General features: G+C 45.3%; 1 protein-coding gene across 4 annotated transcripts; it reads right to left on the bottom strand.

Moving 5' to 3' along the window:
- Positions 1-359: 359 nt before the first annotated feature.
- On the bottom strand, positions 360-54,843 carry Ttc12 (tetratricopeptide repeat domain 12). 4 transcript variants are annotated; one of them, XM_021172151.3, is made up of 22 exons: positions 54,777-54,843; positions 53,318-53,390; positions 41,854-42,014; positions 41,423-41,444; positions 40,688-40,765; positions 39,828-39,949; positions 36,250-36,309; positions 29,749-29,820; positions 27,999-28,059; positions 27,345-27,533; positions 26,172-26,241; positions 25,205-25,293; positions 22,494-22,662; positions 10,075-10,167; positions 8,660-8,720; positions 7,879-8,016; positions 7,322-7,420; positions 6,806-6,874; positions 5,275-5,376; positions 4,008-4,107; positions 2,270-2,495; positions 360-538 (listed from the first exon to the last, which is right to left on the bottom strand). In XM_021172151.3, the coding sequence occupies exons 2-22, from the start codon at positions 53,373-53,375 to the stop codon at positions 463-465; spliced, it is 2,115 nt and encodes a 704-aa protein (XP_021027810.1). In that variant the 5' UTR covers positions 53,376-53,390; positions 54,777-54,843; the 3' UTR covers positions 360-462. The 4 variants fall into 4 exon arrangements, with proteins under 4 accessions (XP_021027810.1, XP_029337013.1, XP_085700747.1 ...); XM_029481153.2 differs by having other exon boundaries at positions 41,833-42,014; XM_085844621.1 differs by lacking the exon at positions 360-538 and adding an exon at positions 554-667.
- Between the last annotated feature and the right edge of the window lie 17,246 nt (positions 54,844-72,089).

Raw genomic sequence — 72,089 nt, forward strand, 5'->3', positions numbered from 1 at the left:
TTTGTTCCTACATTTCTTTGATCCTTAGGTCAGGCCATTGCATACCTAGGGGTAAACGTTAAAGATTCCTCACTCGGTTTTTCTGAGTCAGAGCTTCCTTGTTGTATGTAATACGAGAAGGTATGGGCTGGACAACATGGCTCAGTGACTTGCAATAAGCAAATAAAATTAGAGAGATTCCAACTAAGCAGAACCCAGAGGGATGAACCCCCCAAGTAAATTCCAGCCTCAGTAGAAAATGAAGGAGCAGGCTAAAGGCATGGGAGATGGATGCTAGAGCAAGCATCAGCAGTTTCTACTGTGGTAGTCACCTGCTCTCTTCTTCCCAGCAAAAACCCAGCAGACTTCCAGTTTTGGAGCTAGATATTTAAAAAGAATTTATTAGCAGAGCAGTGTCCCCTGGCCCAGAGGTGTGTGTGTGTGCGCGCGTGCTCACAGGCTTTTACACTGGCACCGTGTCTTTCAAGAATCATTCAAGTGTTTCATTGCAGAGTTGAGAACTTGTATCCCGTGAAGCTCTCGCAGTTGGGCAGTAAACCTGTGGTAAGTCAGGATGCAGAATCCAGGTTAATATACGTCACACTTCACAGCTACCTTCTGCAGATGGATGCTGGCCATGCACTGATCACTCGAGGGAAAGGGAAAGTGACAGTGGCACTGGAGAGCCCTAAAGATCAAAGAGAGTAGTGGGACTCTGGGGGAACCCACACAATACTGGGAACACTCAGTGTCAGGTGTGACAGGCCGGTCTGTGCTCTTAGGAAAGCCCTCCATCCTACCCCGGCAGGGGGCCACTTTGAACTTATCCTAGTAATGGGTTTCTCTTTTTGTAGGAAAAAAAAAAGGTTTTCTCTTTTTCTTCCACTTGATCAATCAGAGAGGACTTGAAAGAGCTTTCAGTGACAACCAAACCAGCCTTCTTGTTTCGGGGGGTGGGGGGGGGAGATGTGTGCAGCTGTAAGGCAGGAGCCATATTGAACCCCATCCTCAAGGTCTCCCTTACTTCTATGCAATGGATCATGGCACAGCCATGGGGAAACACCCTGAGACATACACCATGGGATGGTTAAACATATAACAGGTCCAGGACAGGTAAATGATGCTCCGGCTTGCTGGCTGGTCTCAGGCATGCTGTTCTGTAGCCTTGTCTCTCCAGCAGGAGACTGTTACTGGCATTGACCAGTCCTCCATTTGCTTAGAGCCAAGTCAATCAATAAACGAGCCAATCAATCAGCAAAAAAAAAAAAAAAAAATAGAAGTTTGGTCCAGAAAAGTAAAGAAAAAGATGAGGCGCTAAGCATGGTAGTACACAGCCACAATCTCAGTTTTGGTGAGGCAGAGGCAGGGGGATTGCAATCAACCTGAGCTATAAAGCAAGTTCTAGGCCACTAGTGAAGAAAGAAAAGAAAGAATGAAGGGAAGATGGAAGGAATGGTGGGGGAGAGAGGAGGGGAGACAGAGATTTTGAGGGAGAGATGAGAAAGATGGGGAGAGAAGAGAAAGGAGAGAAGAGAGATGGGCAAAGAAGAGACAGGGGCAGAGACATACAGAGAGGCAAAGACAGTTTGTGTTATAGATTGCATATTAAATGTCCTTCAAAGATCCATGCACTGAGGCCTTGGTCCCAGTCTATGGCACTGTCAAAAGATGACAGAAGCTTTAGTGTGCTAGGCCTAATGTGGGTGTGATTTAGGTCACTGGGGTGTTCTCAAAAGGGAGTTGGGGAATCTGTCCCTTCTGGTGTCTTTCTTGACTTCTTGGTCACCATGGCATGAATGGCTCCCCTCAGTGGCATGAACCTGCCATGGGGCACAGCCCTGCAACAGGCCCAAAGAAACAGGCAAACAGAGGTTGAAGAAGCCCCTGAGACCATCAGACAAAATAAGTCTTTCTTTAAATGAGCATTTTTGTCATAGAGACAGAAAGCTCAATACTAGAGGAAGAAGAAGAGACAGGACTGATGTGTGAGAGAAAGAAGAAAATGAAATGGAGCCAGTTGAAGGCAGGGTGGATGACCAGATGGTGACCATGTGCCTGGGACCAAACCCTGTCAAAGGCATTTCCTTTCTCAGGCTGGAGGTTGTGATTCCCCCACCCCCAGGAAAGACCCTTATCCTAGAGACGTAGCTCATGGGGACCCCGAGTGACCTGCACACAAGGCAGGAGGTGGTACCTCTGTGGGTTCCTCCCACAGTGCTTGGCTTGCCCCACTCTTTCTGAGATGTGATCACCACTTGGGTGGCCTGGCTCAGCGGTGACCACAACCGACCTGGGCTCAGCAGTGCACAGCTTCCCCAGAGCGATGCCTGCATTCAGCTGCACGCCTGTCTCCTTTGAGTCGCTGCCTGCCAGCTTCAAGAGCACCCTCACGATGTCCGTCTTCAGCAAGGAAGGGGCTGCACTGGGCACTTCCATGGAGTTGCCAAGGCAGAGGGCAGCATTGCCCGCCAGAATTTCATCCTCAGAGGCAAGCAGCAGCATCAAAAGGTCGAACTCTACAGGGAAACATGGGCAGAGGGAGCAATTGCAACAGACCGGCTGAAAAGGCTGCCAAGATGGGCAGGAGAGGTTGACGGGGTGGATGGCAAGCTTCTTCAGAAACGTGGGGAAATGTGTGCGCTCTCCCTGTAGCTTTGTACTGTGGTATAACTTGCTTTGCATAGCTGGACATGATGGATTAATCCCAGCACCCAGGAGGCAGAGACAGGGAGATGTGTGTGAATTTGAGGCTGGTCTGATCTACATAACAAGTTATAGATCAGCTAGAGCTACATCTAGACTGTGGTCATCTGAATAGGAATGGCCCCCATAGACTCATGTGTGAATGCCTGGCCCATAGGGGGTGGCACTGTTAGAAGGTGTGGCCTTGTTAGAGAAAGGGTGGTCTTGTTAAAGGAAATGTGTTGCTGTGGGGGTGGGCTTCCAGGTTTCCTATGCCTAAGCTTTGCCCAGGATGATATGTAATCCCTTTCTCTTGCCTGCAGATTGAGATAGAGAACTTTCAGCTCGTACTCCAGCACTGTGTCTGCCTGCACCCTGCCATGTTTCCTGACACGATGATAATGGACTAAACCTCCGAAAACTGTAAACCAGCCCAGTTACATGCTTTCCTTTCTAAGAGTTGCTGTGGTCATGGTGTCTCTTCACAGCAATGAAACCCTAACTGAGACAGAGACTTTGTCTTTAAAATGGTTTGGAGTCAGAAAAGTCCGTTCTCAAGACCCCTCCCCCCACTCTACATCACCTCCCAGCCTGAGAGAGAGGTTTGCATCTTTTCAGAAGGAAAGTTCTTGCCCTCTGTGGGCCCCATCCAGTCAGCCAGTGTGTGAGGAGGAGGAGGAGGAGGAAGAGGAGGAGGAGGAGGAGGAAGAGGAGGAGGAGGAGGAGGAGGAGATATAGAGAACATTAGGAATCTTTCCCTGCTTGGACCATTGCCTCCCAACGCCCCATGAAGAGCTACAGTGGATTTAGAGTTTAAGTTAGATTGTGGGAAAATTAGAGTAGTGTTTGGTCACGTGGTAACTCTGCAGCCTTCACATCTATCTTATGATGCAGTGACATCAACACTCCTCAGGCTAACTGTCTAAAGCAGTCTTAATGAATTCAGTTGGCCTCGAAGCTGAAAGTCCCTTTGCGCTCGCTCATCTTAGGATTGAAGGTGCTTCATTTCCTCCCTCCTTCCAAGAAGGGGGAGAGCCGGTGCTAGGCCAGTTCCAGCATCACTATAGAAACAAGTCCAGGTTAGCCTCACGGGTGGGGGAAGTTGTCTAGCTTCTGCCCTGTGATCTTTGAGCTGCCTGGCATTTTACCGCAGGAAGCACAGACCGAAGGCCAAGGAGACACTTTGTGACGGGAGGTGAACTGACATCCGGTTGTGGAAACACTACAAGGGAGGGAGTCCCGCTGTTTAGGTCTCCCCACCTCCTCCTCAGCCTCCATTCTCTCTGCAGCTCCCAGCGTGGATCCCTCTTTGAGGCCTGGGCTCCCATAATGAAACCATCACTTACTTTTATCAAGCCTCACTACTTCTTCCCGAGCTGCATGGCAGCTGTTCGTGCAGATAGCCAGTATCTTTATGGCGTAGCGTGACGCAGTCTGGCCTCCCATCTAGGTTGCAGAACAAAAATCAGAAACGTATGATCAAGGGTCTAGCCATTCTTGCTCAGATACCTCAGTGACTATAACAGTGCCAGTGGCCTCCATGGCATCTGTAAGAGGATTAGATGAAGTATGACATATGCTCCATAAGTGAGCAAGGATGGAGGTCACTTGAACCCAGCTATCCACCTAGCCCATGCCCAGTGTGACGACGTAGGCCTGTTGCCTGTATACCTGACACCACTAAGTGAAAGGCTTTACTAGAGACTGGCTTAGACAACAGGGATGCTGTTCAGTAGCTGATGTTTTCCCAAAAGGAAGCAGATGCCCCCCACCCCATCATTTGGCTTTGGAGAAAAAGGGTTGATAATCTCTGTGAAGAGTCACCAACTGAGATCATCATAAGAGGTCACAATTATGCAAGCATAATTCCATAGTATCAGGGTCTTCAGGATGTCTGTGGATGCATCCAGCAGTCTCTGGCATCGTGCCAAAACTGTAGGGATAATGGCAGGCACTGACCAAGCGTCGCTCTTCACTGAGATCCTTCACCCTGCCCCAGTGTCATCTGCCCTGCCTGGTGGCACCTTCCCTAGCTTGAGCTTGCTTCCTGCCCCGCTTAGCAGTACTACTGCATCAGTAACCTGAGTGACAGTGCATGGGCAGGATCTAGAGGCAGCAGTCTGATAATTCCCTGTGCCTTTCCAGGTGGATCTAACTCCTCACTTGGATTCTTTGCACCTACTTCATTCGGGAAATTCCAACATCCTCTGGTCACATGACAACTCTGCAACCTCCAAAGCTCACAGATGGAGTTAACAACTGGTCCACTCCGGATAAAGACAGAAAGTACCAGAAACCCATGAACAAAATAATTGCCTTATGGGACCTTGCCAAAAGCTGTTCAGTGCACCTTTGTTCAAGGACAGAGGCTGCACATTTCAAGCTGGGTATGGAGGGCAAGCCGGTTTTTACCACGGTAGCCAAAGAACAATTTGCTTATTCATTCAAGGGTCCTTGTCACTGCTCCGGGAAAGATGGAAGACTTGGCTCTCTATTCAGGCAGAGATGACATCTTGCCATGTTAACTGAATGGAGCTCACTTTCCTCCTGCCCTCTAAGTTGTACAGGTGATCTCTAGACAGTTAAGAAGTTGTGAGTAGTGCCATAACTTACCCTCAGGAATTTAATCATTTTCTTGACCACTCCTGCTGTCAGGGCCTCCTCCACAATGGTCTGAGAGGAAGAAAGGGTCCGGCTCAGAACACCTGCCGTTCTCTGAGGGGACACAAAGAGGATGCTTAGACACCCTGTGCAGAAATGCTGGAGACTTTCAAAGTTAATGAGGGGGAGTTTCACAGGTAAAAGCAATCATTAATTTTGGAAGCAAAATTTTACTCCTCAAATTTTAAATGATATAATGGGCAAAGAACACATAGAGAACATAGTTCCTTTTTAATAAACCTGACAGGCAGGCAGCTCAAAGGGCTGGAAATAAAGCCTCCTGGCACAGAGGCTCGGTGTAGCTCAGCTTTACACAGGGCTCAACCCTGAGAGTCAGTCCTTCCTGGGTGCCTCCCAGACCTCAGCACCAGCACGGTCCTCATTAGAGGATGCCCCACTTCCAGGACTGACCTGTGGAGTTTTCAGTTTTCATTTAGCTTTATCTTTCGATAGCTCTGTCTTTTGGTTTGACTTTCTGGGAGATTTCATTTGCTTTACTTCCCAGTTTTCATTTCATTAAAAAAAGTTTTTGGAATTATAATTATTTATGATTATTGGTATGTGTCTGTGTATGTGTGAGAAAAGAGTGTGTACGTTTGTGTGTGAGTGTGTGAGTGTATGTGTAAATGTGTATGTGAGTGTGTGTATGGTGTATGTGTACGAGTGTGTGTGTGTCAGTCTGTATATGTGTGTATGTAAGTGTATGTATATGTGTACATGAGTGTATGTGTGTGTGTATGTGAGTGTGTGTATGTGTGTGAGAGAGTGTGTATGGTGTATGTGAGTATGTCTCTGTGTTAGAGTGTGTGTATGTGAGTGTGTGTAAGTGTGTGTGTGTGTGTGTAAGAGAGAGAGAGAGAGATTGTGTGTGAATATGTGTGTGTAGACATGTGCCACAATGCTCAGGTGGGTGACAGGTCATGAGAAGGTCTGAAGCCAATCCCTCTGCAGCAGGTCTTAGAGGGTTGTTTTCTGACCCCTGTCCTGGATGTCACCTTTGTCTGATTATGTGTTAGGTCCTGCACTGATACAGTAGGTAAAGAGTGCATCGTAGGGTAACAGCCAACGATCTCCTGAATCGTGTTAACTTCTTCATGTCTTCTGTCCTAACCACGGGACCATCTTCATTTTTATAGCCAAACATCAGAAACAGAACTAAGAAAGTCATTCTAGCATATGTCTCCAAAGGATCTCTTGAAATAGTGTAAATGATGTAGGTTGCACTGTGTCTGCTTATTAAAGTCTAGACTGCACAGTCAAGAGAGAGTTAATTTGGGTTCCTGGACTCTACAAGGCTCACGTGTATATGTGGAGGGGTCACCAAATGCTTTCAGATTAAAGGCAAAGTTTGGCATTTGTGTGTTTGTGGGCACCTTAGAGTCAATGAGATTTCAAAGACGGTGACTACAAAGAGAACGAGACTTATTAACATGAAATCAGTTCTAGGGCAGGAACAGTTAGTCCACTTTTTGGAGAAACTTACTGTTAAGATTCCTCCATCCTTGCTGTTCAGTAGAGACAGGCACTTCCGGCTCATCTTCACAACCCACATCTACAAACATGGGAACATGGGAAAGCAACTTTAAAGCCCTGACAGGTAGAATCCCCTGTAGAGTATTTTTTAAAGCAATCAGACAGAGCCACCCACTCTCTGGGAACTACAACACCCATGTTCATAATCACAAGGGTGTATTTTATTGCTTCCATATCTGTCTCCTCTAGTTGTGGACTAGCAGGGCACATGTTATTTGACTCTATAAATGCAGCCTCTGGTAGACTTGGCATGTTCTGTGCATGTGGACAGTTTTCTGAATGAACACGAGAGTGACTCTTGCCCTCGGCAAAGTGACAGTATATCCCTCCATCCCTCCATCTCTCCAAGCTGCTAATGTTCAGGGCCACATGCTTCTGGTCACCTTATGAACATGGGAGCAAATCAAGCAACTTGATGTGGGCAGTCCATCCCAGGGATCCAAGGAGGGTGACAAGAGCGTTGTACCTCAGAGAGGAAGGTGATTTCAAGACACAAGTTCATAATGAGTCCTAGGAGGGTATATGTGATCCCTCTGAATAGGTCCATGTCCTCTTCACACTTGACCTGGAAACAAAACAGGGTAATCATCTCGCTGCCTTGCAGCTTTTCATGGTCACCTCTTCCCTTAGATGAGTGTCCTGAGACACCCACACTCCTTATAGTGTTAATATCACGGACTCGAATGGCGGTAGAAGTACAGATACCAGCTCTAGGAATTGGCATTAACTTAGGAGGAGTAGAGGGTGCCTCAGATACCTTGGCTATGGCATTCTGGATTTGCAGTCCCTGGGTCTGCACTGAAATCTGGGCTATAGAAGTGGATGATCAGTTCCACCAGAAAAATCTCCAAATCTCCCTAGGTCAAGGAGACTTAATCTAGAGAATTTTAGAGGTTTCCATCCCACCAAACCTATAGCTATAGTAGGGATAAGTCAATGGGGCCCTAGAAACAGAATTACGGTTAGAAGCCAGTGCCTTACTAGAGGGCAGGAGACCAACTTTGAATAGAAAGGCTGTGATACCAGGAGGTCCAAGCAGGCATTCCCAAATTCTTCATGAGCTATCATGTGTTTTCTGGTAGTAGGCTCAGCGCTGATGTTTCCCAACAGAGCAATGCACTGGCAGAGGGCAGAGGGGCTGGATATCTTGGGCTCTCGTTTCTACAAGTGGATTCAGAGGTGTCTCAGACAACAGATAAGCAATGCCACAGGATTTTCTAGAAATATCTCTTGCTCACCAAAAGGCTAGGAGCTAGGCAGCTAGCTCAATGTCACACCGTGACATCAATAAAATCACCCTGGTAACAGGATGGAGTCTTACATTTGGCTTCTCCACCAACCAGCTTCACAATGTTGGGGTGGGGTATAGTCATGCTCTTCCAGGGTCTCCTGAACCTTTCATGGCTCAACAGACATAGCCTGCTCTCCAGGAAGAGCCCTTGCTCCTTCCCTAACAGTGCTACCCTTCTCGCTATGGGGATGACTTCCACCCAGGGGACAAAGCCACATCCTGTCCTGAAGAAACTACTTTGTGCTAGGAGGACTCTGGTGGAGAGCAGCTCTCTCTCCCTACTGTCAAGTAAGATGCAATCCACATGCATTGTTTCCCTGAGCTGTCCATAAGTCACTTCTATTTGTCCTGCCTGAAGTTTTCCTGCCTGAACTGTGTAAATTCCAGCTGTGAATAAATGACTAATCAAGCTGAGAGACACCAAGGGTGCTGGGATATAAATTGTCTTTCAACAGCCCTGTCCTGGAAAGAAGGAGGAGCTGTCATGGAGGAGAGACTTGGGGGTTTGCTCACCAGAGCGCCTGTGAGAGCGGGGAGGACATCTGGAAGGTTGGTCTGGAACCAGACTCGGAATCTGTTGAGAGAACATCAGCCAGGCTAATTTCAAAATGATACGAACTATGCCAGGAGGCTGGCATCTCAGGTGATACCTCAGAGACCTACGTGACTTACAGTACACATTTACAACTCATTCTGAGTGCCTAAAGTTAAAAGTCACTGGGTTTGTCACATGGCTTTAATTTTCCTAAGCCTAGAGAATCATCTTTGATATCAGACAACAGGTCTCACACAAGGGCTCTTGTCCAGAGAAGTTGCTGGAATCCTCCAGCTTCTGTTGAGTTGGCTGCATCCCTTTCTCCTCACTTTGGGTTTGTGTGTCCCATGTGCCCAGTGCAGGTGGGAAACACATGTTCACCCATCACAGCCTCAGGGATGTTCACTCGTTACAGCCTCAGTGAAGGCTCAGATGCACAGCACCATACACTGGTGCAGTATTCCACGCTCCCAGCCTACCGCAGCATGGTAGCTCTTTCTCCCATGGCTATTTCCAGGCAAGATTCACAATGTGTTCAATGAATATTTTAAATGCTCATAAGAAATGACTTAGGAATTTGTAACTATTCCAAACATCTAGGACTTTTTACCATCTCCTCCCCAGCTGCTAAAAGCAAAACACAAGGCAGGAAGAAGAAATAGCTGCTCAGAGCCACTGGTAACCCAAGAGGAGGCAATGTTTCCTGGTACCTTTTCTGCTTGCTCACCCATAGTCATTCAACACAGGTCTGCCAGCAGTCACTATGCACCAGGCCAGGCACTGACCAAGTGGCAGGAGGCTTCCCTGAGCCACAGCTGATATGCTTACTGCAAGAAGCAGTGTTTTCAGTAGTCATTCTCCCCAGTGTCTGTATGAGACTGACCCCAGGAACCTATGAATATCCAGCTGTGCAGATGCTCAAGCCCCTAACATAGAATATCATAGTATTTGCATATAATCTATGTATAACTTCCAGGGAGCTTTGAGCCATCTCTCATCATTTGTAGTTATGGTACTGGAACAATGAAAGTGGTATGTAAATACCCACCATATGTATTGTTTAGGGAACGGTAAGGAAAAGGGTCTGTCCGTGTTTGGGACTGAAGTAGTTTTAGAAGTACTCTTGATCTGTGGTTGGTTGAACTCACAGATGCAGAATTAATAGAACCAAGGGGTAACTGTGTGTTATGGCTTCCGAGCTCACTGAGGACAGAGCCACCCTCCACCTGGAGGGACTAGGATGAGAGTGGATGGCGACAGTCTCCTTACTCAGCCAATCTTGTAATGCTCATGTGGAGGTTAGTCTTGTCTCTGTAGATGCTGCCATTTTTCAAAGACCACACAGCTTAACGCAGGTTAGAGAACTGTCAGTTTATATAAACAAGACAATTACCTTTCTTCTAGAGCCAAGTCTGTGAGTATTCCGATGGCTGTATTGGCCTTCTTATCTGAGAAGTCAAGAAATGACAGCAGTGCTTCACACAGTCTGCAAAGAGCCATTAAAACACCAAACTCAGAATGGGATGCCTTCTGACCCTCAGCATCTCTAATAAGGTGCCCTTGTAAGGAGCCCAGCCCAGGCTCAGCATCTGGGAAAGAAGAGTCAAAAGGATGAATCCACCATGGCCACCCAGGACACGTAGACACCATCGGTCCAGGATGGTTCTAGCATGCCATGCAAATCCCCAGGTGGACAAACAGTTTTAATGTAAGTTCACTAATTAATCAGACACCAGCTTGGAAGGAGATTCTGGTGTTCTGCCCTATGGCTGCATCTCAGTTGAGTTCATTAACTTGGCCGACATCTAAATGGCAAATTTCCTAATCTACTCATAACGAAAGTGGGAGGATCCTAATAAGACAGATGATGGAATAAATATTTAACAAGATCTTGACAGGCTGCTGAATACAGCAGATGGATTTAATAGAGTTAGAGTCCTCTACTGAGAGCTGGAGATTGCAGGTGAGGTACAGAGTTGGGAGACTCACTTGGGTTACTGATTCATAAAGAAAAGCTTCAAGGGTTTTGAGTGGATCCTAAACAGAGTCTGGGCAGTCCAGTGCAGCTGACAGAAAAAGCTATATAACCCCAAGCTGCCCAAAGAGGACTTACTGTCAGCACACCAGAACTAAAAGTGATGAGTCCCCTCCAGCAAACCAAGTATCTCTGGAATGCCGTGTGTGGTGCTCAGCACCTAGCTCCTGGTCTACGGTGACACATGGACAAAAAATGAAGGAAAGCATTAGGAATATGCTAGAATAGATTCTTGCTGAGGGCCTCAGAGTCTCCCTGGCAGGATGTGTGTGTGTGGGGGGGGGGTGGGGGGGATAAAGATGAAAGGGCTTCAACAATATGTGTTGTCTAAGCTGCATCTTCAGAGAACACTAATGCTTATTATCATTTAGTTATTCATCTAATTGGGCTAAACTATCACTGATTACTGTCCAGGCAATGAGGTTGGTTCTAGGACCACAAAGATGAAGTGAGACACTCTTCTGGCATTAGGAAGCTTGCAGGCCAGTGTCAGGCATGTGGATACAGGGCACATCAGACAGAACACCCTGAGATACTCTCAGACTGCGAGGCATCTTTGGGACACCTATCGGCTCCTTACCATTAGTGCTTAGTGTACAAAAGGAGAGTAGATAGCTGGGAGGCGAGAGAATTAGACAGAGCGCAGTTCATGATGGGCCTTCTAGAGTCTTCTACAAACTTTGGGTTTAACCCCCAAGGCCCACCTTCTCCCACACATGATGACTTTCTGAGTGGCAGTGGCAGCGGTAGGATGGTGCGTTGACTACTTTAAAATTACTCTTAAGCCCCAAATCTCTGGAAGATTGCACTTTAGCCAGGCCCCAGATGACTCTCATGAGTTAGTCTTAAGGGCAATGAAGAGTCACTGTAGAATTTTAAGTAAAACAGGACCAGTGTGCATTTTAGAAACATCTTTTTTTTTTTCTGGTATAATGGAGGCCAGAATTAGATGAGGTAGGACACAGGGAGGGACAGAGAATCCCATCAGGGAGATGTGTGGTTGTCCTGTCAATAAAGGTCATGAGACTGGGCTGAGGCAGTGGCAGGATGAGAGGTACTTCAAACAGGAGGAGGTACAACAAAGACTGAGAGGGAATGAGGGGCAGAGGAGGAGCATGGCTAGAGAGACCCAGGAGATGCTAATGAGCAAGGATTGACAAGTTATGGTCTTATGACCATAGTGAGGGTGGAAGAAGTCAACTCTAGAATTCAAACTTAGCAACTGGATGGTTAGATGCTCTATGCCAAAACAGAAAATTCAGGTGAAAGAGACGGGCCCAAAAGAACCACATTTTATTTGCTATGCTATTCACAGACAAGGAGGCAGGATCTAGCAACAGAAGTGTGTTATCTTATCTTTAAGACATAGACTATTTTATCAAGTCACAGACAAGAGAAGAGCTAGTATAGGGTCCTGGAGTCCCTGGCTTGGATGATGGCACAAGGTGGGAGGGGTTAGTAAGGAACCCTAGAAACAAAAGCTATGACAGAGGGGGAGGGACAGGATGGATGATATGGAGAGCCACAGTATGAAGTTTGAGAAGGCTCTGATCAAGAGGACCAGATCTTAAGGGCAACAGAGTGACAGTAAGACTGGGAAAGAGCCTATGGACTGGATATCTGGGAGTGTAGCAAGCACCCACTTTTAAGGTATAGAATCTGTTTAGCAAATTGTTCTGGGAAGGGCTAAATCCCCTGAGAATTGGTAGAGGCAGTTGGATACTTGAACTAGGAAAGCCTAGTGTGGCACCCATAATGTTGGGAAGAGGCAGGATTTGATGCTTGTTGCAGACTCTTTATATTCTGGGCTGGCCTTGGGGCAGAGAGTGAGATAGGCAACATAATCCCAGTAGCTCTGGCAATAGATGGGTTACCTTGGTGGGGGAGGCGGGGTGACTCACACCCTAAGTAGCTGGGAAGACCTCCTGTCTGGTGAGCTGTCCTGTGAGCCTGGAGCAAATCTAATGGAGACCCTGGAAATTCTGGCCTTTCCCCAGAGGGGAGCATGCATGGATTGGGTTGGGCTTTGCAGAAGGACACTCATGCTGGATGGGGCGGGGCTATATGATGTCTAAAGCTCAGGTGTCTCCCAGCTCCTGCAAATCCTTGACTTCTTCAGGAGTGCACTCCAGTGCTCATCCATCAGAAATAATTTGCTTTGGAGGTTGTCCAGATTCGTCCTCCACCAATTTAACTCTGTTTTCTTGGTCTTGATGATGAATGCTGATGAACCCAAATAGCATCAAGGACAGACCACGGTCAGGCTCATCCAAGGACAGACAACAGCCAGGGTCATTCTGCTTTAGCCTTAGGAGACATAAGCAATAAGCTTCCTCACCCCATGACAAAACACTTCTCCTAGCTGCTCTCATAGCCTACAGAGGACAGTGTGTCCATTCTCACCTCATCTTGCCCCGAGGCACGTTTTCTGCTCTCTTAACAAACTGTTGTCTCAGTGGATGAACCACAGTTCAGAGGACTGGCTCATGGAGTCCACCTTTTCACTACTGTCTCCATTTAAGACTCTGAACAATCTACCCTAAAGAGAGAAAGATGATCATTAAAGCATTATTAGGATCTTACCAAGTATCAGACAGGGATGCCCAGTGGCTCTTTATGGTGGGAGCAGTTGTTAGTTGGCCAGCCATACAGTCACAATGTCCCCCTTCCAATTTGCTGACTCTGCTACAGAAGCCTACATAATGTTCCTGGGTAGTCCAGGACACAACTCTACCAAACAGAAGTAAGCACTGGCTTTTCTTAACAAAAAGGGGAGATCCAGCAGGATCTAAACTGTGTGAAAGCACATACGTGAGGCTTGGCATCCCACCCAGGGATAAGGAAAGGGAAAGGGAAGACCACGATCTTGACCATGGCATCGCCAAGCTAACTGTTGTTGTGTTTAGTCTTTCATTTTTAAGAAAAGTAAGGAAGACAGACCATGCTCTCTTTTGCTTAAGCTCCTTTTAGTCAAATTGTTTGCATCAGGCTGGAGAAAAGGCTCTAAGCTCACATAGACATACCTCTGTGCCTTTGTTTGTCTGTCTGTTTGTTTGTTTGTTTGTTTGTTTGTTTTTGGAGGGCAGAGGGTGGTGTGCTGAGGACTGAGCCCTAATATGTACCAGGTAAGGGTTCTACCATAAGCCATATGCCTAGCCTACCAAAATTCTTTTAAAATATGAAGAATTTATATTTATATAAATATAAATGGGCGCGGGACCTGAGACTGCATTAGTTAGGGAAGCAGAAACTGGCCTGAGTAGGGCCACAGGCCTCATCCGGCCAGATCAGCGCCGGGGTAGGGGTAGCGGGAGCGCAGGGTTGCCTGACACCCGCCAGCTACCCAGGACCCCCGCCACAGGATTTTGGGACTGCTGGTGAGTGGAACACAGCTTCTGCTCCAATCCAATTGCGCGGGACCTGAGACTGCATTAGTTAGGGAAGCAGAAACCGGCCTGAGTAGGGCCACAGGCCACATCCGGCCGGATCAGCGCCGGGGTAGCGGGAGCGCAGGGTTGCCTGACACCCGCCAGCTACCCACGACCCCCACCGCAGGATTTTGGGACTGCTGGTGAGTGGAACACACCTTCTGCTCCAATCCAATTGCTCGGGACCTGAGACTGCATTAGTTAGGGAAGCAGAAACCGGCCTGAGTAGGGCCACAGGCCTCATCCGGCCAGATCAGCACCGGGGTAGCGGGAGCGCAGGGTTGCCTGACACCCGCCAGCTACCCACGACCCCCGCCGCAGGATTTTGGGACTGCTGGTGAGTGGAACACAGCTTCTGCTCCAATCCAATTGCGCGGGACCTGAGACTGCATTAGTTAGGGAAGCAGAAACCGGCCTGAGTAGGGCCACAGGCCTCATCCGGACGGATCAGCGCCGGGGTAGCGGGAGCGCAGGGTTGCCTGACACCCGCCAGCTACCCACGACCCCCGCTGCAGGATTTTGGGACTGCTGGTGAGTGGAACACAGCTTCTGTTCCAGTCCAATCACGCGGGACCTGAGACTGCTCTGGTTGGGGAGAGAGAAATCCGGCCTACATAGGGCCACAACCCTCTTCCGGTCAGAAAAGCACAGGGCAGCTGGGGCGCAGGGTCGGCTGACACTCACCAGCTACCCACAACACCCACCACAGGATCTTAAGACTTCTGGAGAGTGGAACACAGCTTCTGCTCCAATCCAATTGCACGCGGGACCAGAGACTGCATTAGTTAGGAAAGCAGAAAAACGGCCTGTGTAGGACCACAGGCCTCTTCCGGCTGGACCAGCACCGGGGTACCGTCAGCTACCCACGACCCCCCGCCGCAGGATTTAGAGACTGCTGGTGAGTGGAACACAGCTTCTGCTCCAATCTTTAAACAGTGACAACGATAACAACTAACCCCAGAGATTACCAGATGGCGAAAGGTAAACGTAATAATCTTACTAACAGAAACCAAGACCACTCACCATCATCAGAACCCAGCACCCCCACTTCGCCCAGTCCAGGGCACCCCAACACACCGGAAAAGCTAGACACGGATTTAAAAGCATATCTCCTGATGATGATAGAGAACTTCAAGAAGGACTTTAATAACACACTTAAAGAAATGCAGGAGAACACTGCTAAACAGGCAGAAGACAATAAAGAGAAAGCACAAAAATCCCTTAAAGAATTGCAGGAGAACACTGCTAAAGAGTTACAAATCCTTAAAGAAAAACACGATAACATAATCAAACAGGTAGAAGTCCTTACAGAAAAACAGGAAAACACATCCAAACAGATGATGGAAATGAACAAAACCATACTAGACCTAAAAAGGGAAGTAGACACAATAAAGAAAACCCAAAATGAGGCAACACTGGAGATAGAAACCCTAGAAAAGAAATCTGGAACCACAGATACGAGCATCAGCAACAGAATACAAGAGATGGAAGAGAGAATCTCAGGTGCAGAAGATTCCATAGAGAACATCGGCACAACAATCAAGGAAAATGTAAAATGCAAAAAGATCCTAACTCAAAACATCCAAGAAATACAGGACGCAATGAGAAGACCAAACCTACGGATAATAGGAGTGGATGAGAATGAAGATTTTCAACTCAAAGGACCAGCAAACATCTTCAACAAAATTATAGAAGAAAACTTCCCAAATCTAAAGAAAGAGATGCCCATGAACATACAAGAAGCCTACAGAACTCCAAATAGACTGGACCAGAAAAGAAATACCTCCCGACACATAATAATCAGAGCAACAAATGCTCTAAATAAAGATAGAATACTAAAAGCAGTAAGAGAAAAAGGCCAAGTAACATATAAAGGCAAGCCTATCAGAATTACACCAGATTTTTCACCAGAGACTATGAAAGCCAGAAGATCCTGGACAGATGTTATACAGACACTAAAAGAACACAAATTCCAGCCCAGGCTACTATACCCAGCCAAACTCTCAATTAACATAGATGGAGAAACCAAAGTATTCCACGACAAAACCAAATTCACACATTATCTCTCCACGAATCCAGCCCTTCAAAGGATAATAACAGAAAAAAACCAATACAAGGACAGGAACCACGCCCTAGAAACAACAAGAAGGTAATCCCTCAACAAACCTAAAAGAAGACAGCCACAAGAACAAAATGCCAACTTTAACAACAAAAATAACAGGAAACAACAATTACTTTTCCTTAATATCTCTTAATATCAATGGACTCAACTCCCCGATAAAAAGACATAGACTAACAAACTGGCTACACAAACAAGACCCAACATTTTGCTGCTTACAGGAAACTCATCTCAGAGAAAAGGATAGACACTACCTCAGAATGAAAGGCTGGAAAACAATTTTCCAAGCAAATGGCACGAAGAAACAAGCTGGAGTAGCCATTCTAATATCTGATAAGATTGACTTCCAACCCAAAGTCATTAAAAAAGCCAGGGAGGGACACTTCATACTCATCAAAGGTAAAATCCTCCAAGAGGAACTATCAATCCTGAATATCTATGCTCCAAATACAAAGGCAGCCACATTCATTAAAGAAACTTTAGTAAAGCTCAAAGCACACATTGCACCTCATACAATAATAGTGGGAGACTTCAACACACCACTTTCACCAATGGACAGATCATGGAAACAGAAACTAAACAGGGACACAGTGAAACTAAGAGAAATTATGAATCAAATGGATCTGGCAGATATCTACAGAACATTCTATCCTAAAACAAAAGGATATACCTTCTTCTCAGCACCTCATGGTACCTTCTCCAAAATTGACCACATAATTGGTCACAAAGCAGGCCTCAACAGATATAAAAATATTGAAATTGTCCCATGCATCCTATCAGATCACCATGGCCTAAGGCTGATCTTCAATAACAACATTAATAATAGAAAGCCAACCTTCACGTGGAAACTGAACAACACTCTTCTCAATGATACCTTGGTCAAGGAAGGAATAAAGAAAGAAATTAAGGACTTTTTAGAGTTCAATGAAAATGAAGCCACAACATACCCAAACTTATGGGATGCAATGAAAGCATTTCTAAGAGGAAAACTCATAGCTCTGAGTGCCTCCAAAAGGAAACTAGAGAGAGCACACAATAGCAGCTTGACAACACACCTAAAAGCACTAGAACAAAAGGAAGCAAATTCACCCAAGAGGAGTAGACGGCAGGAAATAATCAAACTCAGGGGTGAAATCAACCAAGTGGAAACAAGAAAAACTATTCAAAGAATCAACCAATCAAGGAGCTGGTTCTTTGAGAAAATCAACAAGATAGATAAACCCTTAGCCAGACTCACTAGAGGGCACAGGGAAAGCATCCTAATTAACAAAATCAGAAATGAAAAAGGAGACATAACAACAGATCCTGAAGACATCCAAAACACCATCAGATCCTTCTACCAAAGGCTATACTCAACAAAACTGGAGAACCTGGATGAAATGGAGAAGTTCCTAGACACATACCAGGTACCAAAGTTGAATCAAGATCAGGTTAATGATCTAAACAGCCCTATATCCCCCAAAGAAATAGAAGCAGTCATTAATAGTCTCCCAACTAAAAAAAGCCCAGGACCAGATGGGTTTAGTGCAGAGTTCTATCAGACCTTCAAAGAAGATCTAATCCCAGTTCTTCACAAACTATTCCACAAAATAGAAACAGAAGGTACTCTACCCAACTCATTCTATGAAGCCACAATTACTCTGATACCTAAACCACAAAAAGACCCAACAAAGATAGAAAACTTCAGACCAATATCCCTTATGAATATTGATGCAAAAATCCTCAATAAAGTTCTTGCTAACCGAATCCAAGAACACATCAAAACAATCATCCATCCTGACCAAGTAGGTTTCATCCCAGGGATGCAGGGATGGTTCAATATACGGAAATCCATCAACGTAATCCAGTATATAAACAAACTCAAAGACAAAAACCACATGGTCATCTCGTTAGATGCGGAAAAAGCATTTGACAAGATCCAACACCCATTCATGATAAAAGTCTTGGAAAGATCAGGAATTCAAGGCCCATACCTAAACATGATAAAAGCAATCTACAGCAAACCAGTAGCCAACATCAAAGTAAATGGTGAGAAGCTTGAAGCAATCCCTCTAAAATCAGGGACTAGACAAGGCTGTCCACTTTCTCCATACCTATTCAACATTGTACTTGAAGTCCTAGCCAGAGCAATTCGACAACAAAAGGAGATCAAAGGGATACAAATTGGAAAAGATGAAGTCAAAATATCACTTTTTGCAGATGATATGATAGTATATATAAGTGACCCTAAAAATTCCACCAGAGAACTCCTAAGCCTGATAAACAGCTTCGGTGAAGTAGCTGGATATAAAATTAACTCAAACAAATCAATGGCCTTTCTCTACACAAAGAATAAACAGGCTGAGAAAGAAATTAGGGAAACAACACCCTTCTCAATAGTCACAAATAATATAAAATATCTTGGCGTGACTCTAACTAAGGAAGTGAAAGATCTGTATAATAAAAACTTCAAGTCTCTGAAGAAAGAAATTCTAGAAGATCTCAGAAGATGGAAAGATCTCCCATGCTCATGGATTGGCAGGATCAACATTGTAAAAATGGCTATCTTGCCAAAAGCAATCTACAGATTCAATGCAATCCCCATCAAAATTCCAAATCAATTCTTCAACGAATTAGAAAGTGCAATCTGCAAATTCATCTGGAATAACAAAAAACCTAGGATAGCAAAAACTCTTCTCAAGGATAAAAGAACCTCTGGTGGAATCACCATGCCGGACCTAAAGCTCTACTACAGAGCAATTGTGATAAAAACTGCATGGTACTGGTATAGTGACAGACAAATAGACCAATGGAATAGAATTGAAGACCCAGAAATGAACCCACACACCTACTGTCACTTGATCTTCGACAAGGGAGCTAAAAACATCCAGTGGAAGAAAGACAGCATTTTCAACAAATGGTGCTGGCACAACTGGTTGTTAACATGTAGAAGAATGCGAATCGATCCATTCCTATCTCCTTGTACTAAGGTCAAGTCTAAGTGGATCAAGGAACTTCACATAAAACCAGAGACACTGAAACTTATAGAGGAGAAAGTGGGGAAAAGCCTTGAAGATATGGGCACAGGGGAAAAATTCCTGAATAGAACAGTAATGGCTTGTGCTGTAAGATCGAGAATTGACAAGTGGGACCTCATGAAACTACAAAGCTTCTGCAAGGCTAAAGACACCATCAATAAGACAAAAAAAACACCAACAGATTGGGAAAGGATCTTCACCTATCCTAAATCAGATAAGGGACTAATATCCAATATATATAAAGAACTCAAGAAGGTGGACTCCAGAAAGTCAAATAACCCCATTAAAAAATGGGGCTCAGAACTGAACAAAGAATTCTCACCTGAGGAATACCGAATGGCAGAGAAGCACCTGAAAAAATGTTCAACATCCTTAATCATCAGGGAAATGCAAATCAAAACAACCCTGAGATTCCACCTCACACCAGTCAGAATGGCTAAGATCAAAAATTCAGGTGACAGCAGATGCTGGCGAGGATGTGGAGAAAGAGGAACACTCCTCCATTGTTGGTGGGATTGCAAGCTTGTACAACCACTCTGGAAATCAGTCTGGCGGTTCCTCAGAAAATTGGACATAGTACTACCGGAGGATCCAGCAATACCTCTCCTGGGCATATATCCAGAAGATGTCCCAACCGGTAAAAAGGACACATGCTCCACTATGTTCATAGCAGCCCTATTTATAATAGCCAGAAACTGGAAAGAACCCAGATGTCCCTCAACAGAGGAATGGATACAGAAATTATGGTACATTTACACAATGGAGTACTACTCAGCTATTAAAAAGAATGAATTTATGAAATTCCTAGCCAAATGGATGGACCTGGAGGGCATCATCTTGAGTGAAGTAACACAATCACAAAAGAACTCACACAATATGTATTCATTGATAAGTGGATATTAGCCCAAAACTTAGGATACCCAAGATATAAGATACAATTTGATAAACGCATGAAACTCAAGAAGAATGAAGACCAAAGTGTGGACACTGTGCACCATCTTAGAATTGGGAACAAAACACCCAGGGAAGGAGTTACAGAGACAAAGTTCGTAGCTGTGATGAAAGGATGGACCATTTAGAGACTGCTGTATCCAGGGATCCGTCCCATAATCAGCTTCTAAACGCTGACACCATTGCATTCACTAGCAAGATTCTGCTGAAAGGACCCAAATATAGCTGTCTCTTGTGAGACGATGCCGGGGCCTAGCAAACACAGGAGTGGATGTTCACAGTCAGCTATTGGATGTATCACAGGGCTCCCAATGGAGAAGCTAGAGAAAGTACCCAAGGAGCTAAAGGGATCTGCAACCCTATTGTTGGAACAACATGATGTACTAACCAGAGCCCTGGAGCTCTTGTCTCTAGCTGCATATGTATCGAAAGATGGCCTAGTCGGCCATCAATGGAAAGAGAGGCCCATTGGACTTGCAAACTTTATATGCCCCAATATAGGGGAATGCCAGGGCCAAAAGAATGGGAATGGGTGGGTAGGGAAGTGGGGGGCGCTATGGGGGACTTTTGGGATAGTATTGGAAATGTAATTGAGGAAAATATGGAATAAAAATATTAAAAAAAAATATAAATGTTGCTCTTAGAGACCAGAGAAGGCATCCGATCTGCAGCTAGGGTTATGGGTGATGGTGAACTGCTCAATATTGGTGCTGAGAACTGAACTCAGGTCCCCTGCAAGAGTAGTGCACGCTCTTAGCTGCCAAGTCAGCTCTTCAGTTCCCCACTGTGTCTCTTCAGTGCCATTCCAAGTGTGCAGAACAAACAAGACAATGTGCCTCTCCCAGGCCAAGAGTGGCTAACAAAACATAGGAGGGCTAAGCACTAGACTGTGTGAATCTTAAATCCCAGTGCTTTCTACAAAGTGGGAGACCTGTTCCTGCCAGTTCACAATATCTGGGGAGGAAGGCGACCTGCATGCCTCTATGAGGCATGCAATGCTCTGTCCTGCTTCAAACAACCTCACTCTAGCCCAGAGAACCAATTATACCTCCATCCCACCTATCTGAAGAAAGGCATTAGCAAGAATAAGACTAGTGGAGCTGAAGGCAATGTGCTGGGGTCCCCCTCAGTTCTCAGGACTGTATGGACCAAGGTGAGCTACAACCCCCACTGATCTCCAAGATGCTGGAGAAGTTCAAGTTGAGACTGTGGCAAGTCAAAGATAGTTTAGGGCAAAAGTCATAAGACAACTACAGCTATAGTTGTTCAGAGACAAAAGATGGTTTCAGAGAAAATCAGGCTTGAGATGATGGCTGCAGAGTCACCTGAAAAGTCCAGGTGCTTCCGGAGGCTTTCACTAGCAGCCCACCTGCCTGGTGGGTGGAGCTTCAGGGTTGCCAAGGCACTGGGACTATGACTAAATGGGAACAGGGAGAATGAGACCACCCTGCCCTTGGCACACAATGAATTCCTCACCAGATGGACAGCTAAGAGGGGTTCAGCCTGATCCAGGAAGATTTGGCCCCTTTTCTTACAGAGAACTGAGAGTGGGGACTGGGCTCCAATGAACAAGAACCAAGGCAGAGCTGGGTAATGTGGCCTTGTTACTTGGTGTGTGGATCTTCTTGTCTACTCTGTGAAGAGGGTAAAAGCACAGACTCTTTGAAAACTTTTAAAAGAGTTAAATATTCAAGAGTCACCATGGTTCAGGTAAGCTGTGGTTCAAGTAAGAGTCAGGCAGACATGATCCCTATCTGACTCTATCTCAGAAAGAGCCTCATGAAAAGCATTTGTTTGACTAATCGATGCTCTATCTTTCAGAAATGGCTGAAGGACAGGACAAACAAACCAGTAATATTGCATCAAATAGAAGAGCAGATGAAAAGCAAGGGGAGGGTCAGGATGGAGCCTGAGTCTAACAATGAAGCAAGTGGTCCATTTCTAGGCTGGGTTCTCTGTCTGCCATGGTCAGTTTCTAGGCTGGGTTCTCTGTCTGCCTACGGAAACACTGCCTCTGGCAGCTTCAATGGTCTATATTTGTGCAGAAATGAACCTGGCCGTGGTTCTGAGCTCAGCCAGGAGTTGGTCTGAAAACCTTCCTGATAGGGTTCCCCTCAAAGGCTCCTTCTGTTGTTGTTTTTCATGAAGGCTTATGACAATCTGATGGCAACTAGACACCAGAGACAGAAGGGGGGATGGGCAACCTTGTCTATTTCATGATAACCCCAGGGCCATAAGTTAGATCCCCCCACCAAGGCTTACTGGGTCATGTCAAGGTGCTTGATCACTTGGTTCCGGCCATTCTCCGTCTGAGTGAGCTGCAGCAGTAGGTCCAGGCTCTGCTGTTGAATCACCAGGATTCTGGAAGTCATGAAGGAAGGCAGCAGCCTGGCCATATCGGGGTGGGTCACAAGCAGGCGCTGATTCTCCTCTGCCGAACACAGGTGTTAGTGGCCTCTAGCTGTCATGGTGGCATGTAAGCCAGTTCTGTTGGCCACCACCCAAAAGAGCGGCTGGCTCTTAACACAATTGCCAGGCAGCATAGTTACCCATAAGAATGGGACTCCGGGGTCAACCGTCTGTGTCTGAATAAGCAGAGTGAATAAGTTTGCTGATAACTAACTTCTGAGGTTCTCAGCTTGACAGTGACCTATCTGTTAGGAGTTTTTACCAGGATTCAGGGGGCCACTGACTGATGGCTAGACAGAGACTGCCTCTCTTAGATTAGCTCCACTGTTATTATTGTTATAAAAGCTTTCTCCGTGGAGGGACATGGAATGGGATAAAGGGAAAGCATTTGGCTTAACAAGACACCGGAGCATCTCCAGACACTGGCCTGAGCAACCATTTGTCTTCTTCCCGAGAATCTACAATATCATGTGAGCAGCGTTCTCTGTCGACAGGGAGCTCTTTCCAGAGCACTAACATTGCAATCCAATGACATTGACTTTGCCTGCTTTGTGTTCTGAGAAGTATGTGGGTGCAGACAGAGCATGCGCAGGGCAATGAGAAGAAGTAAGGAAAGGCAGCAGAGCACACTGGAGGGATAACATCATGGTTTGAATTGGAAATAATACTCAAAGGGTCCCGTGTTAAAGCTTTGGTTGCTTGCATTCGGGGAAGTAATGATTCCTAAGATGTGAGGATTTGAATGCAAGTGCCCCCCCCCCCCCCCGGGATATATTTGAATGTTTGGCTCCCGGTTGGTGGCACTGTTTGGGAAGGATTAGGAGGTGTGACTTTGTTGGAGGAAGTGTGTCACTGTGGGTGAGCTGGACTTAACTTCTCTCCCTGACCAACCATATGCCACTGATTTATTCTCACGTTTCTGCTTCTGCACATTCTCTGGCTCCTTTGTAAAAGGCTTTGTGTTTAATGAGTTGGGCATGTCAAGATTCCATGAGCTTGACACACAGCGGATGCATACCCCAGGGGAAAACAGTTTTCAGGCATTAAAATGACATACTTCCAAGGCTTACAAAAACAAAAGTATCTGGGCTATTGTGTCGGATTCACACAGAGATATCGCAGCCTTCCTCACCTTCCTTCAGGAATCTCAGTAAACACACACCCCTGAGCAAGGGACTTTGATAATTCATTTTGTTTTATTTTGGTTTGGTGTGTGTGTGTGTGTGTGTGTGTGTGTGTGTATGTGTGTAGGCCGGAGGACACCTCACATGTCATCCCTAGGCATCATTTAAATCTAATCCAATTTAATCTCTTCCCCTCCCCTCCCCTCCCCTCCCCTCCCCTCCCCTCCCCTCCCCTCCCCTCCTCTCTAGTCCCCTCCCCTCTTCTCCACCTCCTCTCCCCTCCTCTCCTCTCCTCTCCCTTCCCCTCTTCTCCTCTCCTTCCCTCCTCTCTCCTTCCCTCTTCTCCTCTCCTCCCCTCCCCCCTCCCCTGCCCTCCCCTCCCCTCTCCTCTCCTTTCCCCTTTTTTTCCTCTTTTTTTTTTTAGTGTGTCTCTCCTCACTGCCTTGGACATCACTGACTAGGCCAGCAGTCTGTCTGACCTTAGAGCCCTGGGGATCTACCTGTCTCCACATTCCCAGCATGCCACCACACCTGTTTTGGATTTTTCTGTTGTTAATTCATTCGGGTTCTGAGACACAAACCTTGGTGCTTGACTTTACCTACTGATCCCTTCCAATAACTGTGCTTTCTGATAAGCTAGCTGTCTAGAGCCTACATCAAGTTCTCAGTCCTTGAACCTACTGAAGGAATGGAGCTTGCTTCCTCATTCTCGGCCTGACCTGTGAGTGTACACACCGCTTGCAGGCTCCACCCTGTCATTGTCTTCATTCCTAGTGTTTACCATCTCAAAATCAACCCCATTCTTATGAAACTTTTTTTTTTTAGAGATGAAGGAAATAACTTAAAATCTTGATATGCACGGAAGCCATAAAGGTGACTAAGATCGATTATGCAAGGACTTAATAAACTCTGGAGGATGCAGTATGAAAAAAGAAAGGTAAGAGTTGACAAAATAAAATCCCTCTGGCCTTTTCCTATTTCAGTGACAGATGCTCATCAGTGTCCAAAGAGGCTGGCTGGTAGTGCTTCAAGGGCTGCTATGGTCAGCAAAACCAAATATCTTTAAACAGACGAGAAAGGAAGCTATCCGTCCCCAGCGCTCATGACATGAGCAGAAGTCATGAGTCTGCAGAGCAGGCAGAGGCCCTGGGGGCAGGCACTCACTCGTTAGGCTGACAGTGATCTTGCCCACCCTCCACTCCAGTGTCTGAGTCAGAGGAGGAGGAGGGAGGGGAGGAGGACAATGAAAAGGAGAAGGCTGGCGAATGAACTCAATACAGAACTTGCTTTTGATCCATGCACTTTCTGAAAGGAAAAGGCAAGGAAGCATAGACCCCACTCCTCCTGGTCCTGACTTTTGGGAGAACTGCCATAGTGGACAACACAGCTTTCATTTCTGTGGCACACGACTAACAAGCAAGGGTGAGGGGCCAGGCTTACCATTGTCGACGCAAACCTCCTGCCAGAGTTTTAGAACAGATACGCAAAGCACCTCCTCGACTGCATCCTTCCCTGTTAAGAAGAGGCACCTGAAGAAGACAGGGAGAGGAATGTGGAGCCTGGGAATTGCTTTGCTTCCTTTTCACTGGGGTCTACTCCCAGACTCAGCAAAGGACGATTTTAATAGAATTATTTTTATGCACACCCAAGCTGGACTTGGTGGCACACACCTTTAATTCTTTATTCTCAACTGGAAGCAGGTGGATCTCTGTGGGTCAAAGCTAGTATGGTCTGTATAGAGACAGAGTGGCCATCCAGGACTACACAGTGAGACTTGCCCCCTCAAAAAAGGCATATCCACGGGTGACCAGAACCAAGGGGCTGCCCATCATCAACTCCCAAGTTCTAGGTCCAAAGCCAAGGACTGAAAAGGCAGGGATGGATGCACAGAGGAGAGCAGGCAGCTAGGGGTTGTCAGTGAGGAGTGAACATCCAAGCATCCAACACACATTAGGGTCCAAAGCCTTCTGGACCATCTCAGCACAATATACAACAAATGCAGTGCCTCCCCTCCTACAATGTAGGTCTGGTTTTAGATTAAATTCCAAATAAAATCATATAGGACCCAGCTGCTTCTGCTTCCTTAAATGACCAGTAAATTCCAAAAGGAAAAAAGGAATAAAGGAGACTCTTACAGACGCTGGTGGCAAACCAGTGGGACCTGTGCTGTCTCACTGGGAAGGACAGAGAAGGCCTGTGGGATAGGCTCACTCTGTCAGCTGCAACATGATGCAAAAGGCTCTGAGCTCAAGGGGGTTCACATGTGTTCTCTCAGGGGTCACCCTGCTACCTGAGGAGCAGGGACACATTGACCACGGAGCCTTGCCTGTGTGGTCAATATCTATTTTTCACACATGGCTATCTTTCTTTCCTTATGAGACATCTGGCTGTGTCCGAAGATTCCTACCTTCTGATGATCTCATGGTCACTGATGGTGCTGAATCCACCGTAAGTTCTGAACAATGTTCGCTCTGTGCCTGAAACAAAGCCAAAAGAACCAAGTCAGGTTCCCTACCTACCAGGAAGGAACTGCAGCGTAGCCACGTCCACCAAAAGATCCCAGTGGGAAAGGCTGGACTTGGACACTCAGAAATCTAATTGTCATCTGCCACTCAGTGGGTTGCTTTCAGAGGCACTGCTTACAAAATGTCGGCATCTCAATTCATAACTCTGGAGGCTTTAGAGAGCTGTTTAATCTCTGGAAAGAACTGCGATGCCATCTGACTCTATATATTTATTTTGAAGCTGTTTCCGGGCAATGGAGAAGAACTTACAGTTTCTAAGAAGCTGCTGAGGGGGCAATCTGGGACGCCTCTGTTCTATACTGACAAGGGACCAGAGGTTCCAACCATTTGTACAGACGATGCACTGTCACTGGGCAATCAAAGCTGTTTGATCTTTGCTATCAGTGTTTACAGGGACTGGTCACAGAATGGAGTGATCTCATTAGGAGACTGAGATGTTTCCTCTGAAACTATTTTTTTGTTTGTTTGAAGCAGCTGCTAAGTGCAGCTGGGGTGATTTCTATAGTTTATCATAAAAATTTCTTCTGTTTCTACATGGTTTAGGGTGTGTGCGTGGTATGGGATGTTAGATCGGATGTGTGTTATAAGCAAGATGTGTCAAAAGTTTATAAAATAGATGCACTGATGTATTCAATATTTATATTTATGAATATACATATAATGTTTGAATAATATACTAATATCTTATTCAAATAATATACTCACATATGCATAATATAAATAATAATTCATATATATTCATATAATAATGTGAGTATAAATATGAATATAAATAAATACACCCTGTGTTTTGAGTATGCAGTATAGGCATACATGACGCAGCAGCACACCATGTGTGTGCCTTGTGCTGTATGTGTGGTGCTTCCTGCCTGAGCACTGAGTCGGCGTATCCCCTGAAGGGGGCACAGGTGGAGGTTGGCACCTACATTAGAGTAGATTTCCCATCAATATTTATTTGTAGAAGGAAGGGGATCTTCGTTTCACAAAGCCTGATCCCCAGGCCCCACGTCTGCACACCGGCAATGCTCTTCAGACCCTACTCGTATCTGACTTACAGTCAGTCATCATTTCTGTCAGAATCTCAATGCCTCCTGCATAGAACAAGGGTGTCTGGCCAGGCTTGGATAGGGTTTCCAGGAGATTTTTGGTTGTCACTGCTGTGTTCTTTCCTGAATCCAGAGATTCTTGGGCTTCCTTCTCTTGAAGATCTGCTTTCTCTCGAAGAGTTACTTGATTTAGGTGTTCTAGCAAAACAAACAGGGAAAAGTGAACCGAACAACACCCTAACGACCGACAGAAGCGTGCAAGGGGTTCCTCTCTTCTGCATCTCTCTCTTGCCCCTGCCCATCCCCTTTGTTTCTTCCTTTCGAGGATGTGTTTAAGTATAAAGCAAGAAAATAATCCAGACTCTCCTGCTGGAAGAGACTGTTTAGAAGTAATGTAAGATCTAAACACAGAGCCTAAAACATTTAGGAGTTTGGGGCATTCAAGAAATACATTGGAAGATGGCAAGGAAGAAAGAAATGAATCTGAACATGGGCAGAGAGGGACACTGAGCAGAGCAGGCCTGCTAACAGAGGGCTGGGCTGTGCAGGAAAGGCAAGACTGTGTGTGGCCTTGGCCAGGGCAGAGAAGGCAGGGAGGGCATCCCAGGGAAGCACAAAGAAAAACCAGGTTCAGATGCAACTTAGCAGCAGGGACCTTCTCACCTTTCACCTGTGCCTTCAGCTTGGGGTTTATCTCTCCAATCTTCTGATAACACTCTTTAGCCTGGAAAGCAGAAAGAAGACCTTGAGAGGTGATCAGGGGGTACCATGATTACAGGGCAGGCACTGGGCACCCCAGGGCTTGGCTCCTTCATTATCCCTTCCTATCCTCCTCCTGCTCTCAGCACAGAGGCAGTCAGGGAGAGAGGTGAGCTTTTGATATTTTTGCCTGGGCTTCTCTTCTCAGGTTCTGTGGCACTACTGGTACTATTTTCAAAATTCATTTTTAAAACGTGTTTGTTAAATACAAACTGTGATGAAAACTACCCGGTCTTGGCTTTTCTGTGGATCATGTCTGCTGGAGGTTAGAATAATCACAATGTATATGCTAAACTTAGATTTGATATTTGCAAGAAGAACCCATCAGCTATGCCCAGGGGAGTCAGGAAATAAGCAAAACTGTAGGCTGGAGGCTGTTGATTGAGACCCAGGAACAGGAGAATAGAATACCCTGGGGCTTAGAGGTACAGGCTGCAAAAACAGTGAAGACTCCAGTCACTGGCCACATCAGACTCAGCTAGAGAACTTGACAACGGGCTTTTACTGAGGGAATGGCTAGACAGAAAGATTCTAAAGAGAGAAAGACTGGTACAGGGAGAATTGGGGGCTAAGATTGTATCACTCATGTCTTAGTTAGGGTCTTACTGCTGTGAACAGACACCATGACTAAGGCAAGTCTTATAAAGGACAACATATATTTGGGGCTGGCTTACAGGTTCAGAGGTTCAGTCCATTATCATCAAGGTAGGAGCATGATGGCATCTAGACAGGCACGGTATAGGCAGAGCTGAGAGTTTTACATCATCTGAAGGCTGCTAATGGAAGAGTGACTTCCAGGCAGCTAAGGTGAGGATCTTAAGCCCACACCCACAGTGATACACCTACTCCAACAAGGCCACACCTCCTAATAGTGCCACACCCTGGGCCGAGCATATACAAACCATCACAGCTCAGAAAATATATAAGAAATCCTGAGAGAACACCCAACCAATCTCTAAGAGAAAAAAAATTCTAAGAAAATAAACACTCCTATCTTCAAGGTTGACCTGGGACCTTCTAGAAAACAGGGTAAGGATGGCTAGAAGAGGGCTGGCAGGATGGATGGCTTACCAGGTCCCCCAAGCCTGCTGAGCTGAGGCCTGAGTTTGAGTCCTGGAACCTACGTCAAGGTAGGAAATGACTCTAGAGTTGTCTTCTGACCTTTGCGACATCGAGTCTGCTCCCCCAAGCCCCTCCCACATCATGCTCACAAACTCACAGATAAAAAGTAGAGATTGAACCCAATACAAACTATCACATTAAAAAAAATAGCATTATTCCAGGTTAGACATGGGTGTGCTGAATCCAGTATCTCTTCAGTCCCATATCCAGTCTAGGAGTTACTGGCTTGGTATCTACGACCCTGTAGATCTGCCTATCTGCTTCACCATCACCGACACTGTGATTGGTCATGTGATGTTGTGGCGGTGTGGATGCTCACATGCTTGGAGTAATGAGATTACGAGTGAATTTTGTTTTCTTGTTGTTCATTCTCTCTGAGGAAGTTGAACCAGTGCTAGTAGAGGATTCTCTGCCGTGACTCCTCCAGCTGGCGGGGCTGTCCCAGATTCCCAACTATATTATCTGGGAACTTCAGAAAACCCTAAAAGGTGGATTAACATCTAACCAACTCTTCACAGAGCTAGGAACTTACCTTGCTGTAGTTCTTCAGGGCCAAGTGGGCTTTCCCCATGTGGAAGTAGGCCTTTGTACAATTCTCATCACACTGTGTAAAAGAGAATGTTTGATCAGATGTCTCAGATCTGAAGTCATTAGGCTCTGGCCTGCCTGCTTAGTTAAGAGAAGGAGGCCAATGCTTTGGTTCTCGGGATAGCTACCAGAGTTGACAATTAAGACATTTCTGTGCATCTGTGACCAAGCTAATTGCTGCCCGCAAGGAGTCTGCACACATGGGTGTGCTCTCTTCCAAATTAGTGATGCTGTCAGCTCTCACTTTCATGGAGCGACTTGCTCAAGAAGTAAAGCAAGGCCCTAGGTTTAGAAGAGTCAGCATTGGCTTCATGCTAGAATCACTTGGAAGGCTCTTATATATCTGGGCCTGGCTGCCCTTGGACCAATTAAGTTACCGTCTAAATGAGGTCCAGACAGAAACATTTTCAGCTTTCTGGGTGATATAACTATAGAACTAAGTTTGGGAGTTACTTGCTCATTAGCAGACAGAATTCTCTGGGAAGGCAACCGTGGTTAGGAGCATGTCTTAGTGGGCAGTAAGTCCTTTCTTGAAAATAAGCCATAACATGAACACTGGTATAATGCATGTCATCATGTGTCCTTGTAGGTCACTGAGAAGGAATCTGGGACTTGAAGTGGGGTTGCTTCCCACTCCATTTCTGACACAAGTATGTGTGTCAGTCACAAAGTGTTCTCCAAGACCTCCTGTCTGGGGCTGGGCTGACCCTGCTAACTCTGTGGTAGGGGAGAAAGAACAGCAGAATAGCCCAAGAGTAAGAACACTGTGCCCTCGAGAGCAGCTGCAAGGTGAACCTTCCCCAATAGAGCTTACTGATCCAAGAGTGCCTATGGTGGAAAGGGAGGGAGGAGTTGAGCCCTGGGAAGCTTCTCTGTGGAGAGAAAGCTCAGTGGGGAACTCCAGGCAACTTGTCTCAACTTCCTCAGTCTGTTCCTGCTGGATGTTCCGAGGGCCTGGGTTGATGATGGAAACCCTACCTGCTGCTACTTGTTCTTTTACCAGATACTATGCTCTGCTTGGGGCTGTCTTTGAGAACCCCAGCTCTCACGTGCTCCCTCTCCCTCCCCTCCCCCATGCTCTTTTCCCCTCTCCTTGTTTCCATTGGTTTGCTATGTGTTTAATAAACTCACCCATCGAAATCAGAAAGTATGGCTTTGGCAGACCATTCTTTGGGCCATACAGAACAAACAGGAATTCCCGTTAGTATCACTTAAGACCTAGATGGATGCCCCTCTACAAAAGGGAGGGCTTAAGTGTACAGCTAAGGCTATACACTCACAGAAGGGCCCTGACTCTGCCTGGTCCTCCTCATCGTAAGTCTGCAGGGAGCCACCCAGCACAGACATATGAACTAAAACTTAAAACATCAGTTAATTGATATACACTCATCACCTCTATAAGAAAGCTATTGAGCCAGGTGAGATATCCTTTAGGGTTTAGATTTAGAAGGTTCAGGGGGTCAGTCTCAGGAGTCTAGAATGTTCTAGGTGAATTAACAGCTCAGGATGTTGGTTAGGCCACCAGCTTTTGGTCAACCGTTTTCCTTATCTGGACCGTAAGGATAGTAATTCATAGTCTCTCTCTCTCCGCCGCCCCATTGTTGGAGGGGGAATTGTGTAACACTTAGCACTCTCCTAATACTCCGTTAGCTGCCGTTGCTGTGGTTACGGCAGCAACAATACATTTCAGAGCAAATGTGATTTATAGAAAGGCTAAATAATAGCAAAAGAGGAAACAATAATTGCTAGAGAAACTCTTACCAGGAGTTTTTATGTATAATATTTCCTGATCTATTATGAAGTGAATAGGACTAATACAGAGAATAATAAGAGCCCAGACTAATCAGTCTGTTCCATGTGGTCAGCACTGAACTTGATAGCTTGGATGGATGATCTTTGTGAACCTCATAGCAATGCAGCAATATGGGCCTGGGTTTCCCCATGTCACAGACAAGGAGAGCGCAGGAGGTGTGTGTGTGGGGGGGGGGGGGGGGACTCGTATTGCATCATCACTGCAAGGAAGAGCTAGAATTTGAAATCTGGCCATTGAATTCCAGGACACAGGGGCTTAAAAATGTTATTAGGATTGGGGGCATAGCTTGCCTAATATGCGCAAGTCCCTGGGCTCAATTCCCAGTACTGGAAACAAAGACGGCAAATAAAATCAAAAGCTCTTTCTGAAGTATGCTATGAAAAAAATGGCTGTAGACTACAAGGAAAGCTTTCCTCCAGGTTCAGTGGAGGAGACCCTACAATGAGAGGAGCAGGCAATGTGGGGGTATTTGAACTGAGAAAAAAAAGCATTGAAGGAGGGTGATGATAAAAAAGGGAGGGGAATGGGAAGAGAGAGGGGAGTTCAGGATCCTCATGGATGGTCCAACTGTAATTGAAGTATTGGGTGAAGGAAAAAGACAGGGTGGGAAGGAGGAGCTAAAAAGATTCCCCACGAAAGTCTCAAATGGCAAGTGGGAGGAGGGTTGCACTATCATTGTTGGCAAGAAGGCAAGATGGTCTGGAAGTAGCATGCAGAACTGGCCAGAGTAGGGACAGGCAGGGAGATGAGCAAGGGGTCCAGGCAGCCACATGGAAGGAGGGCTGATGCCTGAGGTCCTGGTGACAGCTGCAGAAAGCAGAATGCAGACATCAGGGCTATGTCAGAGGAGGATGAGCGCTGAGGACTAACTCGGCGTGCTGAGAAGTCAGAACCTAGTCGAGATGCAGGGAAGGCACAACTGGCTCTAGCAGAAAGGGGTCAGGAGGGCAGGTGGTAGAGAAGCTTCCTGCGTTTGGGCGATGCCAAGACAACCAAATGGAAACCTGCATGGGGTGATGGAGGTGGGCCTGGAGCCGGGAGAAGGGAGAAGCTGGGGAAGCTGGTCTGCAAGGGACTTTCCGAGATGACAGGTGAATCCATGAGGCTCACGAGAGGAGATGAGGAGCCTGGACGGAAGAGGGCAGGAAGCAGGGCAGTGAGCATAGCGAACTCACAAAGGATGAAATCCAGGAAGCAGGAGAGGTGTGACCAAGGGGAAGAGAGGATGCCCTGCCCCTCTGCTCATGAGAACCAGGTATTCATAGCATGTTTATGACAGAATACTAGTGTTACACAGCTGGGGGCATCCAAGTCCCTGAGCCGAAGCCCATGACCTTCATAGGCATGGCAAAGAGAAGCGGCTATAGCTATGACATCCTCTCTCCACCCACAAAGAGCAGCTACCTTCTTATGACTGGACCTGTCCAGTCTAACCAGGATTCTTCTGTCACATGCATTTACTCCAGTGAGCCCCACACTGTCTTTGATGGGGTGTGGCCTTCAAAGCAGGATGGGTTTCACTGGGCAGGAAGTGTTCTTCTGATGGTGACATTCGTCTGCTCCTGATGCAAAGCAGCTTTGCCGCCCTTATCTTCTTTGACAAGGGACATCAGCCCTGTAATATCACTCAGGCTGGTCTCTTCCAATTTAAATGTGTCAAGAAATGTTAAATTGCCATGAAAGTCCCTATACTATTAATAATAGAGTGCCAGAGATCATTGCTACTGAGACTATAAAGACTTTTTTTTTTTAAGATTTATTTATTTATTATATGTAAGTACACTAGCTGTCTTCAGACACTCCAGAAGAGGGCGCCAGATCTCGTTACGGATGGTTGTGAGCCACCATGTGGTTGCTGGGATTTGAACTCTGGACCTTCGGAAGAGCAGTCGGGTGCTCTTACCCACTGAGCCATCTCTCCAGCCCCCTATAAAGACATTTTAAAGAGAGCAAACCTTTTCCTTGGAATCTGTGGCTTTCACAAAGAGCAGAAGTCAACCCGTTTTCAAATTCTTTTTGTGTCGATTCAACCCTCTTTCCCTGGGAGCCTCACTGGGCGTTTAACAAGACTGGGCTCTGAGTGCTGGCGATTATGTTGACGCCGCCTCCACTGGGCCTGCTCTGCTTTGGGGTCTCATTTAGTTCATTATGTTGAGCTTCATTCATCATTTGGGCAGAGGCCAGCGTGTTAGCCTGGGTCAGTGTGGGCTGTGTCTAACTCTTTGGTCCCTTGTCTGATTAGAAGACTTGTACTCTGGAGCTCCTTACAGGAGATCCCGTTTCTATCTCAGAAAGGAATGGGATCCTTTCCCACGGGTCCCGGGGTTTTGGTTTTCGGTAGGGGCTTTGTTATAGTAGATAGTTAAGAGAGTACAGGCCGGCAGTCAGTGTGCCCTCTGGCTTTGTGAACCCATGTAAATGGCTTAATTCATTTCTGGGGGCTCATCTTTTGGTTGGAAAAATTATGGAAAATAGTGGCACTGAACGGAACCTGTGCTGTGAGCCTGCAGCAAATGATCGATTTTGCTGTTACGTTTGAAACAGCCAAGGAAACCCTCCTGAGCTCTTTTCTGCTAACGACTGGTGCCAGAAGACAAAATAAGCTAAAACAACAAAAAACAACAAGAACGACAACACTGAGCAAACAAGGTGACAGCGACAGTGTGGGCAAGCAGGAGATCCGGTGCTGCCGTCAGCATGTGGTTGCCCTCATGATGACTGGCCTAGTGTGACAGAGCTGGGTCCCTCCATGCTGTGCCTTCAGGGGGATGACATAACCAGGTGCTTCATGCTACCTGCAGGTTCACAATGCTTTGTGAACACCAGAATCAGGGGGATTTTCTGATTCATTCCTGTTTCCCTCGCTTATATCCTCAGTAATAAAAAAAAAAAAAAAAGAGGAGCCATTGAGATGGTTCAACAGGTAAGGGCGCTTGCCACACAAGCCTGGAGACAGTAGTCAAATATCTGGAACCTGTCAACTCCATGGGGATTTTTCTGACTTCTATACATGTGCTATGGCATTCACACACACACATCATGTATACAAAACACACTCACACACACTCAACATACTCATACACACTTATACATATATCATGCATATGTCATGCACAGACACACATGCACACACAAATAAGTAAGTAAAAACAAAGAATAGCAAGAGAATATGGCCAGTATGTGGCTGTGAATGTTTATTCTTGATTTAGGCTATGGTCATTGGGTGAGGTCACAGGTGCTGTCCTGGGGAATTGGAGGCACCGATACACCTGGAACCTTCTCTTAGGATTCTACTTTATCTGACTGTAAGTTGTTTAAACTAATTAGGCAAAATGGCATATGGTCCGAGGTACTCTGTTTTCTTTGCCTTTCCTCTGTCAAACCTGTCACATTACAACACATTACACACACACACACACACACACACACGCACATACACACACACACATCTGTCAAACCTGTCACTTTACAACACTTCATGTTCTCTTACACATTACAACAAAGAGATGCATTTTATAAAGTTAGGCCTAATGGTGCAGGGCTATAATCTTAGCTACTTGGGAGGCTGAGGCAGGCAGGAGGATAACAGGTTCAAGGCCAGACTAGTCAGTTTAGTGAGACCTTGTCTCAGAATATAAAGGGCTTGGAGTTGTGGCTAAGTGGTGGGATTCTTGCCTAATATGTGAAAAGCCATAGGACAGACAGAATGAGAAAGAGAGAGAGAGAGAGAGAGAGAGAGAGAGAGAGAGAGAGAGAGAGAGAGAGAGACAAAGAGAGACAACGAGATAGCGATAAGGCAGATGGAAATAGAGAGTAACAGACAAAGGGGGAGAGGGAATAGGATCATATTTTTATGGCGCACCACAGAAAATATCAAGCATTTTTAAAGATAAAAATGCTTCTCATTTCTAGACCCTTGGGGGGGGGGCTGATGTGCACTGTCCTCAGAGAAGAGTTTGTTCAAGTAAGTTTTTTAAAAGATCACCTGACAGTATATAACAGGGAAGCTTGGATTTAGGGTTATTTCAACATTAATTTAGTCATATGAAATACTGTCACCAAGGACTAAATGTGGCGCCTGAGTGCTGAGCAACTTTTTCTTCTCTACAGCCTTGATTCTCTCTCTGCTTGTATGCTCTTGGAGAGAACATGAAGGAAAGCATTGCGCATGTGCCCAAGCCCAACCCACGTGGGACAACAGCACTCTATTGTTCTGATAACCATCCACAAATAGAAGTGGGGTGCAATCCACTTCCAGATGATCTCTGGACTGAGGAGGAAGATGACAAGATGACATTGGAGAAATCATGGCTGGTCCTGGAGGAGAGGAAAGGATGTTTTCCCTGAGACACCAAGTAGAGCATTTGACAGGGACCAAGTGAAGAACGAGCTAGTGTAACACAGGACCTTCAAGGACCAAGGCTGATGCTGTCTCTGGAGCACGTGTATGAGCTAATGGGCATTGTGTGCATGTTCCGACCCTCACAGGAACTCGATTCCATCCCATTTCACAGATGAGGAAACTGAGGTCCCTCAGGTGACACACATGGAGCTGCTATCTGTGCACTTCAGGACTCAGACACAGGCTGGAGTAAGATCAATAGTCATGTGGCAAAGGAAGGGGCCTCTTACCTTCAGAGCCCAGTCACAATCCACGAGAGCCTTCTGATAGTCCCCAAGTTTTATAAAAGCCTGAAATGACACAAATACGTGATACTCAGACAGAACTCTGTATCAAAGGAGTCCTCAGTCGGTACAGAAAGGGCAGCTAATACCACCAAGTAAGCAAATAACAGAAAATGGAATCAAGGATATGGCAAGGCTAGGAACCTTACTCACTCTCGGGTAAGAGTCCAAACTGGTGAAGCCATTATGGCAATCAGTACGGACGATCCTCTAGAAACCACATACCTCAGCTAGAAAACGTCTGCGCACTTACCCAAAGGACTGTACATCCTACCACAGAGGTACCTGCACACACATTTACCAAGGAAATGGGACAAGTCGAGATGTCCATCAACAGGTAAATGGGCAATAAAAATGGGATATAGACACAAAATGGAGTTTTATTCAGCCAGGAAAAAAAAAACCCATGAAATTTGCAGGGAAATTGATAGATCTGGGGAATATATAGAAGAGGTAAAAAGACAAATACCACATGCTCATTTTCATATGTGGATCCTAGCTTGTGTGTGTGTGTGTGTGCATGTATGTATGTATGTGTGTGTGTTTGTGTGTGTGTGTGCACCCATGTGTGTGTATGTATGTATGTGTATATGTGTGTGAGCACATATGTGTTTGTGTGTATATGTGTATATGTATGTATATCCGTATCTGTGTGTGTGTGTGTTTGTATGTGTATATATAGGAGTATGGGCATAGGTCATTTAATCAGGAAACCATTTTTCTAAATAATTAATATTTACTAATAATAAAAATGGGAGAAAGATAAAGAATATATTTATATATGTTGTCTTTCCTCTTCCTCCTAATTCTCCTCCTCCTCTTCCTCCTCTTCCTCTTCCTTTTCCTCCTCTTCTTTTCTTATCAAGAAGCACTACATAGATCTTAGACACTTTTCTTTTGGAAAGTTCTAGGAGAAACAGTAATCATGATCCCATGTGAGAAAACAAACAAACAAACAACCCCCCCAAAACAACAAACCCAACAAAACAACAACCTGGGTTCCAGGGAATGAGTGATTTCTCCGAGGCCCCCAGTCTCCAAGAACAATGCAGCCCACATCTAGATTTACTCATGACCCAAATTTTCCCAAGGAGCTGTAATACTCTTAGCAGTAAGATGAGCTATTTCCATGAAAGAGTGGCATTGTAACTCTTGGGGAATCAAGGCATCCAGACAAACTGAGGAGGGAAGCAAGCAGCAGCCTGGCAGTGGCCTTTGCAGTACAGATCTGCTCCTTCTTCTTCGGGTCTTGAGTTGCACTTGAGAATCATACGGGACGAAGAAATCCATGTCCCCCTAGACAATTAGACAACTAGATCACGGCAACCATGATCTTATGTTATGAGACTTAAGGTCCAAACAACCCCGAGGACCTCATCACAGGCTTCAACAATTTCTCTATGTAGCCTTGTACTTTTCCTTCTTTTTTCCTTTTCCTTTTCCTTTCCTTTCCTTTCCTTTCCTTTCCTTTCCTTTCCTTTTCCTTTTCCTTTTCCTTTTTCCCCTTCCCTTTCCCTTTTTCCCTTTCCCCTTTCCCCCTTTTCCCTTTCCCTTTTCCCCCTTTTCCCTTTTCCCCTTTTCCCCTTTCCCTTTTTTCCTTTTATCCCCCTTTCCCCTTTTTCCCTCTTTTCCTTTTCCCTTTCCTTTCCTTTCCTTTCCTTTCCTTTCCTTTCCTTTCCTTTCCTTTCCTTTCCTTTCCTTTCCTTTCCTCTCATCTCCTCTAAGACTTGAGTTTGACTCCCTGCCCATTCTCTTTTGCCTCTTCCCATTTTAAGAAAAGCTACTTTTCTTAATGGCAATTAAATTAGATTTACCTATTGGGCACCAGCCATCTTGATTTAACATCTTGAGAGATAGAAAGGCAAAGCAGGTGTGGCTTTTAGTTCTTTTCTTTAGCAAGCAATATTCAATTCCCAGCATCCTTACTGTTTTCTAGCACCGCACGCAAACGGGAGAGGTGTTTTAAAAATAGTCTGCGGTTCAAGTGATTCCTAATACCAGGCAGCATGTTCTGTGTCTGTTTGCCTCTGAATGTATGCTCTGAGAGAGAGAGAGAGAGAGAGAGAGAGAGAGAGAGAGAGAGAGAGAGAGAGAGAGAGAGAGAGAGAGAGAGAGCTGGAAGAAGTTGCTTCCCCAAAGCTTTTCACCACATTTCCTTATATTTATCCACAGCCACTTTTAATGAGATTCTTATGACTAATCAAAGGGTGGCTTAAAATTGAATACAGTAAAAATGCAAGTAACTAATTTAGATGAACTGGAGTGGGGGACGGACAGCCTGCACTAGATATGAGTCTGAATTACATAACATTTTAAAAGCAATTCAACTCCACTGCTTTCTAATCTCTTCAGGGAGACTAGCTCGAGTGGGCATCAGTAGGTAGATATTTTCCAAGACCAAATTCAATGCCGAAAGAGAAAGAAAAGTAACCATTGTATTAATTGCTTACACTTAAAAGATCCTTCTGAATTCTTTAAATGGACTTATTATGACTCCAGTGTTATATAACTAGTGGGGCATTGGATAGCTGTGACAGACGGAGTTCTGAGGGAAAGTATAATGGCAGTATTTTGTCCTTAATAACTTCATATTTATATTCTTGTTAGGGCAATAGGTGCGGGGGGCGCTGTTAAAGCATGCTCCTGGCCATCTTTTTTATGGGATTCCTTTCTTATAACAAGTTTTTGTCACAAATGAGGGTAGGACAGAATACCTGGCCTCTTGTCGGACATATGCAAACTGCTCGGGTAACAAGCTTGCTTGTATTGCTCTCGGATTTATTGGCCATTAAATCACTGTCACCCCACAGACTCTCCAGCTTCGGATACCCCGTGTCTGGCTTCGAATGCTTCTCCTTCACCAAGCCCAGACAGATACTCTTGATTTATGGAGATTGGTGCTGAAGAGGGCTCTGCGGCTGCCTCTCTTTCTGGTATGTGACATGGCATCAAGTCTGTCACACAGAGGTCCAGCTGACAGGTCCTGTCTGTCATGAAATCACATCCATGAATCTGCCACGCCAATCTTCACTGTATCTCAAAGATAAGGTGACTAATGGCATTTTTGTTTCAGGTAATAGTTAACCAGCTTCCTGACTTCATTAAGCAGCAGGTAAGACATATCAGGCAGTCGGTTATGGCTCAATTTTGAGAAACTGAGGTTCTCTGTAAAATAAGCCTAAGGGGAAAGGGCTTCAGAAACCCTGACATTCAGAGAAAGTGCTATCAGTTTCCTGGCTACCCAATCTAACCACAGTCATAGAATCAAAAAGCAGGTTTGACATAATAAGCACAAATTGGCATAATGGCCTTTGAGAGTACCACCAAAAACATTAGTGGCAGTTTTCAAGTTCTCAGAGGCTACAAGGCTGATTATGGGACGTGTTTATACCATGGAAACTGGCACTTGCAGCCTGTTGGTAAACATTTGCCACCAACGATACTGTCTACCCTTGCCTCTGCTTTGACGGGGTTCCCGACACCCATTCTCGGAGTCGCCACTGTGGGCGCCAGGGGTTACCCACCTGGGCTCGGTTGGTGTACAGCACCTTCATGTCCTTGAGCTTCCCCAAGCCCTCACTGTAGAAGAATATGGCTGTTTCATAGTCGCCCCTGACAAAGGCCTCGTTCCCCTTCTCCTTTAGGGCTGGGGAAAAAAAGGCACACAGTCAGTCCTCAGTATATGTTGGAAGGTCCTTCTAGATTTCGGGTTTTCTAGTCTGGCTCAGCGCTGCTTATTTTTCGCTACCATTACTTGAGGTCCAATTTCCTTATATTTTTCCCCTTCAAATCTATGCTGAGGTTTTCTATGTAGCCTCTCAGAGAAACTATATTTTTCTGAACTGAGGCTTATATTTATGCCACTAGTATCCTTGACCAAGGCAAGGGTCCCTATGGTCTTTGAGCAAATGGGGAGTGGGGAAGATCTGCATTAACACACCATCCGAAATTAAAAAAAAAAAAAAAAACAGAAAACACACTCCGCACATTCATGCATCCGACCCCAACACATACAACAGCATTTTATCGATTTTTCACATACTTTGTCTCCCCTTTCCCCCCATGTCTCTTTTCCTTCTGACTGTAGCTCAGGCTAGCCAGTGGAGCCTCTCTTCCTTCCTATTTCCCAAGAGCCATTCAGGAATCTGCTTGGCTCACTCCACCTAGGGGGCCTCATTAAGGCTGTGTCCTGCTGACTGTACTTTGAGTAAGGTCAGAGGATGGACCTCCAATGGTTTCTGCCTGGCCAGGTCCTCTGGCTGCCAGCCCATCATGAACCCACTCCCTAGGGAGCTTTGTACTCCCACACATCTGCACACAGGCTCTCATGGGCTCCTTCAGCTGGAATCATTCCAGCTATTGAAAAGTAAGGACCAACAGTTACCATCTGCCAGGACTCTGTTTTCTCGTCTTCTCTTGGCTCGTTCCTTGGCGTCCTTCTCCACGGATGCCAAGAAGGCATCTGACAGCAGAGCGATTCACAGCGTTTAAAAAGAGCAAGCCAGATACTCCAATCAGTCCTTTAGTTCAAATTCCAGAGGACGCTACTTTGGGATGTTACAGCTGTACTTATGCATACATATGTAGGCACACACATGCATGCATGTGTATGCGTGTGTACATGCATACATGAGCACAATTCTGAGGCAGCTAAACTGTCACCTTCTTAATGTGACTTTAAAAGCTAACCCGTGAGTTGTATTATTATGTGTCTTGGCTGTGTCTATGCCTCAGATTTGAATTATGCCTCTTAAAAGAGTTTTTCCTTTGAAGAGAGACTTTTCATTCTATTTAGCATAGTGAGCCTCAGAGCTGAGCAACACAGAAAATAACTGCATCCCCTAAGCAGTGAAGGGTAAATTGGGCCATAAAGAAGAACTGAGTTCAGTTTACAAAAGACTGGTCAGGAGAAAACGAAAAATAAAATAGAAAAGCCTCTGCTCTCTGCCTATCGAGCCACTGGCACCAGACCTGGGTCGTCAGCAGGATTTTGTTTGTGGGTTGTTTTTAAGCCCAGGGGCCATAATTTAAGGGTCTGGAAGTTACATTCTATATAAAAAAATACTGATCCTAAATGAATACAACACACTGGAGAAGGAGAGAGAGATGCTGTCCTTACCTGGGCTCATTTCATCTGCATTCTGCAAGATATGGGATATCATAAAAACAAAGAAACAAATTTTAAAACTCAGGCTCTGGTAAATGTGTATATAAAGCCAAGAGAGCAAACCTTGCAAACAAGGAGTCAGGCCATTTCCTTTAACCACCAATACTGATTTAGATTTTAAGGGGCTCTAGATTTGAAGGGGCTTGCTTTAAAGTTGGAAATGCTATGGTGGGCACAATTATGGGCCTGCTCCTACAGAAGCAAGATGGTCCAAGTCAGGGGACCCCACCCCCACCCTGTGGCTTGTTACATATGAATTGTTAAAACATGGAACCTAAATACAACACTCAAGCTCAGCAGGCAGAGAGGTTGAGTCTCCACTACAGGAAGAGCAGGTCTCCCGGGGATATCTACATATAGACCTCCATAGCGGAAAGGGAAACCTCGGGAGTTTGTGGAGGACTGATCATGGTCTTATTCAGAGTGGTCCTGCACCCGTCCTCCTCTTGCTCTCTCTCCATCAGCAGGAGTTTCTTTTCCGAGTCCAGGACAGCTTTCTGCTGTATGAAGGGATCATCAGAATTCATCTCTTGGATTAAACTGGCTAGAGGAAAAAAAAATCACACGTGACTCAATCAGGCAAGTTCTTCGAAAGAAAAGACTCCATCCGCTGGAAAGGATGGTGTTGAAAATTAATAAGGATGATCCATAGAAAGGAGAAGAAGGTACTAGGAAGACCAGTGAATCGCTAGGACTAATGTGAGACAATTAGGAAGAAAAAGAAATAGCAAGAGAATTTAATACTGGGCTTCCAGGAAGAGAGCTTTAAGTCACTAGCCAACGGTAGTAATTTATGGTCGGCTTATCAGGAGTTGTATGTTTTGCTGATTATCAGGGAAAGTGGTGAATAAAAAACAAAATCCTTTTGTTTTGTTTGAAAAGCTTGTGATCTTGTGTGGGAGACAAACGTAACACAAGCAGCTCTGAGATTCCTAAAACAGAAGCCTTCAGCTGTCTCCCTGCCTCTCTTCACTGTGTTATCTACCCAGATTGGCATTCATAGACTGTCGTTTAGAGGGATCACTCTACCCTCACACCCCACCTAAACAGATAAATCTGCTCACCTCACTCCAATTTCAGATCAATCTAATTATCCATATCTAGCAGCCTTGACTAGGGAGGCTAAACATTGATGAAAAATGGATAAATATCCATGGGGGGAACTTACTGGTCTGTCAGTGACCCTCACTCTCCCAGATCCCCTACTATGTCATCCTAGGAAGTCTATTATTCTCTCAAATACTTTCAAGTTTTGGACAATCTAAACCTGACAATTCCAAATCGAGGATTCTACTTATTCATTCAGAGAGGAAAGGGATGGTGTTAAGAAAGAGCTCTTTCAAGGTCATGTTTTCAAACTCACATAGCTGCCCACATCTGCATCCACCTTCAGTTCTCACCACAGAAGGATGCAGTGTCTCTTGTATGAGGTTTGAGCTTCTGCTTGTGCAAGTCATGTGGCCAATGCTGACTCAAGGGGTAGAGGGATAGTAAAGAAAGTCATTTGTGACAAGTTTTGTTATGTACCTGAGCATGATGGCTACATGGTTTTATGAAATGTGCACTCTAGTGTAGCCTGCATTTTCTTTGCAATATGCCTAAGAGGTCTTCTTGGTACAGTTTACACACCATGAGTCAAGGGCAATTCAGTTGAGTGTTGCCAGAAACTCATGTGGCTTGTTTTAAGTTTCAGACAGTAGATAAATGTCCAGTTGAATACCCATATGTACGTGTGCTCGTGCATGTCATACATTCTTCAGGATATGACTGTAAGTAACCATATCCTATAGTAGTTTATAAGAACGAGTTTCTAGACTAGCCATATAGCTAAGCAGGTGCCTGCTGCCAAGGCTGACCACCTGAATTTCATCCTCAAGACCCAGAGAGTGAAAAGAAGGGATGGACTCCTGAAAGTGGTCTTCTGCCCTTCATGAGTACGTGTGCACCCTCCTTACCCTCCTCACCCTGATAATCAAATAAGTGTAATTTTAAAAAGATGTCATGATGAATCCCTAAACCTTGTATGCTAACCTAAAATTTTATGAAATAAATGGAAGGATAAGTCCAAAGAAAGAAGAAAAGAAAGGAAGGAAGGAAGGGAGGGAGGGAGGGAGGGAGAGAGAGAGAGAGAGAGAGAGAGAGAGAGAGAGAGAGGAGGGAAGGAAGGAAGGGAGAAAGAAAGAAAGGAAGGGGGGCTGAAGATATGGCTCAGCAGTTAAGAGCACTGACTGCTCTTCCAAAGGTCCTGAGTTCAAATCCCAGCAACCACATGGTGGCTCACAACCATCTGTAATGGGATCTAATGCCTTCTTCTGGTGTGTTTGAAGACAGCAACAGTATACTCATATACATAAAGTAAATAAATAAAATTTAAAAAAAGAAAGGAAGGAAGAAAGAAGGAAAGAAAGAAAGAGAGAAAGAGGAAGGGAGGAAGGAAGGAAGGAAGGGAGAGAGAAAGAAAGAAAGAAAGAAAGAAAGAAAGAAAGAAAGAAAGAAAGAAAGAAAGAAAGAAGGAAGGAAGGAAGGAAGGAAGGAAGGAAGGAAGGAAGAAAGAAAGAAAGAAAGAAAGAAAGAAAGAAAGAAAGAAAGAAAGAAAGAAAGAAAGAAAGAAGCTATACTCTTTCCCATTATTGCCACCATAATTGCTGATCATGAACAGTGCTGAATATCTTTTTAGTTTATGGGTCATTTGGTTTTTATTTTCTATGACATGCCTATTCTTATCCTTGGCCCAATTTCCTCTGGGTCATTTGTCCTCTTTGCATTGACTTAAAAGGCTTCTGGATAAATTCTGGACTGGACACATGGATTTTGAAAATCTCCTTGGCTACGTGTCATTTGTTTTCTGGAAGCATTGGTTGTTTGAGCATCCTCTTCCAGCCTGTTGGGCATATGTTTATGCACTCGCAGACACACAGACATACACAAAATCGATCTTCAGTTTTGTTTTCTCCTCAGTTCATTAGATCCTCATGTAATTTGAATTTTGTGCGGGATGGGAGCATGGCTTGCTGAGGACGAGAGACACTGCCTTACTCTGTGTTCATCTTCTCTGCTGCAGATGTGGAGTCCGTTCTACACCCTTCATCCCTCTCTAGTACGCAGCTTGTACTTTCCAGCACGCTCACATCCTTACACAGATTACTACAGGGTTGTTTGTTTAAAATCTCAAACAGTAGATGGTTCGCTCACCATCACTCCACCCCTGCCCCCTGTGAGGATTTGTTCTGGATATTATCAGCACTTTGCTCTTCTACATGAACCTTTGAGCCAATTTGTTGAATTTGAATACAAACCACTTTGAGGGTTTTGATTTAAACTAATTGTGCAAAGTAATTTGAGGAGAAATGGTGTCTTTGCCAATTGATACCTGGGAAAATACATGGCTTACTATATGTAGAGGTTCTCTTATGTCTTTTAATAAAATCTGTATTGATTGAGCCCCATACTTTCTTCTACAACAAATAGCTTCTCCTGGACATCCTCCCCAGTTCTGGATCTCTTCAAGGGCAGTGGGCTGCAGTGATTGTGTCTGCTAAGCTTTCTCAGGTGTACAGTGGTTTGTCAAGCCTTCCTTGTTTTTTGATACCTTTCACAGTTTTTATTTGTTGGCTTTAAAAATCTATTTAATGGCCATGTTGGCAGGGGTGGGGTGAGGTAGGTGTGTGTGAAGGTTCCAGAGAGGTCAAAAGACTGGGTTGGCAGGGGGTTGGCTGTCAGTACCATTTGGGTGCTGAGGCTAAAAATCGGGGGCTCAGACAGCCTTTCAGACTTGGCAGCAAGCACCTTTAATCAATGAGTCATCTCTTTGGCTCCACTATAAGAGTCTGCAAGGGTACTGGGCAGGTGTCTTGGAGGGTCATTCTATTTGGGTTTAGCTGGTGTGTTTCTCACCGATAGGCTATAGAACTGGGGAGGAAGACAGCAGTTCATAGTGCATGCTATCACTGTGATGGATCACGTTAACCTTGACCATTTGTGAAAGGCTGTGCTTGTCTGCTGTTATCCACTGTCCAATTACTTTCCATACCACATTCTTGGCAAGCAAGCCTTAACCCATCTCTCATTTAAGGGTGGAGAGGCACATTTCACCTCCCTAAAGGAAACGCAAGTTATTAAGCATTCACTTGCATAGGGCATTGGTTTTATTCATTTACCTACTTATACCTATCCAATCTCATTCATGTTACTATGGATTCCTGGATATTGTTTTTTTTCCTACTTTGAATTATATTATAAGGCTAGGTTGTTTATTTCGTTGTTCAGATTGACTTGTTTCTTTTCTACTGGGAGTTCTTTCAATTAAATTTTTATAATTTTCTCCAAAGATCTTAAATATATTCTGACAGATTTATTTCCAAATTTAAATGCAGTATTCCTGAGGCACAAATGCAGAAATCTCATTTCTAGGTATGAATACAAGGGAAATAAAACCAATCTATGCAGAGCTATCTGCACTTTCATATTTATTACGGTGTTATTCCCTATAGACATGTAGAGAATCACTCTAAGATGAGACAAAGAAAATGGTGCCCCTTCCAACCTCATAAAAGTGGGGTAGAATGGTGGTTACTGGAGGTTGTTTGGAGGCTGGAGAACCAAGAGGATAAGGCGGGTTGTAGCCAGACAAGAGGAATACATGCTACAGTTGTACAACACAGAATGGTAGTGAAAATCATGTCCTGTACACTTCATAAATGCTAGGAGGGCAGACCTTCTAAGTATTCACCAAGAAAAATGCTCTGAAAGGTTTATTTGAATGGCTTAGTTCATAATGTATACTAAGTCAAAATATAATATACATTATACACATGTATAATTTTGTTAAATAAAGCTTAATAAGGCCTTTGTTTTAAAGTCTATTTTGTCTGATATTTATGTTTGGCATCTATTTTATTTTGCATAGTACTTTCTTGGTAAATATTTTCACATTGTTAAGAATTTGATCTACCTCGGTCTTACTGATGTCTCTAGGCTCACACCTAAAGGCTACTGAACATGGAACATCTTTCTCCAGTTGTCTTAATCATCAAACTTGACAAGCCCATCTTTCTTCTGAGTCTGTTCTTCAAATGCCCCCATTTCAGTAAATCACCAGCTTCCTGCCTGTCACTCAATGCTCAGGACCTTTCCATGAGTTCTCTCTCTCTCTCTCTCTCTCTCTCTCTCTCTCTCTCTCTCTCTCTCTCTCTCTCTCTCTCTCTCTCTTTCTGAGCCCTCACAGGCAAGAACACTAAAGTTTGTCAAGAATAACTTCTAAGTGTGTTTGTCACTGTATCAATCAGTACACTAATTTGGGTATTGTCTCTGTTCCCACTGCCTCACCTCTGCATCCAACTGATGACTTCCACCCTCCGCCGTACTGGCAATAGCCTCTTGACAAGCCTCTCAGCACCTTCTTCTCTCCTCTAGTCCACATTACACACCCAGCACAGGACTTTCCTTAGACATCAGTGTGCCTGGTCTAAGGATTCCCCTCAAGGTGCCTCTGGAGCACTGCTCTGCACTCCTACAGACTTTCAGACCTTCCCAGTCCTTCTGTTTCTAGAAAAGCAGTGCACTCTCCCTTTCGCAAACTGATTTTCTATCTCCTCACTTCCCAACAGGAACATTCTTTCATGTCCATCACAATGGTTGACTCCTCCTACTGACTCTTAAGGTTTTACTTAAATGTCACTTCTTGAGAAAAAATGTTGACATCTGCCACAGTTTGGATTGTACACACTTCCTCAAAGCTAGGCTGAAACTCTATGCCTCAGTATGACAATATTTGGTGTTTCAAGAGGTAATTAAATAATATTAAAAGAGTTTGGTTATAGTTAAATAATATCAAGTGAGGCCCCAATTCACTATGACTAGTGTCTTTATAAGAACATACACAGAGTAAAGAAAGAGATGTCTATAAACATACAAGAAGTTTACAGAACACCAAACAGATTGGACCAGAAAAGAAATGGCCCCCTGACACATAATAATCAAAACACTAAATGTACAGAATAGAGAAAGAATATTAAGAGCCCCAAGGGAAAAGGACAAGTAAAATATAAAGGCAGACCTATAAGAATTACACTCAACTTCTCATCAGAGACTCTAAAAGCCAGAAGGGTCTGAACAAATGTCTTACAGACCCTAAAAGAGCACAGATGTCAGCCCAGACTACTATACCCAGCCAAATGTTCATTTACAATAGATGGAGAAAATAAGATATTCCATGATAAAACAAAAATTAACAATATTTACCCACAAATCCATCTCTACAGAAGATACTAGAAAGAAAACCCCCAATCCAAGGAGGTTAACTATACCCAGAAGAGAAAGGAAATAAATAATTCTACAGTAAAACCAAACGGGAGGCAAACACACACACACACACGACCACAACCAACATCAAAATAATAGGAATTACCTACCACTGGTCATTAATATCTCTAAATGTCAATGGATTCAATTCCCCAATAAAAAGACACAAGCTAACAGAATGTATGAGAAAACAGAATCCATCATTCTGCTGCACACAAGAAACACATTTCAACATCAATTATAGACATTACTTCAGAGTAAAGAGCTGGAAAAAGATTTTCCAAGAAAACAACACAAGAAACAAGCTGATATAGACACTATAATATCTAACAAAATAGAATTCCAACCAAACTTCATCAAAGAAGGACACTATACAGGGGAAGGACATTTCATATTCATCCAAGAATACAATCCACCAAGATGACATCTTAATTCTGAACATCTATGCCTTAAATGCAAGGGTACCCACATTTTAAAAGAAACATTACTGAACCTTAAATCTCAAACTGAAACTCACATATTAATAGTGGAAGATCTCAACTCCCCACTCTCACCAATGGATAGGACATCCAGACAGAAACTAAACAGAGAAATAATGGAGCTAACAGATGTTATGACTCAAATGGACCTAACGTACGTCTAGAGGACATTTCATCTAAACACAAAAAATATGCCTTCTTCTCAGAACCTCTTGGAACCTTCTCCAAAACTGACCATATACTTGGTCATAAAGAAAGTCTCAACAGATAGAAGAAAATTGAAATAACCCTCTTTACCTTATCAGACCACGTGGATTAATGCTGGACTTCAACAACATCAGAAACAATAGAAAGCCTACAAATTCATGGAAACTGAACAACTCTCTACTGAATGACCACTGGTCAAGGATGAAATAAAGAAATTAAAGACTTCCTAGAATTCAATGAAAAATTATGGAACACCATGAGAGCAGTGCTAAGAGAAAAGTTCATAGCACTAAGTATCTTCATAAAGAAATTAGTGAGATCTCATACTGGTGACTTAACAACATACTCGGAAACCCTGGAACAAAAAGAAGCAAACACATTCAAGATTAGTAGAAAGCACAAACAATCAAACTCAGGGCTGAAATCAATAGACTAGAAACAAAGAAAACAATGCAAAGGGTCAAAGAAATAAAGAGGTGGTTCTTTGAAAAAAAAATCAACAAAATAAGACAAACCCTTAACCAAAGTAACTAATAGGCAAAGAGGCAATAACCAAATTACTTAAATCAGAAATGAAAAAGGGGGACATAACAACAGAATAGAGGAAATCCAAAGAATCACTAGTTCTTACTTTAAAAACCTGTACTCCACAAAATTGGAAACTCTAAAAGAAATGGACAATTTTCTTGATAGATACCACTTACCAAAGTTAAAATGAGACCAGATAAACTATTTAAATAGACTTTTAACCATTAAGGAAATAGAAGTCATCATTAAAAGTCTCTCTACCACAAGAATCTCAGGGCCAGATGATTTTAGCACAGAATTCTACCTGACTTTCAAAGAAGAGCTGATAGCAATACTCTTCAAATTATTCCACAAAATAGAAACAGAAGGAACATTACCAAATTCATTTTATGAGGCCACACTCATTCTGACACCTAAACCACACAAAGACTCAACAAAGAAAATTTCAGACCAATTGCCCTTATGAACCTGATGCAAAAATACTCAATAAAGTACACCAACCTGAGTCCAAGAACACATCAAAAACATCATCCACCATAATCAAGTATGCTATTAAAAACAATGACACCATGAAATTGCCAGCAAAAGGGTGAAACTAGAAAAGATCATCCTGAGTGAGGTAATCCAGTCCCAGAAATACACACATGGTACTTCAAAGTAAAGGATAGCCATGCTACAATCTGCAGACCCAAAGTAAAGGATAACCATGCTACAATCTGCAGACCCAAAGAAGCTAAGTAACAAGGAGGGCTCAAGGGGGGATCGTGGATCTCACTGAGAAGGGGAAACAGAATAGACATCATGTGTGGATCAGGAGAGTAGACTGCACAGTAGTGGGAAGTGGAGATGGGAACAAGAGGGATCAGGTCTGACTCAGGACTGAGGGAGAGAGGACTGGGAGAGACAACTGGAATCAGGAGACATCTTGAACAAGCTAGAAACCTTGGGCAATGAAAACTCCCAGGAACCGATGATATTGACCCCTAGTTAAGACTCCTAGCAATGGGGGATATGGAGCCAGAACTGCCCACCTCCTGTAACCAGGCGAGGCTTCCAGTGGAGGGATCAGGACACCAACACAACCACAAATCCTTCAACCTACAATTTGTCCTGCCTACAAGACATGCTGGGATAATAGTGGAGCAGAAATTTGGGGAGTGGCCAAACAATGACTGGTCCATCTTGAGGCTTTTGCCATGAAAGGGAACCTGCCCCTGACACTGCCTAGAGGTTTCATAGCCAGATCTGTGATAGAACTAAACATGAATAGGAAAAAGTCAATGAAATGGGTCCTAGTAATATTCTGTTATACTAAGAGATTGGTATCTAGTTCAATTGTCATCAGAGAGGCTTCATCGAGCATTTGATGGAAACAGATGGAGAAACCCATAGCCAAACATTAGGCAGATCCCAGGGAATCCTGCAGAAGAGGGGGAGGAAGGATTGTAGGAGCCAGAGAGATTAAGGATACCACAAGAAAACCCACAGAATCAACTAACCTGGACCCATGGGGGCTCAAAGAGACTGAACCAACAGCCAGGGAGCCTGCGTGAACCTGACCTAGGCCCTCTGCACATATGTTACAGTTGTGTAGCTTGGTCTTCTTGTGGGACTCCTAACAGTGGGAGCAGGAGCTATCTCTAACTATGCTGCCTGCCTTTGGGACTCTTTCCCCCTACTGGGTTGCCTTGTCCAGACTTCATAGAAGAGGAGGTGCCTAGTCTTAGTGCAGCTTGATTTGCTGTGGCTGGTTGATAATCCTTTGAGGCCAGCCATTTTCTGAAGAGAAACAGAGGAGGAGTGGGTGGGGTGGTGGTGGAGAGGGGAGGTGGAGGGGAGGGACCAGAAGGAGAAGAGGTAGAGGAAACTGTGATCAGGATGTAAAATAAATACTGTGTGTGTGTGTGTGTGTGTGTGTGTGTGTGTGTGTGTGTGTGTGTGATACACAGAGTGGTCTTAATGAAGAGCCACACTGAGCCATAGTCTGCATCAGAGATAACTTTAGGAATCAGCACCATAGTCAAAGACCTCAAGAATATCATCATCAGCTGTGAAACTGCCCCCCTAGACAGCCATTTCCCTAACCAGGACCAGACTCAGAAACTGCCTGGACTTCCATGGCTGGGAGAAGGCTCTGACGGAGAAAAGGGTGATGCTGCAGTGTGAGTGGACCTGTGCATGTGCAGGTCCCACTGCTCCATTCCCTGGGTCTCAACCTGGGACAGTGACCGATCAGGAGAGGTACGTTTCCTCGTAAGCTCTGACTTGGGTCTGACCACCTCTCTGCTTTCCCTGAGTGGTAAAGGGAGATTTAGGTACATGAAGATCCCTACTCACTGGAAAAGAAAAAAATTCCCCAAAGAAAGGTATACAGAAGAAGCTGGGGAGAAAACTTTCATGGTAAAACGCTTGCCAGCACACAAATCTGAGCATCCGAGTTTGATCCGCAACACCCCTGTCAAAAGCTGCATGTGGTAGTACATCTGCAATCCTGGTGCAGAGAAAGCAGGCACAGGGGGATCCTTCTGGTATTTTGTGATAGTCTCATCAGACTAATACAACTACCTAAACTGGGTTAGGTTCTTCTGCACCTTTTCAACTCTCTCTTTCTTCCACATATCACCTTGAAATTAATTTTTTTAATATCTGTTTTCAACACTGAACTCAGCTTAGCCCAAGGAGTGACACTACTAGAGCTAGCCTTGTTGAAGTAGGTGTGTCCTTGTAGGAGTAGGTGTGTCACTGTAGGTGTGGGCTGTAAGACCCTCATCCTAGCTGCCAGTAAGCCAGGCTTTTCTTGCTTGCCTTCGGAACAAGATGTAGAACTCTCAGCTCCTCCTGCATCATGCCTGCCTGGGCTCTGCCACGCTCCCCACCTTCAAGATAATGGACAGAGCCTCTGAACCTGTAAGTTAACCTCAATTAAATGTTGTCCTTATAAGAGTTACCTTGGTCATGGTGTCGGTTCACTGTAGTAAAACCCTAACCAAGACAAAAGTAAACTGCAAGCAGCTTGTTGCTGCTCACGCATGAGATGTGGAGAGATGAGGGGGCTCGGGGAGAAAGTCACGTGAGGACTTAGTCCGATGAGAGCTCCTGAGTCATTGTGACTAAGAAGAACACAAGCAGAGAAGTGTCTGGCCAGATCTGCATTTTAGATACATTACTCTGTGGGGAGTGTGGGCCTGGCGGCAGAAACAACATTACAAGTTGTTAAAGAGTCTGCAGAGAGGAACCAGAACAGAGGGTGCCTCAGAGAAGCTTGACAGGGGGGTGGGGTGAGGGGAGCCAAAGCTGAAGGCTGATTGGACACAGATGGAAAGGTGGGAGGAGTCCCACTGACTTGGAGATTTGTGGGTGGCAGTGCCACCAGCTGAGACCAGGAGAAGCAGAGAGAGGAGTTTGATTTAGGAAGGGGAGAGGAGAGAAAGTGAGAGGGGATGACTCGATTCCGGACACATTAGGATGGAAGCACGGTGGTAGCCTTGGCAATTGACCATAGAGCCCTAGACTCTGAAAGAAAGGCAGGGAGGCAATATAGAGGCCAGCAGGCAGGTGGGTTCACATGAAGATAGCAGTGTACCAAGGCCACAAAAGCATTCAGGAAGGAGCTCAGGGAAGGCTGGTGCGGGCACAACTGGATAGCCAATTACTTATCCCCAGGAGGTTACCTTATGTCTAAAACTGTTTTGTTTCCCTTTCACCCATACAGCCTGCCAATTTAACATATTCCTACTTGCTAAATAAGGTGTGTGCGCACGTGTGCACATGCACTCTTTTTAGCTACAAACAAGCTCCCTAAAGCTGGGACAGGGATGGACTGGTTTGGAGTCTCTTCAATGTGCTGCGTGGTTCAGAGGACATTCTCTTAAGTTCTACCTCTTTGAACTCGGGAAGGGTGTTCTTGGGTCAGGGGGACTGGGAAAGAGGGTGAAACTCATAAGCCATTCACGTAACTGACACATCTGAAGGGAAAGCCACAGACTCATGTCCCCTGCCTACAAGAGGAACACAGATGACTAAGTAGGCTCTCAATAGATCTCAAAGGGAACAGATAGACTCACTGGCAACCAGGAAAGGTGCTTGGAGGAGAGCCGTCAGCCTGAACTTCAGCCAGAGCATAATAACTATCTATGATACCAATTAACAGCCAGAAAAAACTGCCCCAAGGCTGTAACTGAGATCTCAATAGCCTTTCTGCTTAATTTCAATTACATTTTTTTTTCCTTGAGAGTCATAAACCTGTCAAACAAGCCAGGGAGCTAACTTCATTTCTCTTCACCCACTTCACCGCTCCAAGGCAGAACTCAGCCTGTGACTTAATGCGACTTACTTATTTCATCCACATTTTCCAGAAATCTCTGCAAGTCTCTCTCTTGATCGTCAGCCATTGCAGACACAAATCTCTAAAGGGAGGCAGTATAAATTATGAAATTAATAATATAAAACACTAAACAGAACCATCGGGCTTATTATCTGTCTAAGACTAAGTGTTTGTAAATGTCGTGAATAACAGCAGGGTGAGCCATTTCCCTCTGACTGCTGTTTAAGGCCAAGGGACAGACATTATTTGTGGCCACACTTCCGGAGAGCTGCCAGCCCTGCCTCTGCTGGGGGGAAATGCTCTACCATAATTCCTCCAAAGCTAACATCAACCACTGTGATTTAGGGACCTGGTGGCAAAGGAAGCTGGGAGAGGAGCTGACTTACTGCCAGGGCTGGGGGACGAGTGTGGTCTCCCAACTTTGGCCATGACAGGTGTGCCTAGTCAGAAGCTTGGACCAGGCAAAGCACAGGATAAGTAGGGAGAAGACTACCATCACGTACATGTCCACACTCCATTAAAACCGTTGCCTCGGCCCTGTTTCTGAGGATGAAGAGGAAGTGTCACAGTATACCAGCGTCTGCTTTTCAGTACTCTACCAAGTACATTAGCTTTATTATACTTGATTTTGAATGTGAAGACTACATGATAACCTCGGTGGTACCCAAAGGCGTATCCACACAACCCAAAGATCACCAGAAGGATAAACTCCCCCAGCCTTGGCCCACAGCAAGCCTCAGCTCATGTGGGAACACCCTCTAGGTATGCATTTTTTAAATACACTATACTGTGGTTCCAGCTTGCAGACAGGCGGCTTGGTAGTGCAGTCAGACAACTGCGAACTAAAACTTTGACATGCACAATTAGCCCGTGAGTCCCAGTTTCTCCATCCATGTGATGGAAATCATAATGCGAACCCAGAGGACACCACGGGGCTGACTGTAGCACCCTTAACGTGGATGCGAGATTAGTCAGGCTTCTTTTATCTAGAAAACACCCTTGGCATATGGCTCAAACAGCTAACACTCCCTAGGAATGAGATTCACATCGGGGGTGGCTGGGGGGTGGAGGAGGGAATTAACTCGTGCAAAGCTACAAGGCTGGCGTGAACCGGGCGCTTCATGGACGGAGAAAGCCAGTCTTTCCGGAACAGTACACCCAAGCCAGAAGGGTCAGCAGGAACGCAGAGCCAAGGCTCCCTGGAAAGGAGCAGAGCGGCGGTGGGGTGGAGGACCCACACCGGAGCCCCACCCTTCGGTACTGCACAACTCCATGGAGGGCAGGGACAGCTGTACTGTTGCCAGGCAACCGCTCCCCAGCGTCCTGGCCCTGTGCTTCCAGGGTTGGTTTCAGCCTGCAGCTGGTACTCGATCATCCTCAGGGCCCGAGTCAGTGGCCTCTGTCAACTCTAAGCCCAGGCCAGGACCAGTTCCAAGATAGATCCCCGCGGCCCCTCGGCTAGACTGACCTTTAGTGCCCAGGATCGGACGGGAAGTGGAAGCTGAGCACAGGTTGTGACTGGCTTTCGCTGGGGAGAGGCGGGACCTTGGAGAGGGCGGGGCCTCTCGTGACCCAAAGAACGCGCTGCCCCGTTTGAAGCTGGATGTCCCACCCAGAGCCAGAAGCAAGTTAGTGCGGGCTGGTCGCTAAAGCAACGCCAGTAAAGCCCTTCCACTCTGGAGCCGCGAGGGTTCTCCCAATTGATTTCGTATCTTTAGTCCCATAATGTAAAGGCTCCATCCAGCGTACTTCGGTGTGAGTCCGGTTTTGTTTTTAATGACCAATGTATGGCCTCCAAGGCAGTACCGTCTCTTTGATTCTCAATTTTTCTCGTAAATGAAATGGAAAAACGACACTTTTCCGACAAAGCTATGTCTAAGGGGGCTGGATCCTAGCTAGCTACAGAAGTAAGTGATATAAACAACAGTAGGATTTAGGGTAGAGAGAGCACATCACAGGGAATGGAAGCGTGGTGAGTCCTGAGCTCTAAGATGTGGGTAATGTAGATCGGTCAAAACAAGAATCTACAAAAAAGTGCCTGAGGCTAGTCAGTGGCCAGGCAAGAACCCAGGTAAGAAGAGGTGATGGGAGTTCCAGAACTACTGGCCAAAGAAGGGGCAGACTCATTTGCACCCAGGACTGCCTTGAATAGTGATGCTCAGTAGCCACAGACTGGCTGGCTGGTGCGTCATCAGAAGCACTTTCTGTCTGATGGCTTCCATTCCTGTTGCTATGGAGTGCAGCTCTGCCCTCCCCAGTCACATAAGCCCATTTGTTATAGGACTAGTCCCCATTCCTTAGGACTAGAGGTTTGCCTTTGTTTTGTCTTTTTGTTTCTAGCACTTGGACTTAAATGAGCAAATGTGCCTACAGAAACTGTCAAGTATGCTATTCCGGATGGAGAAAGGATAAGAGAGTTGACAGTTTGCATCAGGTTTCCAAGGGCCATCTGTCCTGAAGAGTAAGATTACAGTGGTACAGCCACAAGACACTTTGGGGGGACAAATCCTGCACTTGATAGATTACTAGGGTTTTGTTTTGTTTCACTTTGCTTCTTTAGCTGGTCTGTGTGTTGTTTTTGAGGATGCTATCCCTTTCTGTGGCCCTGCATAGCCCAAAATTCACTCTGTGGCCCAGGGTGTCCTTGAGCTCAAGGTGATCCTATTGTCTCGGGTACTGGGATGGCAGGTGTGTGCCACCAAACTTACCTCGGATTGGTCAGAAGTCCTAAGTGACCCCAGAAAGTCAGTCACCTGGCAGCAAAGAGTCTCATGCTCTTTTGTCCAGGCCTATGTGGATTTTACTCCTTTGTGCCCTGGTAACTTGATATGGCCAGTGTGGTATACAGATAAGCAATGGCGAACAAGAACCTTCAATAACCCGAGTGTGACTCATTGACTATGCCCCCCCACCCCACCCAGCAGTTAGCCAATGGAGGCCTGTGTGAGCATTCACAGAACCCAGTCTACCTTTGATTCATAGAAGAGTAAGCAATAGACCCAGCTGATAAGGGATCAACATTTTGGGTGGTTTTGTTGCCCTGGCATAACATGCTCAGCCACTCTGACCACGTATTCTTCACTTGATGCCACGCCAAAAATCTAAGGGTGCTGTGGGTGAATCTATGCGGGTCAGGATGACTGTTGTTAGATTTTAAGGGTCAATGTCTGTGTGCCCTCCCGCCAGCATAGTGGTTTACATGTGCAGAGACTTTCGAAAGCATTAGTGAGCTGTATTTCAAGGATGAGTTTACTTTTATGGAGCCTAAATCCCTTGCGTGAGACTCCAGTTTTGTGGTTTATGTCTTCAATAAAAAGCGGGGGAACATTTGGTCATCTTCCACTGTATCGTAAATCTGAGACTCAGATTAATAGAAGCCATTGCTACTCCTTCCCTCAGCTCGCTCCCCACCGTGCAAACAATCCTAACTCCTTGCATTTTCCCATCAATTATATTATACAAGCTCAGAAGAGATTGGGAAAAACAATTCCCTGCCTCATGCAGAATGAAACAAGCTATCTTTGCCTGTGGAGACCAACTGGTGCAGACAAGTCCACCAGAATCCAGGAGCCAAACTACAGCCTGCCAGACAAGACCCTCAGCTGCAGGAGCCAGCTAGCCTGGCAACTTTGGTTTCAAGATTCCAAGAGAAGGGTTTGCCCAGGTCTCTTGCCTCCCCAAGAAGAATCACTAAATACTGCTTCATTTCTTTCTCCGAACCACATGTCCCTGCAGGGAAAGAAGCTGTTAAGCTAAAAATCCCTGCCCCTTGGATGCCCCTGTATCTTTTCTATTCTGACTCGCCACTGTAGAGGAAGGAGTATTTTCCAGGATTGGAGGCTCATGTGTCTGCAGGAGATATTTCTGTGCTGAAATGATGGGGTGGAAAATATTAGCAACAACCACAATAGCAGTCCCGTGTGCCAGGCATACGTATGACTTCATGTAAATGTTTGTTTATTCTCATTTCTTAAGTCAAGAACACACAGATAAAAGGGACCGAGACTTCTCAGGGGCCGAGCAAGACCTGAACCTTGGTCTGTGCCCTCAAAGCTCCCCCACTTGACTGCCCCGACTCCCATGTACACCCTTGTGGCAGACAATGCCGTCAGCAGTCCCCCTGGGAGTTTCCACCTAAGCTTATGGTTTCCTCCCTGGGCATGTCAAGCAGATTGCTCCATGCTTGTCAGAGTCTGGTCTATCTTCTCCTCTGCTGGGAAGTGTCTGTGACTCCATTAAGAAAGCAAGGTGAATCCACTAGTGTCTTTCTTTAGAGACTTTACTGTGGATCAAGAGACTTATAGTCTAGAAAAGGCCAGCAGGAGCTCCCATGCCAGATGGGAGTGGCGCCCTATCCTGCCTGCTGTGGGGTAGCACTGCCCTCTTGTGGGCGGAGTGGGTATGACTAGCCAGTGCAAGGCAGGACTCGGCACAGGGTCAGTGCTCAGGTGTTCTTGTGCTTCTCCTGCAGTTATTTAATGCTAACCGAGCACCTCCTGTGTGTGCACACCTGGTGTCCTAGTTTGGGTTTTGTTGCTATATAGAGAGACCATGACCAAGGCAAACATTTAACGGGGACTAGCTTACACGTTCAGAAGTCCAGTCCATTGTCATCATGGCAGGAAGCTTGTCAATGTTCCCAGCAACAAGGCCACACCCACTCGCGAACAAGGCTACACCTCCTAATAGTGCCCCTCCCTGGGCCAAGCATATGCAGCCACCACACCTGGCCAGGCTCTTCGTATGGCTGCTTTGCTGAGACTGCTTCTTTGGAGAGTGAGCTAAAGCCAGCAGTTCAGGATGTTGAGAAATTTAAGGGTGATTAATTGCTTATTTGAGGTACAAGGTCATCCATCTAAGGTGAGCGTTCACACTCAGAAAACTGAAGACACATCGACTTCGTTCACTGGAATTTTCTCTGCCATCGAGGTTTGTGGGACAAAGGCACTGACAGAATTGCCAGACGCCACAGTCACACAGAGTCCCGATGTGGGTCCCGTTTCAGTTGCCATGGGATGGTTGGAGACAGGTGTTGCCAGGGAGCAGTGTCTCTTGACTTTGTGTAAGAAGTTTGATACTACATTAAAAGCGCGTGGCAGAAACTTTATCCCTGCTTCATTAGTTAGAGCCAGATGCCTCCCCTCTCCCATCTTTTTGTCTGTGAATTTCTGCAGGGCTGCCATCTTGCTTACATATGGTCTTAAGTTACTTAGTCCGGCATCATGTCACCACCCCAGCCGCTGCCACATTCTGAGGACCCCTTAGTAGGGGCTCACACATGACACTCTCGGGAGATGCTTTCCCCATCCTCCCAACAGCCGACAGCAGAGGCCCTCAGGGATACTTATATACACGTGTCTCGGATAAGTGTGTATTTTCTAACCACGTTGTTTTCATAATTATTATTCATTATCCTCCCATGTTTAAGCCAATTTGCTGTGCCGTGCCACACACGCTCGTTAGCGCAGAGAGTCATGCGTTCTTCTGTGTGTGGCGTTCCCACTTACTCCAGTCACTCAGCCACACCATCTTAGAGCCTTAGTTCCCTTTATACTTTGCAAGAGTTTACTCTCCTAGGTTGTTAAAATTTCCGAAGTGCTCCTTGGTGATTCATAAACGTCGGAGCAGTTGGCATTCTAACTGGCAACAACGCGTGAGAGCACCAGGGTCCTCGCTACCGCTGAGGTTCAGATGGCGCACCAGGGTCCTCGCTACAGCTGAGGTTCAGACGGTGAACGGTCTGAAAATGCACCCAGGATAAATAGATTGTTCTGCGTGGGTTTCACATTTAGACTGAAACCTCTTGTTTCTCCCCACACGGGTGCTTTCCAGATCGCTCAAGAAGTGTTAACAGAGAACAGCATGTTCTCACGCTGCGCTTCTTTCCTTTTTGTACAGTCCTGAACCTTCTGCACCATTGGGGCCTTTAAACCAGGGCTTCTTAACCTGGGATCTGAGAGTCTGTAGATATAGTTGAAACTCTCTGAGCTTGATTATAATTATAGGTGATAAAATTGTTCAAATTTCTATTCTTTTAACAATATATCTGCTGCTTAAGGATTTTTTTTCAAGCATCTCACTGAAGCATAGCACTTGTAGTTAATGTCAGTAATGACCCACCGCACAGCCATGACGTCACTAAAACACAGCAGCGGTTTGACTCAGGGTGGTTATTAGACAAGCTGCTACAACTTGCATTTGAATGTGCTGATTAGGAAATCTGTGTGTTACTATGCTGCAAACTCCACTTAAAGTTTTTAGTAATTGTAAATCAATATGTATACTTCCCTATTCGTTCCAGGTATCTTATTTTTAAACGAATTTATTAAGTTAAAAACATATTTTCATTTTCCCAGCACTCGGGAGGCAGAGCACCTCAGGACAGCCAGGGCTACACAGAGAAACCCTGTCTTGAAAAACCAACCAACCAAACATACAAACAAACAAAAAAACCCAACATATTTTCAAGAAAAGGTCTCTATACACCACTTGGCATCCAGAGAGCCTAAGAAGGAACACTGTTTAGGATGCCTTGGTTTGCTTTACAGGTGAATTCTGAATAATAAATGTGTATACTACTCACTCTTAGGGTAGAGCCGGATACCCTTCTTCTTCTTGGTGTCTATTGGTCTATACTATTGCTATTCGATTGTGGAAAGTAAAGAAAGGTGATAGGTAACTTGATAGGGAAGAGACTTGGCCCATACTAGGTTTGCAAGGGGCCTGGTCAGTGACACCAGCAGTCATCGGCATTGATATCACACAGCTGTGAGAAAGGCCCATCACTTCTAGAACATTCCTAGAAGTTCTAGGACATCACTTTTAGAACATTCTCTAGAATCTGTAACTCTGGTCCAATTAGGAGGGAATGAACCAGAAGACCAAAGGGAAGGTCATTCTATAGATCTCTGACTAACGTCTTCACAGATGACAAGTTCATCAAAAGCAAGAAAAAAAAAAAAACGGAGAAACGAGGGCTAAGGGGATGTGATGCCATGCTCTGGCTTCCACCATGACACTGGTGGACAAGCTGGTGACTGTCCCACGAAACCTGGAGTTTACTGTGTCAGTATTACAACCACACAGTTTTCCACATTTCAAAAACCTTCCCTGGTTTATGTGAGCATTAGAAAGATCCCGGCAACCTGTTAGAAAACTGATCTATTATTGAAATGTCTGTAAGTCTTTTCCAAAATTAAAGTTTGGGGACAGGGCGAAGGAAACCCTCAGGCTTCTGGTCCTAAACTAGTATCTCTCACAATTTTGACTTAATTCATTCATCTTTCACTCATTCAACATAGGTATTAATCAGCTCTGGGGCACACGGGAGACTCGACAGCAGGGAGAAAACTGTGCTGAAGATCTGAGAATGATGGCCCAAGGAGACTATGATCTTCTGTGCAATCCTGGAAGAGGTGGCGTTAGAATGTTAGGGAGTGTGTTCTTCAAAAGAGTTTTGTTTGCACTCATTCAACACAGCAGGAAAGAGAGAAGAGACTTGGGAAATTGCAAGAGGACAGGGAAGGGCTCTGTGGGCAGAGAGGAAGAAAGGGGATTCTGGGTAGTGTAGTCCTCAGTGAACCACACCATTGACCTGTCTTCTGATCACTCAGTATAAGGAAGCCTCGGGGTTGAAATCTGTCGTGTCTCTGCTTCTAATCCTCAGCAGAGCTGCTGTGTTCCAAATTGTTTCCTGTGACATCCCCAGGAGAAAGTTGGGCCAAGAGAGCATGCTCAACTGTCACTTTTGAGTTTCTCTGCTATATTTATAGCACTTGAAATAGTGCTTTAGCTCAAATTGTTATTGCGAATGAGTGTAAATTGAGTAGTTTATAAACAAACCTGTGTTTTTATGATTCTGGAGGCTGGAAGTCTACCATCAAGGCCAAAGAAATGGAAGCTTGTGAGGAGTCACTTCCTGGTCCCTAGACAGCCACCTTCTCCTCACGTTATAGGAGTGGGGGAACTCTCCTAATTCATTCTCATGACTGATTTACCAGCCAAACGCCTCACCTCCAAATGCACTGCATTGGGAACCAGGATCCTAAAACATGAACTTCCCGCAGCACACAGGGATCAGAGCACTGCATTGAACAACTTTGCCCCTTGACTTTGATAACTCTGCATTTATCTGTTGCAACAGCCTATTTCTACATCCTAGTGTCTTTTCTAAGGGAAGGGGGATTCATAGAGCTATTTTGGTTTTAAATACATCTTCTCCAGCACATTGACTCTAGTGGGGAGAAGTGCAGAGATGATTGATTCTAGAGAGTTCTCAGGCCAGGCAAATCCCTGGGTTTCAAGGCTGAGTCGGGCTTAATGTGAATGCCACCTGTTGCTTTTAGCCCATGGAAACTCAAGACTTCTCTTTCTATGGGTTCAAATATTTTCTTTTATACTAGAAGTTTCTGTAACAGTCGTAGCTGTATGGGGCTAAGGAGATGGCCCAGCAGTTAGGGGCAGGCCCTTGCTGCTTTGGCAAAAGACCTGGGTTCAATTTCCAGCACCTACATGGTGGCTCACAGTTTCTTATAACTCCATTTCCAGAGGATCTAGCATCCTTTTCTGGCTTCCTTGAGCATTGCATGATCGTGGTGCACATACATATAAGCAGACAAGCATTCATATACATAAACACTCCCTCTACAAAACTAAGAGTAGAAGAGCATCCTCAAAGAAAAGAGAAAGATTACTAAGAGAAGGAATAGGAGGGATCCAGGCTGGTACCTACCCAGAGTTCTGGAGACTGGAAGGACAGGTAGAGATGCCAAAATTGAGGGCAACTCAAGCTGAGTACTGAATCCAAGACCATTCTGCATTATAAAACAAAACCAAAGAAACTCAACTGTAACAAAGAGAGGGAGAGGGAGGGGGAAGAGGGAGGGGAAGGAGAGATGGAGTGAAAGGGAGGAAGAGAGCAAGGGAAAGTAAAAGGAAGGGGGAAGGAGGGAGGAAGAGGAAAGGAGAAGAGGAGAGGGAGGCCAGAGGGAAGGAGAGAGAAACAGACATCATCTGGGTAAGTGAATTTGTCCACTACAGACTTGTTGTGGAAACTACTATGGAATTTTGAAGAAGCAGACGCACTAGAAGCCCTCACTGGAAGCCCTCCACAGGAATTACTGTCATAATAATGTGTTTATATTCCATGCAAGAGTGTGCTCTTTTATACCGGGATAAATCAGTACAGGATATCATTACCTCTTTTGGAATCATCAAAATACACAGCTTAGTGGAGGAGGAGGATGGGGGAGAGAGGAGAAGACAAGGAAGAAAGGCATAAGGGGAACCCTAATTTTCAGGCTTCTGACAAGACAATGGCTTCCCCCACCCCCCCTTGTCCCAAAATTTCAGGCTAGGCCTTGTATTCCTGTGATTCTTAACATAGCCACCAGATGGCAGTCCCAGTCTGCTCTGTGTGCTTTCCAGTCAGGCCCCAGCACTGGAAATGGTTGCTGAGATTTCCCCCAGGGAGCCTTAGCCTCTTTGAGCCTCCTGCCCAGGTTGAGAGCGGCTGTATTTTGAACATAGAGGAGCTCTCTGGTAGATCATTGCCTATAAAGGACTTCAGCAGTGTGAAGGGATTGTAGATTTTGGCAAATCTGCAGTTTGTAGAACTGCAAAGAGAGAGGGTGTGTCTTTATTGTCTAGCTTCAGTGGGAAACACTAGTGGACACTTGCCATACTCTGGCTGTCCAACTTTATTTAGTCTGGACCAAAAGGTGGCTTTGCTGAGCCTTTCATAAATGTGGGGTTGGGACTGAGAGGTGGGTTGGGAAATGGGGGCAGGGCTGGGGCTGGAGCTGGGGCTGGGGCTTGGGGCTTTTAGAACTTGGGGCTTGGGGGCTTCCTTGGGGGCTTGGGGGCTGGGGCTGGGAGAACTGTTTGGAATCACTAATGGAAACTTTGGGAAGCCTGTTCCTTTGGAAAGCTGATGTTAAGCACATTCTCCAGGCCTGGAGAGTGTTCCCTCCCACAACCCGGCCATCCCACCAACATTCACTTAGTCCACCCCTTGTTTAGTATAACTAGCCCAAATCCACTTGGATTGCTCTAAGCTAAAATCCATTGAGCAAAACAGATGTGCAAGCCCCATTCCCCTCTACATCTGGAGCAATTCTATGTAGTGGGGGCCTTTGTGTTATGGATGAGGTAAACATGTTCAGCAAAGAAAAGTACTTGGCCATGATCACACAGCTGCACAGTACCACAGCCAGGACTCCAGTGGAAGCCGTGTTTCTCTGCAGCCCACAGTCATTGCAAAGTCCGTCAAGACATGGACAGTGTTCACCAGATTCATCACTATGCCCTCATTACCCAACACACTGCCAACCTATAGATAAATAAGGCTGTGGCCTCTCTGGGGCTAAGTGCTGACTAAATGGCTACATCTGTTCTTCAGGCCCCTCAGTGTCATGCCCCCTGCTCACTCCAGCCTCCCCGTGCATCCTGACCTTTACCAACGACCATTTGGAACTGAGTTAACGTCCAGGACTTTGGCAGGTGACCTTGAACAATGGCCGCTGTTACGTTGGCACCTGCTTTCTTGGATTCCGGTTTCCAGGCTGCAGCTCAGGCTGGATGCTGTCAAAGGATTCTAGAATCAGAGTAAAGCCTTCGGTATATGATGGGTCAACCTCTTCTCGATTCTGAGCAGTGGCCACCGCCCTCTGCTTGGAGACGCTGTGTCCTCTCTTTCAGCCATGCTGACTGCTGGTTGGTGCTGAAACTTCAGTCTTGGGCTGGTGACATTACTGAAAGGTGATTGATCATGCCAATGCCATCAGTGGTTTAATTAATTTAATAAAGTAATTTGCAAGGCGCAGCCTTATGAACTAGAAGTCGTATGTTGAGTGAACAGTCGCTACTACAGAATTACTCTTTTTGCCCGGAAAGGATAAGACTGTTTCCATCCGATTTCTCACTCCTATGGAATGATTGTCTTCATCTTTCCAACATACTAAGAGAATACTTGAAAATGCAAAAGACTGTGATGTCAGTGCTTCCGATGAATCCATGTATCTTTGGTGCAACTCCTGGCTAATTGTCTAGGTAGAATATACTTGCTAAGGACACCTTGAACACTTTATGTGAGACTGATAACTCAATATTATTGTAGGAATGGAGCACAGAGGCTATCTGGTCTGTTTTCTTCTGAATTAAACACCACTTGTGTATTTAAAGACTACAGACTGGAGAATAAGGCTGTTCAGTCACTTCTTACCCTCTCAAAATAACTAGGCAATAAGCCAGGCGTTTCCAATGACATTTTGCTGGGATCTGATCAGTCGTTCGGTGAAGCCAGCAACTATGAAGCCCCTGCTTTGAGGCAGATGCTGTGTACGGTGGTAGTGGGTCAAATCTGAGAACAAGATGGATTCAGGACGTGCCCTGGGGGAGCTGGAGTTCAGTAGGAAAGAGATACATTAAGTCGTACATGAAACACATAGGGTGCTTACGATGGGCCCAGACGGCATGCTAAAGGTGTTCTAGATCATCCATCTGACACCAGACACTGTGCCAGAGACAAACTTTGGTGCCTTCTTGGCCTAGGTGGGGTCTTGGGACTGCTTGAAGATTTATCTTAGTTAGGGTTTCTATCACTTCGATGAAACACCGTGACTAGAAAAGCAAGTTGGGGAGTAAAGGGTTTGTTTGGCTTATACTTCTAGACCACATTCCATCACTGGAGGAAGTCAGGACAGGAACTCAAGCTGGAGCCTAGAGGCAGAAACTGATGCAGAGGCCATGGAAGGGTACGGCTTATTGCCTTGCTTCCTATGGGTTTCTCAGCCTACTTTTCTTAAAGAACCCAGGATCACTAGCCTAGGGATGGCACAACCCACAATGGGCTGGGCCCTCCCTCACTGATCACTAGTTGAGAAAATGCCTTACAGCTAGATCTCAAGGAGGCATTTCCTCAGCTGAGGATCCTTCCTCTCTGATGACTTCTAACTCGTGTCAAGTTGATACACAAACCCAGCCAGTACGAAGATGCTTGTGGTAGGAGGCAGGTAGCTGGGGCGACAGCAGCTGTGTACAACTGCAAAAAGCATCTTGATGTCTTAGCAACCTGATAACATCAGCCTGGAAGGTGCCTGCCTGCTGTATTGTCGGAGCAGAGCCTGGATCAGGTGACAGGGTGGGCTAGCATGGGTCAGGTGACAGGGTGGGCTAGCATGGATCAGGTGACAGGGTGGGCTAGCATGGATCAGGTGACAGGGTGGGCTAGCATGGATCAGGTGACAGGGTGGGCTAGCATGGGTCAGGTGACAGGGTGGGCTAGCATGGATCAGGTGACAGGGTGGGCTAGCATGGATCAGGTGGCAAGGTGGGCTAGCATGATAGATGCTTAGACTGAAAGCTCTGGGTGGAGCCCAGGACCTGTGTGCGCACTGAGAGATCTATGGACTGTCTTCGACACAAGAAGAAGCAAGTAGGCATATAAGACCCCAGATTAGGGGTGAAATCAGGGCACCATCAAATAGAATCGTTGCTGATACAGGGTGAGAGGGAGAAGAAAGTGTGACAGAAACAAGCTTGGAGAACACACTGATTTCATTTCTGTGACTGCAGTAAAAATCAATCCTGACAAAAACAACTTAGGGAAGAATGGGTTTATTTTGGCCCCAATTACAGCCCGTCATTGTTGGAAGTCAAGGCCAGAACTTGAAGCAACTGTCAGGAGCAGAGAGAAAATCACACACACACACACACACACACACACACACACACACACACACACGAGCACACACATGCTTAGCCTGATTTCTTCATCAGCCCATGAAAGCCCAAATTCAGGCTGGGCTTTCCCACTTCACTCAACACAATGAAGAAAAATGCCAAATTCTCGTAGGCCAATGTAATCCTGATGAATCCCCGTTGAGATTCTCTTCCCAAGGTGAGTCTAGATTATGTCAAGTGAACAATTAAAACTAGCCATCAGAGAGAGGCAGCCTAGGTCCCGTCAACAACAGTAGAAAGGGTTGACCCTCGGTGGGATGCAGGCCTGTTCAGGTCTCAGGAGACTGAAGCAGGGGGATGAGTTAAGTCCAGGTTGGGCTACAGATTAAGATATTGTGTAAATAAAAAAATAAGTAAATAAGAAAGTTGGAATCTTAGTTTGATGGAGATTGAATTTCAAACAACTGTGTGGAATAGCTGGTTGGGGCAGAAATTCAATGAAATATTAATAAACCTCAGCTCATAGCCAGTTGAGAGTCTTCCTCACCTTACATGATTGAGGAATGGGGCCAGTAGAGAAGGGTTCCTGGGCCAATGGTGTCCTTTATCTATGGGGACTGCATTCATAGCCTAACCTCAATCCCCTCTATGGTGTCCACAGGTATCCTAGACTCAAAGTTTCCAAATCTGGCACCCCAAGTCTGCCTCTCCTTTATTCCTCTTATGATGTAAATGGCAATGCCATCCAGCCTTCAATGGTCAGTGCCTTCAGTTAAAAGTTACCCTCCATGCCTTGCTCCAAACCCACATCCTGTGCATTATCCAGTGTGTCTGGCTTTGCTCTCGGCATGTAAATGAAGTCTAGCCATTGTCTAACTTCTTTCCTCTTAGAACCCCCTCATCCCATCTATATTGCTATCCCCCCATTGTCCTCTCTTCTGAAGTCTGTTACCCACCTAGAAGTCAGGGATCATTTAAAAAACTCAAGTCAGGTCAAATGTGCCCCAGCATAGTCTTTGGCTGTCCATCTCACTTGAAGGAAGAAGCAAACATCTAACCAATGTCTGTGGACTGTGCTATTTAGCTCCTGGTGACCTCTGGGCTTCTTGTGTTTTTATTCCCCACCTCAGGTCATCAGTTGCTATCTGATCTCACCGCAATGGCCACCTTGCTTCTCTTCAAAGATGGCAACTAGGTCCCCACTGCAAGCCTTTTGTATATTCTGTTTCCTCTGTCTGAGACACTGTCTTTTAAATGACTGCATAGTCTTAGTCCTCTCTTCCTTCAGGCCAGTGTTCTATGCCGGCTGCCCTGAATAAAACAGTGACCTTCCCCACACAGCCCCTCAACTTCAGGATTGTTGTAGTCTGTAGAACTGATCCTTCACAGAATAATAGGTTAAATGATGCCATCCTAAGAAATCCTCAATTTAAGTAGATTACAATGTGGAGGTTATACACTTTTGCTGGTTCCTGAGAGCCAATTGCTTAATTTTCAGGAAATTTGTGAACCACTTGTTATAATGTAGCTGTTTAACAAGCAAACAAAAAACAAAACCCAAGCTAAATGAAATAAATGTATAATTAGCTATACATTTCTTAATTTTTTACTACTATTAAATTATTATTGTTGCATATTGCTATAATCTACACCCTTGCACACATTTAGGGCTGCTGTAGCTGTGTGAGGGAAATACTGCATAAGGACAGTATACAGTGCAACTATACCTAACTCAAGACTAGTAGTGGTGCATCAGCCTTTTTGAGAGTGTTTGCCCATTGCTAAAGTTAGTAAAAGTCACAAATCAGTTGTGTGTATGTGTGTGTGTGCGCTTAAAGTGATGAAGTAAATATTTACAATTTTAAAGCAGGAATTGAAATGTGAATAACACACATGCATAGGCCCACTCACATACACACTTGAGATAGTAGCCAAAAATGCATACCACATTCAAAACTGATGCTCAGACCAGTGACGTCATTCACACCACTGATACATGAGTGGCATTCTGAAATGTATCTTTCCTGTTTCATTGTCCCTCACTTAATAAAGTGTGACAGTTGGTTTGAGCTGTCAGCTCCATGAACTAAGAGGAACCTAGGGTTGATGTAGTACACCTGTGTGTCTAGTGAGGCGTTTCCCAAGAGGGTGACTGCTGGGATGAGAATGGGCTTGACTAGGGAAGGGATCCTCGACTGTCAAACAGCTGGGAAGAAGTGGGAAGGAACAAGGAGAGCGTGGGCAGGCCAGTGGGTCTTTGTCTTTGCTGAGTGACTGAGTATCCTGCTACTGCCTGCTGCCTCCAGACTCCAGCTTCCTTAGCTTTCAATGTGAACTCTGCACCTCTCCAGGGACCCTTCAGGCTGTCAGCATTGGATCGGAATAGCTGAGCATCCTGCTTCCTCAACTGCACATCTGATTCTCTCCTCCTCCAGTGTGCAGGTAGATTTTGTTAAGTCTACTCAGTTCCTATAGTGTCGGCCAATTCAATAAACCCTGTGTGTGAAAAAAGAGGGAGAAGAGAGGGAGGAGAAGGAGGGAAAGATGAAGGGAGGAAACAAGAGAGAGAAGGATAGAGGCAGTCTATTGGTTCTGTTTTTCTAGAGAACCCTACCTAATACAAGTGAACAAATCAATCAATATTCAGATTGGAAATACACCCATTAATGAATTGGAGCCATAGGCTAACTATAGATATACAATGTCAACACAAATGAACCAAAGAATTCTCTATCAACATGGTGTAAGCAATTTCTATACAGTATTTTCATACCACACTCTTTATATCAGCAAAACTGATAATAAACATATAAACATACCCTCCTACCCAGATCTGTTCTCACTATTTGTGGGCCTGTTGCCGCACACTTCTGCTTATATTTCACCAAGCAAAGTAAGTCACACAGTCATACCTGTTGAAGTGAGCAGAGAAGTACAAGGCAACCATGTTCCTGAAAGGAAAGTAGAGTGATAGTGTATGCAATTCTGACAACCACTCCATTATGTGTGTGTGGGCATGTGTGTGAATGTGTGTGTATGTACATGCGTATGGGGGGGTGTGGTATGCATGTGTGTGTGACGTGTGCATGTATGTGTTCATATGTGTGTGCATGTATGGTGTGTGTGTTTATATGTGTGTGTGTGCTGTGTGAATGAGGTATGTGTGTGTATCTCTGTGTGTGTAGTATGTATGTGTGTGTATGTATGTGTGAATGCTTGTGGTGTGTGTGAGCACATGTGTATGTGAAAGAGTGGTGTGTTTGTGTATGTGTAGTGTGATGTGTGTGTTGTACATGCGTGTCCATAATATGTGTATGTATGTGTGTGTATGTCTCTGTGTGGTATGAGTGTGTGTGTATGTTTGTGTATGCGTATATATGTATGTATGTGTGTATATTTGTGTATGGTATGTTACTCTCATATATAAATGTAGCTTACACCAGAGCTGATTTGCTCACTGGAGCATCTTGGAGATGCTCAGTACTTCAAATGGGTTTGATAGAAAAATAACACAGAAGAAAGCTCTGGAAACCAGCTCCCATGGGTCAACAAAGACAGTCTTCATTGCACGTTGTGTCCAGTTCTGAATAAGCTGTGGGTTTTTGTTTCCCACCCACCCCTGCCATTTGCAGCTGTGACTCTGTGGTAAAAGAAATTGCATGGATGCATATGACTTGGTATTAGGCTGTAGAACAGAAGAGGCACAACTCCCCTGCTCGCTATCCCCAAAGATGATTAATCTCATCAGAATAAGCAAGTAAGGGAGTTAAACTGGGCACAAAAAAAGGAGATGTCACCATCAGCTTTGTGCAAGGGCAAAGTAATCCCTAAGTAAGTACCGGCTTGTATTTTATGACCTAGATACCTCTCTCAGTAAATACTCTCTCAGTATTTACATCAGTGTGAATGGAAACAAAGGTGGTGTTGACGTTTCACTCAGTAAAAAGTTTTTATAACAGGAGAGAAGGCCCCTGAAGTACAGAATGCTGGGTAAGGATGTTAATGGAGATGTGATCACCACCATCCAGATGGACAGCTGAGGGTGAGACCCTGGGACGTGGGAGGTTCCATAGAAAATGAGAACAACGAATCCCATCCTGAATCTGCATCCAGGGCTCCTTCAGGAATCAGGTCCAGAGTTTAATGGACACTTCTAACTGTAGAGGTTGTTTACAGAGAGCCACGTGGTAGCAGATGCCAGAGAATTTAGAGTTTGTACTCCTGCCCACCTTAACAAATCCCCAGGGCTGAATTATGACTCCAAACACAGACAAAGCAAAAGGGAGGAGGCATTTATTGTTCTGAAAAAATGCTTCAAACATCCGCCTCACAGGTGTGATTGTGATGCTCAGGTGTTGGCTGTTATGACTGTGCTTGGTGGTGCTGCCCCTCAGTGATGGGAACAACACTTCTTATTTTCTGAGTTCCTGTTATGAGTGAAGAAAACACTATCCTAGACACACACACACACACACACACACACACACACACACACACACACACACGTTGTGTTGTTCATCAACTAGTACCAACACCTATGCCCTGGGGACTTCCTGTACAGCAACTGAGAAAATTGAGTCTTGGGGAGATTAAATAATTCTTCCAAGGTCATCTGGGAATCGACAGAACCAGGATCATAATGGAGTCTTTTCCAATCTCAGGTTTGGGCCCTTTAAACAGGAGCCTCTCTACCAATCTGTACAACATGAACACAAGATGGTTTTATACCCATACACCCAGACATATACACACATACACTTTGGTTGTTGTTGTTATTGAGACTTGATCTTACACTGTAGCCTAGGCTGACTTGGAAGTTAGTGTGTAGTCCACAGCAATGTAGATTCAAATTCAAATTCATGGTAACTCTCCTGCCTCAGTCTACTGAATAGTAGGGTTACAGAGCTGAGCTATTACGTGTGTCAGAGACACACTAATGTCGCTTACTGGGTGCTAAAACCAAAGCAACCACAAACTCTGCCCTAAAACCAACTAACTAACCAAAGAAAAGCCAAAACCTAGAATGCAGGCATGCCTATATTTCTTTGCACGCCACTCTCACAGAGCAGAAAGAAACCCCAGTTGGACTAGAGTTTTTTTTTTTTTTCTTTCAATTTTTATTGAACACAAGTATTCTGACAGAATGCAAAGTCAAAATTCTCAGTTAGTACTCAGTATTTACAGCAGTGAGAATGGAAACAAAGGTGGTGTTGATGTTTCACTCAGTAAAAAGTTTTTATAACAAGAGAGAAGGCCCCCGAAGTACAGAATGCTGGGTAAGGATGTTAATGGAGGTGTGATCACCACCATCCAGACGGACAGCTGAGGGTGAGACCCCGGGACATGGGAGGTGCCATAGAAAATGAGGACATAGAATCCTGTTGGATACACCTTGGCCCTTCAGGACTGGGAGACCCCACGGGTGGCACCTGGGTAGCCTTCCCACGGAACTTGGCCATGCTGGTCTTTATGTGATACAATGTATGCCACATAGACATAAGACACACCGACACTGACACTGGTGGAGTCCATTCCTCCTTCCAAAAACTAAAACAACAAACAAACAAACAACCCCCCCCCAAAACCAAAACCAACCCAACAGAAAACTAAATGCTTATTTCTTCACATAAAAGAATGGGGGGGATACACTGTCTCTCTCTTTGATATCAGAGAGACTACTGCTGTTTAAAAATAAAAAGAAACAGAAAAAGGAAGAAAGGAAAACCCATGCATGGCGAGACAAACATATGTATAAAGAGAGAGGCATATCAAAGTGTGGGCGGTCTTGGCTTCCAGCAAATGAGTGGCCAGTGTTCTGGGGTCAGCTACTCTGGGCCACATTATTTTGGAGTTGGCCATACCTCTGTCTCTTCTTATCATCAGAGTTGAGCTCAGTGTATCCAACCACAAACAGTGGAGTACACCGTTTCCAGGAGGTACAGTGTGCCCTCAGCGGAGCCGGTCCAGCCGCCGACTTCACCATATAGGAAAGCGATTCCCCGGAACAGGCTGTGGCCCGAGGAGTCTGCCCCTCACCGCGAGGACCTGGCTCGGGTGCTGCTACCCAGCTCTCCCATTCTGCTAAGTGCCCTCAGAGTTG

The sequence above is a fragment of the Mus caroli genome, unplaced genomic scaffold (assembly GCF_978045245.1).
Source record: "Mus caroli unplaced genomic scaffold, Mus_caroli_1 scaffold_11, whole genome shotgun sequence".
NCBI lineage: Eukaryota > Metazoa > Chordata > Mammalia > Rodentia > Muridae > Mus > Mus caroli.

Coding starts and splice junctions, on each gene's coding strand:
- Ttc12 (XM_085844620.1), bottom strand. CDS start 53,375: ATGGCTGACGATCAAGAGAGAGACTTGCAGAGATTTCTGGAAAATGTG. Junction 42,015..53,317: donor GGAAAATGTGGATGAAATAA/GTAAGTCGCATT, acceptor TTTTTCCTCTAG/CCAGTTTAATCCAAGAGATG. Junction 39,950..40,687: donor AAACAGAGTCCTGGCAGATG/GTAACTGTTGGT, acceptor TTTTTTCCCCAG/CCCTAAAGGAGAAGGGGAAC.